Source organism: Nicotiana tabacum, chromosome 19, assembly GCF_000715075.1.
Source record: "Nicotiana tabacum cultivar K326 chromosome 19, ASM71507v2, whole genome shotgun sequence".
Classification (NCBI taxonomy): Eukaryota; Viridiplantae; Streptophyta; class Magnoliopsida; order Solanales; family Solanaceae; genus Nicotiana; species Nicotiana tabacum.
Genome location: NC_134098.1, coordinates 120,642,365 through 120,714,087, shown reverse-complemented (window position 1 = coordinate 120,714,087; position 71,723 = coordinate 120,642,365). Strand labels below are relative to the sequence as shown.

The following is a 71,723-nucleotide window of genomic DNA, read 5'->3' as shown; positions in this document are numbered from 1 at the left end:
AGGAGCCTATGGTGCTTGAGTAGTGAACCGCACTGCAATAATACTAAACAAGTCAGACAACTTAGAAGTAGATGTCTACATCGAGTTGTTGAGACTCGCCAATGTCTGGGAGACTCATAGAGCAGATAGTGGAATTGTGGTCAAAGACACTTGCTTTAGAGCTGCTCTCGGAGTTGTGGTAGGAGCTGAGGATGATGGTATAGGCATAGTAGTGGCACTGGTAGAAGGCTCAACAGGGGTGGATGGAAGATCAGCTGTCTTAGAAACTACCACTGCTTGCTCATCAGACTGGTATGTGGTGGTAGAAGGATGAACTTTCTTCTTTGGGTTGCTCGCATCCATCAGTGAATACCAGTCGAATGGCTTATTCGCCTTCACCTTGGTGTCAAAATCTCTTGGCTCTAACTTTGCATCAGTAAGGCACTCTATGATAGAGGTGAGATAAGGGTAGGCCGAGATATCCTTCCGTGCAATCACGAAAATGTTGGCCGACATCACAGCACCCACATTGAGTGAAATAGGAATGTGAGTCTCGTTCTTGCACGGATCCAATCTACCACAAACAAAGGTGTGCTACCCCTTCGCCTCAAAACTCAAAGTGCTCTACTGAATGGGAACCCCAGCGATAATCTATGGTGGTGGTGGCCCTGGTGGTGTTAATATCTCAACCAGCCAAGGTCAGACTCCTTCCTTCATTGCGTATTTTTCTAGATACTCCTATGGCTCTACATCCTAGAAGCCCAGGTATGCGTTTAGCGTATGCTGATCAAACCTCACCTTGATGTTGCGTGCTTTGGTCACTTTTGTCCCTTTTTTTATATGAGAAACATTGGCATAGAATTCTCGGACGAGGTATTCTTTGGCATCCTCCACTCTCTCGGTGAAAAACAACCCTTTCATGCTCTGAATTGCCTCAAGATCGTCGTGTTGTATGTCTCTAAATCTTTCAAAAGAAACTGTCTCTCAAGGGTCAATGACCTCACTGGCCACCACATACGAAAACTAGTAAAAGTGGCCAAGCTAACAAATCTATCCTCCCAGACCTCCTTCTTCTTTGATCTCTCCAGACCTGTAGTTGTACCATCTTCCCCTCTACCATCATTGCGGATCTCATGTATAGGTTGTGCCTCTGTGACTGGTATAGTTGATGTCTCAGAAGCCTGGCTAGCACTCTCCGATCCCTTAGAGGTGCTGTGAGATGAAGAAGGCTCATCCCTGAGCTGGTATCTCCCCTGTGGCCACGACTGTGTGGCCGTCTGCTTCTCCTAAACAGAGGTTGAGTTTCCCTCTGACACCTCCCTAGACAGGACATAGGAGCTAGACTTGGAGAGGTCTACACCTCTCCCTCTGTAGGCTGTGGTTTTCTTCCTGAATATCTTAGGCTGGCCAAGGAGCAAGGTAATTCTACCTCGACCCCGAGAAGATTCACCTCTACCCTTTGAAGTGTAGCCTCGGCCTCTTGATCGAACTATTGTCGGTATCAAAGCAAAGAAGATTGTTAATTGCAATTCATTGTTCAACGCATTCAGGACTTAATGTAGATAAGGGAGAAACAATTGGACACGGTGGGGTTATGCATGCAATACATGCCTGCAGGTAAAGGGATCTGCGATCTGCACATTTTTTATGTGCAGTCGCAGATGGGAGTTGCGGCCCGCAGAATTCTAATGTGCGGCCGCATAAGGGAAGTGCGGTCCACACATTTGCGTCTGCACTTCTGAGTCTAAAAAATGACGACTCTCTGATGATAGAGAATAGGCTGATCTGTAACCGCAAAGGGAAATCTGCGATCCGCACAATTTAACTTGTGACCGCAGATTCCTTCTTCACTGAATTGCCCAAATTCAATATTTGTGGACCGCACAAATTCAAGTGCGGCCGCAGATTTCAAAAAGTTACGAGCAAACTATTTTTTCTACTTAGGTTTTTCAATTTCTTCCACAAATAGGCATGGCAACATGGTAAAAACATGAAATTACACTAACTTAAAACCATTAGAGCATGTAATATGGTTACCCAGTAAGATCTACCCCACATTGACACATAATTAAACTCTAATACCAATTGGCCTAAAAAGAACTAAAAAACTAAAAATTAAACTAACACAAAAATTTTAACATGATATTGAAGCATACCAGATAGAGTGAGTGCAATGAATAATCAAGGTGGTTGGGTGTGAGGACAGTAAAAATCTCCAAGGAAACCAACAGAGCAACAATGTTTTGTTCAAAGAGGGAAAAGTATACAATGAGCCTTATTCTTCTATTTATACCAACTATTTTAAGAAGGGAAAATAGGCGAGTGCGGTCCGCACTCTGTCACCTGGGCGAACATTTTCAAAACTAAATCTGTTATCCGCATATTTTCAGGCGCGGTCGTTGATTCACGTGCGGTCGCAGATCGACTCTGCACTAACAAGCTCAAACTTCAAAGAGTTGATATTTTGATATTTTAAATCTGCGGTCCACCAAAAGAAATGTGCGGCCGCAATGCTCTTCTGCTATGGCACATAGAAATGTGCGGCCCGCACAAAAAAAGTGTGGTCCGCACAATCTTGAACACTAAGCCATATTTTTGTCCACCTTTCTTGTAAGTCACACTTATACCTGCAGCACACTTCAAATCAAGTTAGAACATAAATAACACTTAACTACAAAAGAAAAAGGAAAAGAACACGGGTTGCCTCCCAAGAAGCGCCAGATTTAACGTCACGGCACAATGCAAAATACCCTCAAGTGAAATGAATGACCGCCACCACGTGGCTATCTCCAACCTTTCCCAAGTAGTGCTTCACCCGGTGACCATTGACTCATAATACTTAATTATTTTTGTTCTTCAAGTAATGCACCAAAAGGTGTCATACCGAAAATTTCAAAAGGACCACTCTACTTGGATTTTAGCTTCCCGTGAAACATCCTCAATCTTAAGTTGAACAACAATACAATATCGCCCACCTTGAACTCTTTATTCTAAATGTATTTGTAAGATATTTTATCTTTTCTTTGTACAAGAATGAACTCACATAAACATGGTACCGGAACTCATCTAATTCATTCAAATGTGAAACCTCAAGTTAGTGGCTACATCCCAATCAAGATTCAACTTCTTTAGAGCCCACATTGCCTTGTGCTCTAGTTCCACCGGAAAATGACAAGCTTTTCCGAATACCAACTAGTATGGTGACATTCCGATAGGTGTTTTATAAGCCGTCCGATAAGCCCATAATGCATTATCAAGCTTCTTGGACCAATCCATCCTATTAGCATTCACTGTTTTAGACAAGATACTCTTTATCTCCCAGTTGGAGACTTCCACTTGCCCACTAACTTGTGGGTGATAGGGAGTCGTGACTTTCTGAGTAACACCATACTTACTAAGTAAAGTGTCAAAAGCCTTGTTGCAAAAGTGTGACCCCCCATCGCTTATAATTGCACGTGGAGTACCAAACCTTGTGAAAATATTCTTTTTCAAGAAAGCCACTACACTTCTCGCCTCATTGTTGGGTAAAGCGACAGTCTCAACCCATTTGGACACATAATCCACCGCGACCAAGATGTAGGTGTTTCCACAAGAACTCACAAAAGGGCCCATGAAGTCAATGCCCCACACATCAAAAATATCAATCTCCAAAATGGTTGTGAAAGGTATTTCATTTTTCTTTAAGATTCCACCAGCCCGTTGACATTCATCGCATCTTTTCACTAACTCACTTGCATCCTTGTAAAGAGTGGGCCAAAAGAAACCACAACTAAGCACTTTGGTTGTCGTTCTTGCTCCACCATGATGACCACCATATGGCGAAGAATGACAAGCCTCAATAATATCACCTTGCTCTTGTTCCGGTACACATCTCCTAATCACCCCATCCGTACAAATCTGGAAAATGTATGGTTAATCCCAATAATAATCTTGACAATCCATTTTGAGCTTCTTCCTTTGGCTTGAAGAGAACTCATCCGAAATGATTCTACACACAAGAAAATTTTCCAAGTCCGCGAACCATGGCACCTCTTTCATTGAAATTTCCAAAAGATGCTCATTGGGAAAAGAGTCATTGATTTCAAGGCCATCATGCGGCCTCACCTCCTCCTCCAAATGAGACAAGTGGTCCACCACTTGGTTCTCACTACCTTTCCTATCTTGGATGTCAATATCAAATTCTTGTAATAAGAGCACCCATCTCATCAACCGAGATTTGGAGTCCTTTTTGCTCATAAGATAATGAAGCGCCGCATGATCCGTGTGAACAATAACTTTTGCACCCATCAAGTACGGGCGAAACTTCTTAATTGCAAACATAATAGCAATGAGCTATTTCTCTGTAACGGTATAATTGACTTTGGCACTATTCATGGTCTTTTTAGCATATTAGCACCAAATTAGTTTCTTCACGTCTAGCTAACACTTTGTCCAAATTGTCAAGACAATCATCAAAAGAATCTCCAACCACCGAGAAGTTATCCATAAAAACTTCAAGGTAGTCCTACACCATGTCCGTAAAAATAGCCATCATACATCTTTGAAAAGTCGTCGGTGCATTGCACAAACCAAATGGCATCTGCTTGAAGCAAAAGTAACATAGGGACATGTAAAGGTTATTTTCTCTTGATCTTTTGGAGCAATGAGAATTTGGTTGTAGCCCGAGTACCCATCAAGAAAGCAATAGAAAGCACAGACGGTCAATCTATCAAGCATTTGATCTAAGAAGTGAAGTGGAAAGTGATCCTTCCGTATGACTTTGTTGATCTTGTGATAGTCCATACACACGCTCCAACCGGTCACCATTCTTGTAGGAATCAATTCATTGTTTCCATTGGTGACCACCGTCATGCCCCCTTCTTTGGTACACATTGAATCGGAGAAGTCCATGAACTATCGGAGATAGGGTAGACATCCCGGCATCCAACCACTTGATAATCTCCTTCTTGACAACTTTTTGCATAGCCTCATTGAGTCTCCTTTGATGTTTAATAGATGGTTTAGCGCCATCCTCCAATTTGATCTTATGCATGAAAAAGGCGGGGTTTATACCCTAAATATCCGCCAAGGTCCACCCAATAGTCTTCTTCCTCTTTCATAGCACCGCCAATGTGGAATCTACCTGCACATTAGTCAAACAAGAGGAAAGAATAAGCGGTAAAGTAGAATAAGGGCCAAGAAATTCATACCGAAGATGTGGAGGCAATGGCTTCAACTCCAAGGTAGGTGGCTCTTCAATAGAAGGCTTTGTAGGAGGAGTCTTCATATTTTCAAGATCCAAGGATAATTTTCGGGGTGCATAGTTGTACGACCCCATTCCTTGCAAAGAGTACACACATTCCATAAAGCCATCCATCTCGTCATCATCAAAGTTGAGCAAAACGGCCTCTAACATATCACCAACATTGATTATAGCACTTGTTTCATCAACAATAACATCAGTCACCAAATAAACAAAAGAACACACCCCATTGCTATTTGTTTGTCACATGGATTTGCACACATGGAATACCATTTTTTCATCACCAACCCGAAAAGTGAGTTCTCCAGCTTCAATATCACAAAGAGCCTTACCCATATCAAGGAAACTCCGAAGAATAATTGGCACTTCATAATCGACCTCACAATCTAGAATGACAAAATCCACTGGAAGAATGAATTTATCAACCCAGACCAAAACATCTTCAATCACACCCAACGGCCATTTCATTGTACGATCAGCCATTTGCAATCTCATATAGGTGGGTCTTGGTTTCCCAATTCATAGAGTCTTGAAAACCGAATAGGGCATCAAATTTATACTTGCCCCAAGATCATAAAGAGCTTTAGAAAACTCGACAGTTCAATTGTACAAGGAATCGTGAAAGCGCCGGGATCCTCCAACTTAGGAGCCATTAAATGCACAATTGCACTCACTTGATGAGTGACTTTGATGGTCTCAAAATTCATTGACCGCTTCTTTGTCACAAGATCCTTCATAAACTTTGCATAACCGGACATTTGTTCCAAAGCTTCGACCAATGGCACATTAATTTAAAGACTCTTCATCATTTGAATGAACTTCTTGAATTGATTCTCACCATTTTTCTTGGCAAGTCTTTGAGGGTTTGGAGGTGGAGGCTTAGGCAATGATGCCTTAGCTTTTTGTATTATCGGCTCCGATATGTCAATAATATGTTCCCTAAATGGGTTCACCTCCTCTTGAGTCTCTTCCACACTATCATCAATATCAATCTGAACTTCCTCATTAGGTTGAACAACATTGTTCGGGATCTCTTCTTCTTGCATCACTTTCTTATCATCAACAAGTCGCCTTCCACTTGAGGTGGGTGCATTCCCGCCTCTTCCACTTCTTGTGATAACCGCCATGGCAGTCCTCGTATTGTTACCACCCTTTGGGTTTACCACTGTTTCACTTGGTAGTGCCCCCTTAGGACAAGAATTTAAAGCTTGAGAGATTTGCCCCATTTGAATTTCTAAGTTGCGTATTGATGTGTTGTGAGAGGCAAGTTGGGCATCCAAAACAGCATTCTTTTCCATCATTTACTTGAACATACTTTCAATACGTCTTATCTCATTGTTTAAAGAACTCGAACCATGGGAAAGATAAGAAGGTGGATTGCTCGGTGGTTGGTACATCGGGGGACTTTGAAAATCCGACCCTTGGTTGCCTTGATTGTTACTCTATCCACAGTGATTGTTGCCTCCCCAATTTCCTTGGTTGTTTCCACTCCAATTTCCTTGATTGTTGTTGTTATGCCAACTCCCTTGATTGTTAGAATTCCAATTGCCATGATTGTTTTGTGGTCGCCATTGTTGTTGTTTTGGGCCTTGGAAGTTGTTTCTTTGCCCTTAACAATTGTTCACATATTGCACTTCCTCCTCTTGTTCATTATAAGAATTATCTTGCTCAAAACCACCATCATCTTGCACATAGTTATCCACTCGAGTTTGCACTTGTGGACCCTTGGTCCTCCTTTTGTTCACCATCATATTCACTCCCTCCATAGCATTGACTTGCTTAGGAGCTTGCACTTGATTTAGTTGGGCCTTTGCTAGTTTAGTCATGGTAGTGGTCAATTTGGCAACGGCTTGGCCATGGTCTTGCAATTTTTTATGAAGGTGGATTCTAGTCATGGTAGTGGTCAATTTGGCAATGGCTTGCCCTTGTGGAACATTGGCCCGGGATTGCTAAGACGACGACGTTTCCGCCATCTCATCCAAACTTTCACACACCTCCGCATAAGGCGTAGCCATAAAATTTCCACGGGCTAGTTGATTCACTACACATTGGTTGGTTGTGTTAATCCCACGATAGAAGGTTTGTTGATTCATGTTTTCTGTCATTTCATTGTTGGGACATTCTTTAACCATTGTTCTATAGCTCTCCCATATTTCGTGTCGTGGCTCATTAGACTCATGCTTGAATGCAAAGATCTCATCCCGAAGTGTAGCCAAGTGCCCGGGAGAGAAAAACTTTACAATGAACTTTTCCGCCAACTCATCCCAAGTGTGAATTGAATGGTTCGACAATCGTTCCAACCAATCTAAAGCATTCCCCTATAAAAAGAAGGGAAAGAGCCTTAGCCTCATTGCATCCTCGGAAACATTAGTTTGCTTTCCCTCCCCCCCCTCCCCCCTCCAACATGTATCCACAAAGCCCTTCAAATGTTTGTAAGCATTTTAAAGTGAGCATCACATTGGTTATTTGGAAGTTGCCCGTGCTAATACAGGGAGGGACTATTGCACTAGCATAACCTTCGTTAGGCAATATCTGGTGTGGAGCCACTCGTGGTGGAGGTAGGGGTGGAACGGGCACGTTGTCATGAGGTAATCGGCCTCTCCGGCTGGCTTGAGTCTCAAGAGGTACCTCTTCTACTTGCTCCTTCTCGCCGTCAAATTCCCCCCAAGGGCAAATTTCCGAGATCATTGTTCGCCATGTTTGTACCTATAATTTCTCACACAAGTTAGTAACATGAAAGGGAAAGAATACATTCCAAAAACAATCTCAAATATATAGCTAACACCGTTTTAACTCCCCGACAATGGTGCCAAAAATTGATCCACGTCCAATCCGCACTCAATAGTGAGTGGAAACGGTCGTTGGAAGATAGTACCCAACAAGAGTTTGAGTCGATTTCCACAGGGAGTTTAATATGGGTGTTAGGGGTACACACTTGACGAGAGCAAATAGAACAACTAAATTGCACTTATAAACAAAGGGTTTTGATTTCTACTTCTAAATTAACTCTAACAATTTAAAGCTAAAGAGAAGAAACTAGAAAGCGAAAGATTATTTTTGTTGTTTTTCCAATTGGTTAAAAATCCTAGGGATGCGACCTTAACCTAGGTGTTCTCCTAATGGGTTAAATACGTTAATACTTGTTTTATTGATAGGGGTGAATTATATCTCTCAACTCAAAGTTACCCACTCAATACCTCTCGGTCATAGAGTGATTTTGCCCTATTTGGCTTTCTCAAGCCCAAATGGGTATCAAGCTAAAAAGTTGATATGAGCTCAAGCCGGGTTCTCACTATATCTAGTTTAAACCCTTTAATTAGTCTAATCAAAACCTTAATTAGCCCTATTTCTTGTTTGCCAAGTTATCCTAGACTAGGTCCCTCTTTCTCAAGTAAAGACCAAGTCAAAAAGGCTTGAAACAATGTTTGCAACCATTAATTCTAAAATTAAAGCATAAAAAAGGCTAAATAATCACACCCAATCATAATCAAACATTAAATTAAATACCCATAAGGTTTACACGCTAGGATTGGGCCACAACCCTAGTAAGAGCCTAGCTACTAATAGTGAAAAGTGAAGAAAACAAAAAAGAAATACTAATTAAACTCATAATCTAAGATTAAAATGATAAAATATGATGTTTAAATCCCAAAATAGTCACAAACTTCCTAAAATAGCAAAATACAACGGCTACAGCATCTCAAACTTTGAAGCTTGACCTAAAAATGTGATTCTCGTCTATTTTTAGTGGCCCAAAATTCGGTGACAAAAATGCCCCACGGGAGGTTCTGCGGCCGCACAATTCCATATGCGGTTCGCAGATTGCTTCAGCTTGCAGGGACTAGGATTCTGCAGCCACATAATTTGATATGCGGCTGAAATGCATCTTCAGCGACTACACAATTCTTGTGTTGTCCGCACTTCAAGCAAGGCTTCAAGTCTTGGTCATTTGCACATTCTCTGAACTTTGAATTCTTTGTCAGTGCGGACCTTGTTCTACGGCAGCATAATTCATGTGCGGTCCGCACATCAACTTAAAGTCTAATGGGCTTCTTCACTTGTTCTGCGGCCGCAGAGGAAATTCTGCGGTCCGCACTTTCTTCTGCGGCTGCCGAAATACCTTTGCGGACCGCACTTCTTATGTCTTGTGCCCCTTCTTGCCTTGTGTGTCAGAACACTACTTTTTGAGTCATATTTCATCATGGGATCCCAAATTTCCAACAATCTTGTAATTTGCACACTTTCATTAAGTGTTGGGAACATAAATCAATACTTTTAGACTAAAACAGAAGCAAAAAAAGTGCTAATAAGTGGTCAAATCGAGCTCCCTGACAAATCGAGCTCCTTGACAAATCGAGCCCCCTGACAAATCGAGCCCCCTGATAAATCGAGTTCCTGACAAATCGGACTCCCTGACAAATCGAGCTCCCTAACAAATCTGTAGGTTATAAAAATAGGGGACTTCGTCCCATTTGCCTTTTTAACGAATTGGAGCTTGAGGAGAGGCGATTTTGATATATTTTCAAGGAAAAATATTGGGGTAAGTGATTCTAACTCGGATTTGGTCAATATATACGAATATATCATTGTTTTCACCATTTAATTAGTGTTTTGAAATAGAACTTTGAGAAACTTTTAGAAATCTCATAGAAACGAATTTTTGAGATTTCGTTGTTGATCCAGAGTCGGATTTTAGTGAAACTGGTATGGTTGGATTCGTAATTGAATGGGTTGTCGGATTTTGTGAGTTTCGCCGGATTCCGAGGTGTGGGACCCACAGGCGATTTTTGAGCTAATTTCAAATTTTAATGAAAAATGTAGTATTTTCTTATGAAATTGATTCCTATAATTTATGTTGACTGTATCGAATTAATTATGACTAGATACGAGTTGATCGGAGTTGGAAAATTGAGGAAAAAGCATAATACTTGGTTAAATTGGAGCAAGTCGAGGTAAGTGACTTGTCTAACCTTGTGTGAGGGAAATTTCCCTTAGGATTGATATTGATATGATTATTGAAATATGTTGAAAGTCGTGTACACAAGGTGACGAGTGTGTACACGGGCTAAATATGAAATATTATATTTTAAATTGTGTAGATCACTGTTGCGCATTTATTAAATTATTTTATCTTGTTATATTCTTCATCATTGATCTGAGATATATACTTTAAATTTGTTTGACCTTTTCCTGCTAATTGTTTGACCTGTTTAGTTAAAACTTGATTTCTTTTATTCTGTGCATTATTTGAAGGTTGATTTTCTTTAAATTAAATATTATTAATATGAAATATTTGATATTTTTTTTCTAATTTGATATTGAAGCAACGTATCAAAGATTTTAAAATATTATTTTCTTGAATTATTTGTTCCTGAATATTTTTGTAAGATTTTCGTACTCATTATGATGGAGCCGTGAGCTCTTTATTGTGGAAAAATATTATTGATAATTTATTTTGGCATGATCCGTGATCACTTTATTATGGAAAAATATTGTTGTTGAATTATTTTGGCAAGTTATATTATTTGAGCACTTGAGGTACAAATTATGATATTGTGATATTGATATGCATGCGGTGGTATAAGGTCCGGGTATTGAAACGCATGCGGTGAGATAAGGGTGGCTTGATACGCGTGGCTAGTAGGGGGAACTACTAGAAGTCATGCGATGTGATAAGGATGGCTAAAACGCGAGATGCTATTTCGGAAAAAATATTTTCTTTCAAATAAATTGTGAAGGCCCCCGCGGTGAGATAAAGAAATGAGATATTGTGAATTATTTATGATTTGGGACTACGAGGCGGTACCTCGGGAGTGCCCTTGTTGATATTGATTTATGGCCGCAGTTGCCTTGATTATTTGTTGTGACTTTGTTAAAGTTGAAAGGAAATTCTGTTTTGTTTTCACGAGATGTTATTTGACATTATTTTGCTTAATTAAATAGTGACATACTACTTGATTCATTTCCAATGTCATTTTATTTTACTATATTATTAAATATTTTATCATGCCATTATTATATTCCAATAGGGCCTCACCTGACCTTGTCACTACTCTACCGAGGTTAGGCTTGGCACTTACTGGGTATCGTTGTGGTGTACTCATATTACGCTTTTACATATTTTTTTGTGCAGATCCAGGTATATCTTACCAGCCTAGACGTTAGTGAGTTACCTGCGCACGGAGACTTCGAGGTATATCTGTCAGCGTCCGTAGACTCCGGAGTCCCCTTCTATCATTTTTATATTGCTTCCTTATTTTTCTTTAGACCTTGATATATAGAGACATTGAGAATAAATTCTTAGAAGCTTGTGACTTATTTCTACCGGATTTTGGGAGTTGAAATTATTTAAATTGTAGTTTAATTATTTCAGATATTTATTATTATTCCGCATTGATAGATTTACTTAGTCTTATAGACTAGGTGCCATCACGACATCCTACGGAGGGAATTTGGGGTCGTAACAAGTTGGTATCAGAGCTCTAGATTCATAGGTGTTATGAGTCACAAGCAGATTTAGTAGAGCCTCACGGATCGGTACGGAGACGATTGTACTTATCTTCGAGAGGCTATGGAACTGTTAGGAAGTATTCACTTCTTTGAATCCTTATCGTGCGCCTTTGTTGATTTCAAAGTTCTAAACAATTGTCTTTCTATTCTCTCACGGATGGTGAGGATACACACAACTGGATCCGATGATCAGACACCCGCGCACCCTGTTGGAGCCGCAAGAGGCCGGGGTCGGGGCAGAGGCCGAGGAAGACTACGTGGTACCGCCAGAGCACCTGCACAAGCTGCTGCACCAGATCCACCAGTAGCTCCAGTTGGAGAGCAGGCACCTGAGACGCCTGTTACTACTCATGCACTTCAGGAGACTCTTGCCCAGTTTTTGAGCATGTTTGGCACTTTAGCTCAGGCAGGATTAATTTCACTTGCTCCTGCCACATCTCAGGCCGGGGGAGGAGCACAGACTCCCGCCACCCGTACTCCAGAGCCATGTGCCCAAGTTGACCATGCCCCAAAGATTATACTAGTGCATCCAGTTTGTCCCAGTTAGGCTTGAGATTAGGAAAGCAGTTTTAGAGGGGGAGCAACTCAGGCTCGAGAGGTACAAGAAGTACCACCCTCCCACTTTCAACGGTTTAGATTTAGAGGATGCTCAGGGTTTTCTGGAGGAATGTCACTGTATCCTTCGTACTATGGGTATTGTGGATTCCAGTGGAGTTTCTTTCACGATATTTCAGTTTAGAGAAGAAGCCTACCAGTGGTGGCAGGCATATGAGTTAAATAGTCCCGCCGAGGCATCTTTACTCACTTGGACTCAATTTTCAGATATGTTCTTAAGGGAGTATGTTCCTCAGAGTTTTAGAGATGCATGACAAGCAGAATTTGAGCAGTTGCGTCAGGGTTCTATGACCGTGTCAGAGTATGCGGTCCGATTCAGTGATTTGGCTAGGCATGCACCAGCCTCAGTTGTTATTGTTCGAGAGCGGGTTCGCAGATTTATTGAAGGTTTCCACCCTAATATCAGATACAGTATGGCTCGAGAGCTAGAGATGGACATCACATACCAACAAGTGGTGTCAATTTCTAAGAGATTGGAAGGTATGCGGATCCGAGAGAGGGAAGAGAGGGAAGCTAAGAGACCCCGAGATTCTGGCACATATAATAATTCTCGTGCCCCAGTTACAGCCCGTCATGGTAGAGGTTATGTGAGTCGTCCTATTCATTCAGAACTTCCAGCTTCCAGTGGTATTCCGGCTACTCCCAGACCTCAGGTTCCATATTATGCACTGCCAGTGTCTACTGTACCTCCTGTACAGGGTGCTTTCAGCGGGCAGTCTAGTCGATCAGGCCCGAGCCAGTCCCAGCAGCCACGTCCTCCGAGGGCTTGTTTTGAGTGTGGTGACACTCGTTATATCATGAGGGATTGCCCCAGACTTAGGAGGGGTGCACCTCCACGGATTTCTCAGGCCCCACCTATTCCACAGGGGCCTCAGGCTTCTCAGGCCATGATTACTGCACCAGTTGCCACTCCACCTGCACAGCCAGCCAGAGGTGGAGGTCAGACAGGTAGAGGTCACCCTAGAGGGGGAGGCCAGGCCAGATATTATGCCCTTCATGCTAGGACAGATGTTGTTGCATCTGTTTCTGTTATCACAGGTATTATTCCAGTCTATCATAGAGATGCATCAGTCTTATTTTATCCAGGCTCCACTTATTCTTATGTGTCATCTTATTTTTCCCCATATTTGGGCGTATCACGTGATTCCTTGAGTTCTTTTGTTCATGTATCTACACCCGTGGGTGAATCTATTATTGTGGACCGCGTGTATCGGTCGTGTTTAATTGTTATCAGCATTTTTGAGACCAGAGCTGATTTATTATTGCTCAGTATGGTGGATTTCGATATTATTTTGGGCATGGACTGGTTGTCGCCCTATCACGCTATTCTTGATTGTTACGCCAAAATGGTGACGTTGGCTATGCCAGGTCTACCGTGGCTAGAGTGGAGAGGTACCTCAGATCATGTTCCTAGCAGGGTTGTTTCATTTCTTAAAGCTCAACGAATGGTTGAGAAGGGGTGTGATGCGTATCTGGCCTATGTGAGAGATGTTAGTATTGATACTCCTACTATGGAGTCAGTTCCTGTAGTAATGGATTTTCCTGATGTATTTCCAGCAGATCTTCCGGGTATGCCACCCGACAGGGATATTAACTTTGGCATTGATTTATTACCGGGTACTCAGCCCATTTCTATTCCACCATATCGTATGGCCCCAACAGAGTTGAAAGAATTAAAAGAACAGTTACAGGAGTTGCTTGATAAGGGTTTCATTCGGCCCAGTGTATCGCCTTGGGGTGCTCCTGTATTATTTGTGAAGAAGAAGGATGGTTCTATGCGGATGTGTATTGATTACCATCAGTTGAACAAGGCTACAATGAAGAACAAGTATCCATTGCCACGTATTGATGATCTATTTGATTAGTTTTAGGGTGCCAAAGTGTTCTCTAAGATCGACTTACGTTCAGGCTATCATCAGTTGAAGATTCGGAAGCCAAATATCCCGAAGACTGCTTTCAGGAATCGGTACGGTCATTACGAATTCCTTGTGATGTCTTTTGGGCTGACCAACGCTCCATCAATGTTTATGCACTTAATGAATAGTGTATTTCAGTCCTATCTTGATTTTTTCATCATTGTATTTATTGACAACATTCTGGTATATTCCCGGAGTCGGGAAGATCATGAACAACACCTAAGGACTGTGCTTCAGATTTTGAGAGAAAAGAAGTTATATGCAAACTTTTCAAAGTGTGATTTCTGACTTAATTTGGTGGGATTTTTGGGTTATATAGTTTCATGGGAGGGGATCAAGGTAGATCCGAAGAAGATTAAAGCAGTGCATAATTGGTCCAGACCGTCCTCAGTTACGAAAATCCGGAGTTTCCTTGGTTTGGCAGGGTATTATCGCTGATTTGTAAAGGGTTTCTCTTCTATTGCTGCATCTATGACCAAATTGGCCCAGAAAGGTGCTCCATTCATGTGGACCGAGGAATGTGAGGAGAGCTTCCAAAAGCTCAAGACAGCTTTGACTACAACCCAATATTGGTATTACCTACAGGTTTAGGGGCTTATACTGTGTATTGTGATGCATCGCGTATTGGTCTCGGTGTAGTGTTGATGCAAGACGGTAGGGTGATTGCCTACGCGTCCAGACAGTTAAAGGTGCATGAGAAGAATTATCTTGTACACAACCTTGAATTAGCAGCTATTATTCATGCCTTGAAGATTTGGCGGCATTATTTGTACAGTGTCCATTACGAGGTCTACACCGATCACTGAAGTCTACAACATATGTTTAAACAGAAGGATCTTAATTTGCGGCAGCGGAGGTGGTTGGAGTTGCTTAAGGATTATGATATCACCATTCTCTATAATCATGGGAAGGCCAATGTAATGGCCGATGCCTTGAGTCCTAAGGCAGAATGTTTGGGTAGCTTAGCATATTTACCGGTAGCAGAGAGGCCTTTAGCCTTGGATGTTCGGGCCTTGGCCAACCAGTTTGTCAGATTAAATGTTTTCAAGCCGGGTCGAGTTTTAGCTTGTGTGGTTTCGCAGTCTTATCTTTATGATCGTATCAGGGAGCGTCAGTATGATGACCCTCATTTGCTTGTCCTTAAGGATACAGTTCAGCACGGTGATGCCAAGGAAGTTACTATTGGAGATGACGGTGTACTACGGATGTAGGGGAGGATATGTGTACCCAATGTAGATGGCTTGCGTGAGTTGATTCTCCAGGAGGCTCACAGTTCATGGTACTTTATTCATCCAGGTGCTGCAAAGATGTATCAGGACTTGAGACAACACTATTGGTGGAGGCGGATGAAGAAAGACATAGTGGAGTATGTATCTCAGTGTCTAAATTATCAACAGGTGAAATACGAGCATGAGCGACCAGGTGGATTACTTCAGAAGTTAGAGATTCCAGAATGGAAATCGGAGCGGATCACTATGGATTTCGTTGCTGGGCTCCCACGAACTCAGCAGAAGTTTGATGCAGTTTGGGTGATTGTAGATAGGCTGACCAAATAAGCTCATTTCATTCCGGTGATTACTACTTACTCTTCAGAGCAGCTGGCTCAAGTATATATTCGCGAGATTGTCAGACTTCACGGTATACCGGTATCTATTATCTCTGACCGGGGTACACAGTTTACCTCACGGTTTTGGAGGGCAGTACATCGTGAGTTGGGTACTCAGCTAGAGTTGAGTATAATATTTCACCCTCAGACGGACGGGCAGTCCGAATGCACTATTTAGATACTGGAAGATATGCTTCGTGCGTGTGTGATAGATTTTTGGGGTGCTTGGGATCAGTTCTTACCACTTGCGGAGTTTGCTTACAACAACAATTACCAGTCAAGCATTCAGATGGCTCCGTATGAGGCCTTGTATGGTAGGTGATGCCGGTCTCCAGTGGGTTGGTTCGAACCGGGCGAGGCTAGACTATTGGGTACAGACTTGGTTCAGGATGCCTTGGAAAAGGTTGAGTTGATTCAGGATCGACTTCGTACATCCCAATCTAGACAGAAGAGTTATGCGGATCGGAAGGTTCGTGATGTTGCATTCATGGTTGGTGAGCGGGTATTGCTCCGGGTTTCGCCTATGAAGGGTGTGATGAGGTTGAGGAAGAAGGGAAAGTTGAGCCCTAGGTATATTGGGCCTTTTGAGATTCTTGAAAGAGTTGGAGAGGTGGCTTACAGACTTGCGCTACCACCTAGTCTCTCTGCAGTTCATCCGGTATTCCATGTTTCTATGCTTCGAAAATATCACGACATTCTGTCTTATGTGTTAGATTTCAGTTCGGTTCAGTTGGACAAGGATCTGTCTTATGTTGAGGAACCAGTGGCTATTTTAGATAGGCAAGTTCGAAAGTTGAGGTCAAAGAACATTGCTTCCGTGAAGGTTCAGTGGAGGGGTCATCCGATCGAGGAGGCGACTTGGAAGACCGAGCATGATATGCACAGCTGTTATCCACACTTATTCACCAGCTCAGGTACTTTTTTTTAACTCCGTTCGAGGACGAACGTTTGTTTTAGAGGTGGAGAATGTGATGACCCAAAATATCATCTTTAAATTTAATAAGTAATTTTGTGTTCTAAGACCTCAAAAATCACTATTTATCATTTCTCGACTTACGTGCGTAGTCCGTAAAATTTTCGAGAAAGTTTTTAAGTGAAAAATGGATTAAAATGTGAATTAGAGCTTTAAACCTCAACTGAGTTGACTTTGGTCAACATTTTAAGTAAACAGACTCGGATCAGTATTTTGATAGTTTAGGTAGGTCCGTATCGTGATTTAGGACTTAGGCGTATGCCCGGAATCAAATTCCGAGGTCCCTAGTCCAAGATATGAAATTTTGATGAAAACAATTAAAAGTTTAAGTTCAAATAGTGACCGGATGTCGAATTATGTGCAAACGACCCCGGAATAGAGTTTTGATGATTCCAACAGTTCCGTATGGTAATTTGGACTTAGGAGCATGATCGAAATTTTATTTGGGAGTCCGTAGTAAAAATAGGCTTGAAATGGCTAAAATAGGAATTTAAAATTTGGAAGTTTGACCAGGAAGTTGACTTTTTGATATCGGGGTCGGAATCCAGTTCTGAAACACAACTCCGTTATGTCATTTATGACTTTGGTGCAAAATTTGAGGTCAATCAGACTTGATTTGATAGGTTTCGACATCGAATGTAGAAGTTAGAAATTTTAAGTTTCATTAAGCTTGAATTGGAGCATGATTCGTGATTTAGCGTTGTTTGTTGTGATTTGAGGTTTCAAATAAGTTTGTATGATGTTTTAGGACTTGTTGGTGTATTGGGTTGAGGTTCCGAGGGCCTCGGGTGAGTTTCAGATGGTTAACGGATCAAAAGTGGGACTTAGCTGCTGTAATTTTTCTGTTGGAAATGCTGTCAAAATCGGGCTGCCTGTCAAAATCGGGCTGCCTGTCAAAATCGAACTCCTTGAAAAAATCGAGCTCCTTGACAAATCGAGCTCCCTGATAAATTGAGCTCCTTGACAAAATTGAGCTCCCCGATAAATCGAGCTCCCTGACAAATCGAGCTCCCTGAAAAATCGAGCTCCCTGACAAAATCGAGCTCCATGACAAATCGAGCTCCCTGACAAATCGAACTCCCTGACAAATCGAGCTCCGTGACAAATTGAGCTCCCTGACAAATCGGACTCCCTCACAAATTGAGCTCCCTGACAAATCGAGCTCCCTGACAAATCTGTAAGTTATAAGAATAGGGGACTTCGTCCCATTTGCCTTTTTGACGAATTGGAGCTTGAGGAGAGGCGATTTTGATATATTTTCAAGGAAAAATATTGGGGTAAATGATTCTAACTCATATTTGGTCAATATACACGAATATATCATTATTTTTACCATTTAATTAGTGTTTTGAAATAGAACTTTGAGAAACTTTTAGAAATCTCATAGAAATAAATTTTTGAGATTTCGGTGTCGATCCGGAGTCAGATTTGAGTAAAACTGGTATGGTTAGACTCGTAATTGAGTGGTTTGTCGGATTTTGTGAGTTTCGCCGGATTCCGAGGCGTGGGCCTCACGGGCGATTTTTGAGCTAATTTCGAATTTTATCGAAAAATATAGTATTTTCTTATGAAATTGATTCCTATAATTTTTGTTGACTGTATCGAATTAATTATGACTAGACACGAGTCGATCGGAATCGCAAAATCAAGGAAAAAATATAATACTTTGTTAAATTGGAGCAAGTCGAGGTAAGTGACTTGTCTAACCTTGTGTGGGGGAAATTTTTCTTAGGATTGATATTGATGTGATTATTGAAATGTGTTGAAAGTCGTGTACACGAGGTGACGAGTGTGTACACGGGCTAAATGTGAAATATTATATTTTAAATTGTGTAGATCACTGTTGCGCATTTATTAAATTATTTTATCTTGTTATATTCTTCATCATTGATCTGAGATATATACTTTAAATTTGTTTGACCTTTTCCTGCTAATTGTTTTACCTGTTTAGTTAAAATTTGGTTTCTTTTATTCTGTGCATTATTTGAAGGTTGATTTTCTTTATATTAAATATTACTCCCTCTGTTCCAATCTATGTGAACCTGTTTAACTAGGTACGGAGTTTAAAAAAAAATGAAAATTTTTGAAATTTGTGGTCCTAAACAAATCAAAAAGGGGTCAGAGTATTTGTGTGGTTATAAAATTTCTTATTAAGAGTAGAATTATAAGTTTAAGCTAAATTGTTTCCAAATTTAGAAAGGGGCCATTTTTTTTGGAACGGACCAAAAAGAAAATAGGTTCACATAAACTGGAACAGAAGGAGTACTAATATGAAATATTTGACTTTTTTTTCTTTCTAATTTGATATTGAAGCAACGCATCAAAGATTTTAAAATATTATTTTCCTGAATTATTTGTTCCTAAATATTTTTGTAAGATTTTCGTACTCATTGTGATGGAGCCGTGAGCTCTTTATTGTGGAAAAATATTGTTGTTGAATTATTTTGGCAAGTTATAATACGCGTGGCTAGTAGGGGGAACTACTAGATGTCATGCGGTGTGATAAGGATGGCTAAAACGCAGGATGCTATTTTCGGGAAAAAATATTTTCTTTCAAATAAATTGTGAAGACTCCCGCAGTGAGATAAGGAAATAAGATATTGTGAATTGTTTATGATTTGGGACTACGAGGCAGTACCTCGGAAGTGCCCTTGTTGATATTGATTTATGGCCGCAGTTGCCTTGATTATTTGTTTTAATTTTCTTAAAGTTGAAAGAAAATTCTGATTTGTTTCCACGAGATATTATTTGCCATTATTTTGCTTAATTAAATGGTGACACACTACTTGATTCATTTTCAATGTCATTTTATTTTACTATATTGTTAAACATTTTATCATGCCATTATTATATTCCAGTAGGGCCTCACCTGACCTCGTCACTACTCTACCGAGGTTAGGCTTGGCACTTACTGGGTACCACTGTGGTGTACTCATACTACGCTTCTGCACATCTTTTTGTGTAGATCCAGGTACATCTTACCAACTTAGACGTTAGTGAGTTACCTACGCACGGAGACTTCGAGGTATATCTATCAGCGTCCGCAAACTCCGGAGTCCCCTTCTATCATTTTTATGTTTCCTTACTTTTCTTTAGACCTTGATATATAGAGACATTGAGAATAAATTCTTAGAAACTTGTGACTTATTTCTACCGGGTTTTGGGAGTTGAAATTGTTTGAATTGTAGTTTAATTATTTCAGATATTTATTATTATTCCGCATTGATAGGCTTACCTAGTATTAAAAACTAGGTGCCATCACGACATCATACAGAGGGAATTTGGGATCGTGACACTATTATGCAATGTGACGAGGAGTTTTGTATGTCCAAAATTCTTATACAACGTGATTATATATGGACTTTCCCATTAATTAACTTCAAATTAAAATGCCTGATTTAATTATTTGGCAATTTATCTTTCATCGCACATGTCACAAAACTTTTCTTAGCATATTTCTATTATAGTAAACTCTACGTTAATTAACGTTAAATTAAAATGATTAATGCAATTTCTTAGCGATTCACTTTAATGTAATCTCTTAGAGATTAACCTTATAAACCTTTAGCGAATTTACTACCTTATAAACCTCTAGCGAATTCACCTTAATATAATCTCATAGAAATTTATCCGGTACGATATGACCCGTATGACCAAACATCTCTTAGCTTATTTTTATTATGGGAAACTCTCATTTAATGAACTTTAAAACGCTTAGTGCAATTCCTTAGCGAATTCACCTTAATGTAGCCCTTAAGCGATTCATTCGCTATTATGCATGTAATCAAACATCTCGTAGCTTGTTTCTATTTATGGTAATTTCTAATGCTAATGAGCTTTAAATTAATGTAATCCCTTAGTGATTCACCTTAATGTAATCCCTTAGCGATTTATTTTAGTGTAATCTCTTAGCAATTCACCTTTTACTGCGCGTATAACAAAACATCTCATATTTTACTCCAATTGAGAATTATCATTTCTCCAACATAAAGATCTTATTGTTGCATGCAAACTTTTTTTAACCGTTTTCTTTTTTGAGTTCAATTTATCATATTATACTCAATTTTGTGATTGTTGGTAATCGTCATGTCTAATATGAAAGTCTAAATTAAGTTCCAATAACCTAATATTTAATAGTATAAAGTGAAACTATTATGTTGACAGAGAAATCTGAATATAATTAAACAAATTAAGATTTGACAAGTTTGTGGTTTGGTGAGTGAGTTGCAAAGATGGCTAAAAGTGTAACACAAATAAAGTAGGCTCTAACCTATTCTCTTCTCTCCTCCCCTCACCTCATCTACACATCCGTACACGTAATCTTTTTTGTACATGCACGCACATACATACAATTATTTCACCATATTTAGTTTTTCCAATTTGTCCTTTTTTTTCCTTTCCTTTTTCCTCTCATAACTTATTTTTCGCCTTTTTTTTCCATAGATGATTCTCTTCTCCACTTTCCGCCACATTGCACACAACAACTTCAAAGATCTATCATCAATGTCGATACTCTCTATCCTTGCACTCCAAAATTAACCCTTTTTTTCTCCTCTTTAATTTTACTCGATATTCTGAATTTAGGGTTTTTTCCGCTTCCGATTCACCTCAGATCAGAGTTGGAATTGCATTGTTTTCATCATATTTCGTGACTTCATGGAAATTTAGGGTGTTTTGTCGACTCGTGGAAACTTGGATGAATTTTTATTTTTTATTTTTTTGGGAGATTGTGGATTGAGAAATTGTGTTAGGGTTTCGATTCTCTGTTTGCATGTGTAGAATATGAGGAGGGGTCCTCTGCCGTAGCATGGAGGATCCCAGAATTGGGACTTTTTAGAAAATTAGTGGGCATTGGAGGCAGATTCTGTATTTGGATAATTTATTAAGTGAAGTGGAAATTTAGGTTTTCTGAAGGTAGTTTTGTGTGAAGTATAAATCTCTGTGAAGGGGGAGATGTTTGGGTCTGGGAGTGATAGTGGGCAGAACCATAGTGGGGTTGGTGCAGGTACTGTTTTGATGCCAACGCGTTTTGTATGGCCTTATGGGGGAAGAAGAGTGTTGCTCAGTGGCTCTTTCACCAGGTGAGGAGTTGTTGTTCTTTTTTCTTTGTTATTTTTTATTATTTTTATGTGAGAAATTGTCTTCTTGGTTGAAATTGAATATGGAGCTATGCAGGTGGCAAGATCACATAACAATGTCACCCATGGAGGGCTGCCCAACTGTGTTTCAGGTTGTCTGCAACTTAACACCAGGGTATCATCAGGTTTGTGTTATATGGAGTGTTAAAGCTGGTAGTATGTAATTTGTGAAGCTCCTTTGTACCTTTCAAACAAATAGGCTACCGTGCTGACCGTTAATGCTTAGTAACGTCATATTTAATGATGGGCTTTTATGAGCTGTTATTCTGTGGTGTGAGATTGTCAAACGGTAACTTCGACTCAAAAAGCTAGTTCTTTTAATTTGTTTGAGAGATGAATAGCGAGGTTAGATTTTTCAAAGGTGAAGCATAGAGGCTATTTGGAAATTAAAATGTGTCTTAAGAGCTGTTTTTTTCTTTGACGTGCATATGAATAGAAACTAGTCTTGTAGCATACAAACTCATTGTAAGCATACCGAGGAAGAAGATGGAGCTTTAAATGAGTTGCTGCCTATATTATATTCGCAAATAAATCTGCTTATGTGACTGATGAGAAAAAGATGTAACTGCTTATGAGGGGGAGGATTTAAACAAACATAGCAAAGTAGGAAAGTGGAATGTGAGTGATTGACCTATAGAGTTTCACAATTCTATTACTAGTCAGATTGAATGCACTCCTTTTGGGCTCGTTACGGGTTTGAAATTCGCCACAAACAAAAGCCTGGTATTTAAGTGGAGAAGGCAGGCCCATTATCCACCGAGTTTTGAACCGTGCACTACTGGCCCTCGGGGATTTCTCGTTTATTAAATAAAACAACTCCTTTTTTGGCAAGTAATATTAATTGCAGAAAATGAGGCAAATGTTACAGCATAATCAGACATATGCTTCTAGAACTACATCATAGTATTATTAGACACAACTTCCAGCTAATCAGGAATTCCCAACTCCTAGTTACTTTTGATCTTAGGGATCAACTTCCACTATCTCAGCCTGCTGAATTGTGAAGAAATCTTGCAAGCTGTGTGCTCAAGGAAAGCAGCAACCCCTTGTTACCGTTTACTTGTCCTCTCAGTCCACAAATGTGCCACAAACATGGCCAGGGCAAGTTTAATGTCTTATTTGGAAAAAAACTAAATTGTTCATTGCTTCATACATGCGAATTTTATGAATGTGGCTTTAAGTACAAATATCCTTCCAAACTCTATTGACTAATTGCACTTGGAAAATAAGACGTTTAGTGTTTCAGGAAGTTGAGGCAGAGGCGCCAGGATTCATTCAGGCCCCAAGCTTATAATCTGCTGAGGGTAGAATGGTTCCGATGACGAGCAAGCCAAAGGATGAATGCCCATCTACAGATCCTTATTCTAAAGTTCTCATAATAAAATTCAACCTACATGCCTACTCTTATTATTCAATTTAGTATCATAAAGTTGGTCCTATCAATACCATTCCTCAATTTTCTTCATGCAATGTGTTAGTCTAAATATTGTCCATGAGGAAATCTATAAGCAAGCCTGGAAATCGGATGAGTATGCAAATACGTAGGAAAAGTAACATGACATTTATGTAAGAGTTCATTCTCAATTTTTATTTTTATTTTTATGTAAGAGTTGAAAAAGAGGGTTTTCAAGACCTATAAGTGAAAGCTGAGTTGTAGAGTGAAGAGAGCCTTAGAAGAAAGAGAAGAAGGCGGCAGAGCACTTATCGACCATTGAGTGCACAGAGTGGCAGTGGTACCATTGGAAGGCAGTGGCGGAGCCACATGCACTCAAGGGGTGTCAACTGACACCCCTTAGTCGGAAAATTACACTGTGTAGTTAGGTAATTTTTTTAAAATATGTATATATACTATGTATTGACACCCCTTGACTTCTTGGTGAGTTTATTTCCTTATATTTTGACTCCTCTTAATGAAAATCCTGGCTCCGCCACTGTTGGAAGGGGAATGAAGAAAGGGAGAAGCAGCATTGAGATAGAGAGACGGAGAGAGGGGAATCCATCTTTACGATGTTGAAAAGAACTGAGTAATATAAATCTCATTATGTTAGAATGTTCGAGATTCATTCTCTGTGTTTAGGTTAATTTTTCTGATAACTAAGTAAAATTTCATTAACTGCAACGATATTGCTAATATGACTTATTCTAAAAAAATATGCTAATATGTACTTCTATGTGTTTAGGTTAATAGTATGTTATATTTTGATTTCTTACCAATATCCTTTGATTTCTTTCTAATATTGATATCTAGGTAAATTTTCTTATTTAATAATTTTCCTGAAAAGGGGAAGATGCTTTCTTTCTGCTTATTCCTTCTTCGAGGTCATCCAGATATCGATATTGCAACCAAAGTCTTGAAACTAAATTATGTCAATTCTGGATCTGGAAGTAGAGTCAGCAGGTCTTGCCAAGTGAAAGTGGCTCCATAGAAGGAGATCAATTAGCTCCTGTTGATTTATGGCGTCAGACTGTTAGAAAACTTCTCCAGTGTAGGGTATAGCTTTTATGATCAGTAACACGATACGGAAAGTTATTCCTCGTGCTTTTTTATTCTTTTGAAATGGAAAACCACTTGAGCTAGAGTCCATTTTTTATTTCTCATGCTTTTCATGGGTGCTGTGGAGGGTTGGAGCTTGACCTTTGATGCTTTATGTTTACTTTTAGAGCAGTCAAAATGCACTTGTGTAGAAATTGGATGAGTTTGAATGGGAAAACAGCGAATGTTTATATAGTTGTTGTCTGAAGACCTCTCTGTTTTAGAATTTAAAGACTAATTCCTAAAAAAGAAAAGGTGAAGTGGAATCTTGGTATGTAAAGGGTGATGGTTTTGCTCTCCCACCCCCTTTTTCTCTCTCAACCTTGGTCTCTGGTTGCGCCGGAGGGTCTAGACTCATATCAGTGAAAAGTTCAGGAGGACTTTTTGCACATGCAGTTTCCTCATTGAGTATTGTCTGATCATATTTGATAATGCTTATGTTTGCTTCTACTTCACTTTAAAAAGGAGAAAGTGGAAGCAATGTTTTGTTGCAAGTAGATTATTTTCATCTCATTTTCCCTCTTAGGTTGATAGATAAATTTTTTAGCAGAAATGAGTTTACATTGTTTTCTTTTTTCTTTCTTTTGGATAGCAATATTTCCCCTAGCATGGTTTGACATAGTTGAAATGATTATTATATGAAAGGACTAAACCTTCACTTAAGTTCGATTGACATAGTCAATGAAAACTAAGATCTTAATAAAACATTTTTTATTAGTGCGATAAATTGATGTGCATTTTCACTTATTTGCAGTACAAGTTCTGTGTTGATGGAGAATGGCGTCATGATGAGCATCAGCAATTTGTAAGTGGAAGTTATGGTGTAGTCAACACAATTTTCTTGCCCAGGGAGTCCGATGGAATTCCTGAGCTTTTTAACTCAGATGTTCCCGCAAGATCTAATATGGATGTTGATAATGATTTTCTTCGTCTGGTAAGAGGATTAACATTGCTCGCAACTAAGATGTTCTATTAGCTGATGCATTTGGCTCCTGTCCTGCTTCACTTGTTTTCTTGAATTGTTTCATAAATCTTGATACTCTTTCTCGCCTTTTTTTTGCTATTGCATTTTCTTTTTGTAACTCATGCTGATATTCAACAATACATTATGGCCAGGGATTTTGTAGATAAGATCTCTTGGAAAAGGAATATATTCAAACTATCAAGTGGTCTGTTTTTCCTGATATTGCTCCGTGAAATTGATTAAAAAAGAAAAAAAAAATTGCTGTGTGACTAAGTTCCCTTTTTCCCAACTTACCTTCTCTTGTGACATCATTCGTTGTTGAGGAATGTTATGTATAAGTTGAAGCTATTTGTGAATGTAATTGCTGGTCCTGGGAGATGAACATTATATTTTTGCAGTAATTTGAATTATTTTTCGTTTTTATTTTTATTTTTTGCCAGTTGGAGAAATTTAAGATTTTTTAAGTGTTTGAAAATTTACCTAGTGTATTGGTATTAATTGCGGAGCTTTGATAGTCAACGCCCGGGGATTTGGCATTTCAACAAAGAAATCTCAGCATTAACTGTCTTTTTCTGTAATGTAACCATCAGATATTACCTGCAGGATGCAGTTCCACAGATATCACAGGCTGAAATAGAGCTATCTCGTCAGCGTATATCTGCATTTTTGTCTACTCATACTGCCTATGAATTGCTCCCAGAGTCTGGCAAGGTATCTATGCGCTGATGCTGTCTATATTCTCTGCTTAGTTCTCCAGGATAATTGACGAGAAGAAGTAAACATTCTTTTTTTCTTTTTGATAAGTTAAGATGTAAAAGTTCCTTGTCCTTTCTTCTATAGGTTATTGCCTTGGATGTAAATCTTCCAGTGAAACAAGCTTTTCATATTCTCTATGAGCAGGTAAATACTGTTACACATATTGAAGACATGCTGTTATAGGCTGTAGTTTCTTGATTATTTATATTCTGTTTAAGATCCGGCTTCCACCCGACGGATTTTGTAGCTAGTTGTTTAGGCAATCATAATGAACGCAGGGGAGCGAGTCACTCTGTACATGCTCGTAGTGTTTGTCACCTTCGAGGACTTATAAATAGTTTTATCTATGTAATTGATGATTATTAGGAATAATGAATTTGTATATTTAGATTTCTAGAAGTAATCTATGCCAATCCTTCCTGTGAACTTGGGTACAAGTTATCCACTCTACCAAGGAGTCTTAACTTGGTCAAAAGAATATGTTTCATTGTTTCTACTTACTTATAATATCTTTAGTAATCCTTATAAAAAAATATTATCTTCTGTAACGACATTAAGGGGCCATTTGGTTTGTCTACAAGTTATACATGAACTTTAGTATAAGGATCGTGATATGACAAACAATTTGTATTTGTTAATTGTTATTGGATCAAAATATGGATTGTACAATATATAGTCTAAATTATGCTTGTTTTTAAAATTAAATATTGATTACCCTCATTGTATTTTACATTACTTTATCCAACCAATTTAAGCTATAGGTTATTATATAATTAAAATTTTATAATTTTAAATGTTTAATTATTCGATATGGAGCAATTCTTAGAGGAAATTTAGAATTAGGTAGATAAAATATGGGTTAACTGAATACCTGAATGTTGCATCATCAGTCCAACAATTATGCCTCAATTTGAAGCTAATTTGGATCGATTAAAGAAAATGGAAGTAGGGTAGAGGAAGGAGTTCGATGGATGGTGAGGAACGAGGAAAAGAGAATGGCCGGTTTTTTTTTTTTTTTGTGTGTGTGTGTGTGTGTGTTGAGGGGGGGGGGGGGCATCACCCTCGGACGTGTTGAATGGTATAAAATCCCTTAATAGCAGTCTTCCAAAAACAACCGTAAGTGGAATACGTATTTATAAAGACAATAACATTACTTATGCTATATTTTACTTATCAAAAAAGAAGAAAAGAAAAACAGACTAACATGTTGAAGACTTTATTGGATTTATATGCCATAATGCCATTTGTACACTTAAACATTGATAGTGATTGTGTTCAGTTTTGAAACATTTGGACATTATTTAACTTTTTAATTGCAATTGTAGCTCTTGCTTTCTTCACTGGTGTGAATTGTAAAGGAGTTTTTATTGCTGTTCATTTCACTAAGTAACAGCTTGGATTTGCTGACATCTGATTAAAGCTTTTCCCAGGGAATCTCTGTTGCTCCTTTGTGGGACTTCTGCAAGGGTCAGTTTGTTGGAGTTCTCACTGCAATGGACTTCATCTTAATCCTAATGGAGGTAAGCACTACAGTAATTCCTTCTCTGAGGATATTGTTTATTGGTTTCACTTTGGACTTTGCCTCATGCCTTCATCTATATGTGGAGTCATCCTTGAGCTTTACTTCAACCTCCGACTCTGCGCACCGTCTTCTAGAAATCTTTCCTGTTTGGTTCTTCTTATTCTTATTCCTATAAGATGCTTGATTTAGGATTCGATTTATCTGGAAATTTTCCTCTTTTCCTCCTCAACTTCACTCAATGAAGTTATAAATTATTTGAGCTAGATAAAGCATGATGAAGATCATCAATGACATACTTGTAACTGGTTTCACGGCATATTCTGGATAAGCTGCAGATATTTGGTTCTCAGTTTCAATTTGATTATACCTCAAGAAATTCACTAAAGCAAAGTGTGATGAAGTTGGTTGAATCATTGTCTACCCTTTGACATTCATCAGTTGGCAAAGTTTTTATCTTCAAACAGGAAAATCTGCAAAATGTGGTCAAAGGAGCAACGGGGCTAATTTTACTGATGGAAAAAAGAGCAACATGGCTACTTTGTCCTTTCCGAATTGAATGCTCTGTTCTTCGTTTTGGCGCTAAGACAAATCAACATTCACTATCCTGAAATCAAGTATCTCACCATTTATCATAATACAATCAGACGTTTGAGCCATCACACTTTCAGCTTTCAGACATCTAAGTGAATCAAAAAGTTCATTACCTTGTTTCTGAATCAGTTGTCATGGAACAATCTGTAATTTGGACTTCTACTCAATAAACGATTATATTATTCTAGAAATTCTGTAAAGTCAACCCGAGCAACTTACACTGAAAAAGAGGCATTATTTTATTCTTTCAATAGTAGGTGTGCTATGTGTGGATATCCTGGAGGACTATTATCCTGAGTGAAATCTTAGTATTTCTTGTCTGTTGCTTAATGGTTTTACTGTTTTAGAGGGGAAGTCAAGTATGTCTCTCAGGGTTCCATTTCAAAAGAAAGTTCCATTTTAAAAAGTATATCTTTTAGGGTTCAAATATATGGTCCATATTTTGTCAGCTAATTTTGTGCAGTTTCTTTCCTTCCCCTTCAACTTTAGGGGACTGACATCGTTCTTTCTTAAATGAACATAAATGCTAATATGTTATCCAACTTCAGCTTGGGAATCATGGATCTAACTTGACGGAGGAAGAGCTCGAGACACATACCATATCTGCTTGGAAAGGGGGAAAGATACGTATCAACAGGCAAATTGACTGTAACTTGAATTCATATTCAAGAAGTCTTATCCATGTAAGCGAATTTCGCAGCTAATCATTCACAATAGTTTCATCATTTGTCCTGTCATTCACTTATCATGTTGTTGTTTTCCTGATATGGCCCAAAAGGTACTGGGAGTTGTTTAACTTTCTATAAAATTATCGGAGTACCCTTAAGCTTTGCTCCCTCTAGATTCATGAGAGCCTTAGAAACTTTTGAGCTCAGTCTGTTTGAAACTTTATTAGGTTGAATATCGTTGATGTTTGTTGTGGGTGAAGTTATGTGGATTGTTAATTTAGATCCGAATTGATATGGTTATTGAAGTCTCTAATACACTACTGCTTGTAGCATTAAATTCGTTTAGCCAAATATTTTTGTGATACAAAGTAACAAAAATTTGGCTTTGGTGTGTGTAAATTACTGAAATAACATCAAGCGTTGAATTTTCCCGAATTTGTAAATTTTACGCGAGTATCATATCTGATTTACAGAGAGACTGCTATGCTTCCTGCTAGCATTTTTCTGACAAGTCAGTCTTTTTCCTCTAAAAGACTGTGTTTTACTATTTTTTAAGTAATTTGAAGCATATGCAGTATTTGCTGATATATTGCCAGGAGCGAGGAAACAGAATTATGAAATGAATTAAAAGAGAAAGATTCCATACCTATGGAGTACTATCAAGAGAAACAGAAATGCCTGCCAGAGTGTGCTTTTAAGTGGTTCACATGTAGCATAATCTAGTTACTGCTGTAAAACAAGCTTCTAGCAGGCTTCTGGTTGAAAGTTTGACTTCAGAGTCATGAGATGCACTGCGAGTTAGGTTCTATGGTTTGGGTCCTGATTAGCGTGTAACCGTTTCAGGGACAAGCAGTATTAATCAACATTAGGCGGAGCTGCTGCTATTGTCTGAAATCTTACAGCCACATCACTTGAGTTTCTCTTCTGTTTTGAAGAATCTTCTTTTCAATTGGGGGTCCTTTTTTGCGCCTTTATTTGTTCTTTTATCTGTAGATGTGCTCGGGAAGAACTACCTGAGCTTCTTTCACTTGTATTCAACGTCTTGCGAAGCGATGTTGGAATTGTGAAATTCGAATTATATCTATCCTCTTCCATCTAAGTTCTCTAACCTAAATAATAATTTTTGACATTTGACACACTATTGAGCTTAATTGTTATGTTGCTTTGCCTTTCAATTTAGCTTCTGCATATCCCTGGCATTAATATCTGTTAGCTTCTGCATCATGCAGGGTGGGCCTTATGACTCTTTGAAAGATCTTGCTTTAAGACTTCTGCAAAATAAGGTCTCAACTCTTCCCATTATCCATTCTTCTTCACCTGATGGTTCATTTCCTCAGCTGCTACACCTGGCCACCCTTTCCGGGATTTTAAAGTGTAAGTTACTCTTTCACATGCTGAATAAGCTGTTTTGTCTAAGCTAATTTCTAAGAAATGTCCAGGTATCTGCCGGCATTTTAAACATTCTTCTAGTTCCTTGCCAATTCTTCAGCAACCAATTTGCTCAATTCCTATTGGTACATGGGTTCCACAAATTGGGGAAGCAAGTGGAAAGCCAGTCGCCATGCTAAGACGAAATGCTTCTCTTGGTGCTGCTTTATCTCTATTAGTTCAAGGTGATTCTTCCTGTATTATTACTTTTCAGAATCATTAGTTGAAGCCAGGATAGTGTTTGCTATTGTGGTTTTCTGGTTTTGTCTTCTTTTTTTTTGTTTTTTGTTTTTAAGGTTTCTTTTTGTCTATTATTTATTTCTTAAATAACCTTGTTTTCTGTTTTTTTTTTCTGTAAGAACTTGTACAAAAAGGAGGAAAAGAAAAGTTTGATTAGTGAATGAGAAAGAAAAATCACTCAGACATAAAGCTGTTCTATTTCAGATACTTCAAGCTAATAAGATTAAAGACCCCAGAGTTTTTGTAAATAGAATAACAATATGCTAGTAGAGGTCCCAGATCCCAACTCTTTCACTCTCTCGAGTGAAAAGCAACAACAGTGACTGATACATGAGTTGGAGTCCAACACTTTGGTTTTGTAACCCAAATACATTACATGGTTATAGACGTTACTCTTTTAAGATATTTACCTCATATGCTAACACCAAAGCCCCATATAATGGTTCTGAATCACTCAGGTGTTGAAGCGCATAGTGCTGGGTATGAAGTAAACAATTTGTACTGCAACACTTACCAGGTAGTAGTCAAAAAATAGATCAAATGCTCCTCACATCATCAGAGTTGGATGAAGCTTTCTTGGTAAACGGTAACTGTAGTGGGTCGTTAGTACTTCATTTACAGTTAAGGACCAGCTGAGCTTCATTATTGGGCTCAAGACTAATAAACAAAAGATAATAACAAAAAAATGTGGGGACTTTTCCCAGTATAAAGTCGCTGAAGAAAACCTAACAGTAGCTATCTAGATTTCAAGTTCTTTGATCAGAATGGGTTCAGAATAAAACACAGAAAAGAGGTCGGTTGAGGTTACAAATTAGTCACCTCTCTGTTGCTTCAGTTTTCCTGAAAAATGAGTGATGAAATAAAGTCCTCTGTGAGATAATATTATGGTCCATTGCAAGGTATGGGACTTGAGTCCCACCTTAATAGCTAGCTTTTGGGGTGTGGTTCTCCCTAGGTTGTATCAATGGTATCGGAGCCACCCACCGTCCTCCGTGCCCACCGTGCCATGGATGGTGACGCCGGTATTGCAGTGTTCGCCCGGGGTTAGTAAAGTCTAGCGCACAGCCATCGGGGACGACGGATGCGGAGCGTGGTGGTTTGTTATGGTCCATTGCAAGGTATGGGACTTGAGTCCCACATCGGTATTGCAATGTGCTGATGTGGGATTTATATAGCCTTGGGCTCTCCCACCTTAATAGCTAGCTTTTGGGGTGTGGTTCTCTCTGGATCAGAGCCACCCACCGCCCTCCGTGCCCACCGTTCCATGGATGGTGACGCCGGTATTGCAGTGCTCGCCCGGGTCTAGAAAAATCTAGTGCACAACCGTCGGGGACGACGGATGCGGAGCATGGTGGTTTGTTATGGTCCATTGCAAGTTATTGGACTTGAATCCCGCATCGGTATTGCAATGTGCTGATGTGGGGTTTATATAGCCTTGAGCTCTCCCATCTTAATAGCTAGCTTTTGGGGTGTGGTTCTCCCTGGGTTGTATCAATGGTATCAGAGCCACCCACCGTCCTCCGTGCCCACCGTGCCATGGATGGTGACGCCGGTATTGCAGTGATCGCCGGGGCTAGAAAAGTCTAGCGCACAGCCATCGGGGACGACGGATGCGGAGCGTGGTGGTTTGTTATGGTCCATTGCAAGGTATGAGACTTGAGTCCCACATCGGTATTGCAATGTGCTGATGTAGGATTCATATAGCCTTGGGCTCTCCCACTTTAATAGCTAGCTTTTGGGATGTGGTTATCCCTAGGTTATTTCACGCTTGAGATGGTGCGGCACCATGATAAATCATGAACCGAAATAGTACACCTTTAACTTAATAAAACAGTAGGAGCAAAGTCCAACAACTACTTAAGCTCTTCTATAGTCTGTATTTTTGCAACAATATTCTTCTCCTGAATCTCCTCTATTTAACACTTACTGTAAAGGGGGACTAGGGCATATGAGTTACAGCCTAAAAGTTTAGAGTGCAATCAGATGCCATGGAGAAGCTGTTTGGTTTCGTTGCTTAACTTCTTTGCTTTGTTAGATGTGCGAACTTTTCTTTTAAACTCAAAATTGTTCCAATTTACTAGTAACTGCTCAGCTTGCCGACAACTAGGACTTACGTGAAGCATTTTCATAATCCAGATGAGAGCCTTAAGAAATTTTTGCTCAAACTAGGTCATTTTTTTATGTTGACTTTGCCATCCAACCTATTCTTTATTGTGTATTACAGCTGAAGTTAGTTCGGTACCGATTGTGGATGATAATGATTCCTTGCTGGATATCTACTCTCGAAGGTAATTATCTCTATGTGAACCTACCGGGTAGCTTTTACGTTGTTTAACCTTCTTACATATTCTTTTACTATTACAATACTGGTTCAACATGATGTGCTTTTTGTCATTTTGTGACAGTGACATTACTGCATTGGCAAAAGACAGGGCGTATGCGCAGATCCATCTTGATGAATTGAGTATTCATCAGGTAAACATGTTAAGAGTTATTTGAACTACAATTTTAGATTTCTTTGCTGGGATGGGACCTCTTTATGTATGTTTATGTATGTACATATCAAATTACCCTGTTTTTTTTTTTTCCTCCAAATTTCCCCACTATTTTAGGAATGCACGTACAGTCCCATTTGTTAGTTTTTGTTCTCTTCACCATCTCCTTAATGTTGAAGGAAGAGGTGGATCCTGATTCCTGAAAGATGGATTCTACTAGAAAAAATTGAGGTAGTGGGATCTTCATTGCGCTAATTGGCTCCATAATAGCTTAAATTGTGATGATTTTGACCTGAGCAGGCTAAATATATTCAGGGAAATACACACTGTCTGGTCTATAGATCCTTTTGATCTTGCCCCCAAGGCTTAGTTTAAGTGGCAAGGGTTGAGGGAAATGTGATTAGGTCACAGTTTCGAGCCCTACACCATGCAAAGTTGGAAACTAAGCCTGGTATTTAAGTGGAGAAGGGTAGAGGGGTGGGTCCATTATCCCTGAGTTTCAAAGACTGCGGTTGGTCCTGAGGGTTGGCCACTGACGGATTTCTTGGTAATCAAGAAAGAAAAAAAAAGAGATCCTTTTGATCCTTAATTTTAGTTGTATTGAGGAATTTTCGAGTTGATTGCATCAAGGTTCTGTAACATTCCATGGCCTGTGAGAATAGTACAAGTTTACTTGTTTCTAACTGTCCGCATTGCCTACCTTATGCTAAGGCTGTCCGACGGGACGGGACGGGATGACCATTTATCCCGTCCCGCATCCTTTTTTATTTTTGAATTATAGCCGTTGGGCAACAGCAACAAACTCAAACAAAACAACATTAACAATTGCCAAAAGATTTCATTCATTTCTAACTAGGGCTGTATTTTGTCCCGGGCCCGGGCCTTAGTGGGCCTAACGGGCCGGGCCTCGCGGTCCCGGGCTTCGTGGTCCCGGGCTCTGGCGGTCCCGGGCCTGGCGGTCCCGGTCTTCGTGGGCCTAATGGGTGGAACCGGCCCGTGACGGGCCTAAGCCCACATGGTCCTGTGCTTAACGGGCCGGGCTCGTGGGCTTCGCGGGCCTAGCGGGTTTTTTTTTTTTTTTTTAAAGACAATTTCTTGTAGTATCATGGCTATATTAATATGTAGTATATATGTATATCTAATTATTAAAGTGCTTGACGAAAAAGAAAATAACAAAACAATAGTAAAACACTAAATTGTCATGCATAAATATCACTTCTTGATATTATATTGTATCTTATGTATATATATTCTCTTATATATTTTCTTTTAGTATATATATTGTATCTTATGTATATATTGTAGCTTATAAATATATTTTCTTGTAGTATATATATTGTATATTATGTATATATTGTAGCATAATATATTTTCTTGTAGTATATTATATTGTATCTTATGTATATATATTCTCTTATATATTTTCTTGTAGTATATATATTGTATATTATGTATATATTGTAGCATAATATATTTTCTTGTAGTATATATATTGTATCTTATGTATATATATTCTCTTATATATTTTCTTGTAGTATATATATTGTATATTATGTATATATTGTAGCTTATAAATATATTTTCTTGTAGTATATATATTGTATATTATGTATATATTGTAGCATAATATATTTGCTTGTAGTATATTATATTGTATCTTATGTATATATATTCTCTTATATATTTGCTTGTAGTATATTATATTGTATCTTATGTATATATATTCTCTTATATATTTTCTTGTAGTATATATATTGTATCTTATGTATATATTGTAGCTTATAAATATATTTTCTTGTAGTATATATATTGTATATTATGTATATATTGTAGCATAATATATTTTCTTGTAGTATATTATATTGTATCTTATGTATATATATTCTCTTATATATTTTCTTGTAGTATATATATTGTATATTATGTATATATTGTAGCATAATATATTTTCTTGTAGTATATTATATTGTATCTTATGTATATATATTCTCTTATATATTTTCTTGTAGTATATATATTGTATCTTATGTATATATTGTATCTTATAAATATATTTTCTTGTAGTATATATATTGTATATTATGTATATATTGTAGCATATAAATAATTCTAAGTATAGACAAAGAAATATTGCGAAAAGAAGCTCATGGGTAGAAGCAATAAATTTTATTACCAAAAAATGACATATCTTTCTTAGTCATCCTTCCCCCAATGGAATGAGCACAACAAGGTACTAATACCACCATTAGAAGGAAAAAAACTAAGGAAGATGTGCCAAAATACAAGTTACATATTATTCTATGTATTATCTCTAACAAATCTCATAAATCCTTCAAGGTTCGGAGGAGGTTGCGTTGGTGGTGGTGGAAAAGAAGCTTGTTCATCACCACTTCCGGGCGAAGCCGAATCCTCCGTAAGTTCCGCTATCATTTCTTCATAAGCTTCATCTATCGCCGGTTGTGCTTCTGCAATTCCAAAGTTTCTTCTTTCCGAGCGGATCCAATCTCTAAACAATACTGATTTTTCCAAGCTATCCCTCATAGACGCTCTATGATCACCTATTTGCAGTCTTGCTTGACTGAAAGCGCTCTCTGATGCAACAGTTGAAGCTTGAATTGATAAAATATCCCGAGCCATCCTTGCAAGAACAGGAAAATGTTTTTCCCTTGCCTTCCACCATTCCAAAAGATCAAAAGAGCCGTCTGGATTCTCCTTTTCAAGTCCCTGAGACAAATAAACTTGAAGCTCATTTAGATGTGAAGTTTCATCATAATTTTCACCTTGAGACCCCCTGAACTCCGTCCAAGATTTAAGAGCTTTTAAGCCCGCAACTCTTTTAGAGGATTGTGAGCTAGACGAAGTAGGGGTTGGAATAGTTGGCCTAGCATGCTCTAAGGCAAGTTGATAAGCATTATAAACTGTTTGAGCGTTAATCTTAATTGAAGCTTTTGCATCTGCAAGTGTCGCAATTTCCTCATTTGAAAGATCTAAAGCCTTATAAATATTTGAATACCAAAAATGAGGACCTCCCAATTTCATTGTAGGATTTAGCATTGCAGCAAGACCATAAATAGGAGGGATAGGAAAAAAATATTTTTTAAACTTTTGTTTCATTTCATTTATAGCAAGTTCATAAATATCCCCACCCTCACTAAATTCAACAAACAAATCAGATAGTGCTGCAATATAAACTAAACAGTTTGAAATAGTAGGATAATATTGCCCAGAAAATGCATTTGTTGCAATTTGAAAATGTTCTAAAAAATCTAAAAGAATTTTAACATTAGTCCAATCTTGAGTGGTAAGCATTTCATCATCATCTTCACCACCTACCCGAGAATTAAACGTTGCATTAATTGGGTTTCTATATTCATATGCTACTACTAAACTTTCGTACATACAATTCCATCTAGTCGGGCAAGGTTTAGGAACCTTTCTTTCTCTAAGGCCATATTCATCACATTTTTTAAAATACTCTCTAAGTCTACTTCTACGGTTTGAATAAAAAAGCCAATTAAGAGCCATTCTAACCTTTTCAATTTCTATGTTTAATATTCGCATACCATCACCGACAATTAAATGATAAATATGACAAATACATCTAACATGGAAAATATTAGTAAATGCAGGATTTAGTGTTGTTGTAAGCATGCCTATAGCACTGGTGTTACTAGAAGCATTATCCATTGAAATTGCCATTATTTTATCGCTAAAGCAAAAATATCTACAAATATCTGCAACAGTGTTAGCTATAAATTTACCTGTGTGACGCGAATTAATTATTCTATATGCAATTATGCGTTTTTGCATTATCCATTCTTCATCTATCCAATGACTTGTAACAGTTAGGTAATCACAATCATTACCACTTCTACCAATATCAGTAGTAATAGAAATCCGATTAGGTATATGAGTAAATAAATAACGCAAATATTGTTCATATTCATGTTTGAATTTATAAATATCACTCTTAACTGTTGCGCGAGGCCAACCTTTATAAGTAGGATTAAACACTCTTCTAATATAATGAACCCAATTAGGATTAGAAGCAAAAGTATAAGGTAAGCACATAACAGTAATCATCTTTGCTAATTCTTCACGATCTCTATTTGGATCGTAATATAAAATACCTCCAGTGACAGTGTTAATTCCTGGTTGAACTAGATTTGAACCTGTACTAGGGTTAATCGCAGAATCTACACTTGTCCCCTCTAGATGCGCTTTCATTTGAAAAAATCTAGCCTTATCTCTAGGGTGTGTTTTTATGTGCCTAGTCAAACTACCTGTGCCGCTACGGTCTCCTACATATTTATGCGACATTAATTTCCCACAAGTTTTACACTTAGCCTTATTTTTTCTCTTACTTGAGTAAAAAAATTCCAAACTAATGATGTTTCTAAGCGTTTAGCAGGTTCTCTATTAAAAGTAGGAGTTTCTACAGGTGGGTCGACCGGTGCATCACTTGGGTTATTAAGAGGACTAGTAGGTGTATCATCTAAATCCGGTGCTTGAGTTTCATCATCATCCTCATTTTCCTCATTATTTTCTAAGATGGTTTCATTAGGATAAAGAGCATTCATAATTTCATCATCTAATCTATCACCTGGTGCAACATTATGATAAAATTCACTATCGGTAAATTGAAAACAAGGGTGATCACTATCAAGAATTACGGAAGGAGGAGGACGTCTAGGTTGGCGACTACTTTCAACTTGCTTATCTTTTCTAGGTCGGGGAGCCGGGGGAAGGGTAGTTGGTTGGCCACTACTTTCACCGGTTTTATCTTTTCCTTTACCAAACATTTTTTTCAAAGTAAATGCCATATTAATTATAATTATGCAAACTAAACCACACAAAAATATATTATAAAAACGTAAGAGTTGAAACGAGTTTACCGGATTGCCGAACAACTTCTTGAAAATTGAAAATCGTTGAACACTTGAAAACTTCAATTCAACAACTTCACAATTTTTCACGAAATTTCAACAATAAATTAAGTAATTGTAGTAGAGAGATTGAGAGAGATTGAGAGATATTGAGAGATATTGATGAATTGGTGAATAAAAATGAAAGAATGAGGGGGTATTTATAGTTGAGAAATGGGGAAAAGTGTAATTATATAAAGTTTGGGGTTAAAATAAAGTTTGGGGGCCAAATGGCCATTTTTTTAACTTAAAAAACGGTCATATTTTCAGCCCAAACGGCTAGATTTTAAATATGGCCGTTTGATTTTTTTTTTTTTTTTTTTTTTTTTTTTAAAATAGCCGTTGGGCCCGCCAGGCCCGCCAGGACCGGCCCAGGCCCGCCTGCCGGTCCCGGGCCAAACGGTCCCGGGCTCGTGGGCTCAACCATGGAGACCAGCCCGTGACGGGCTCAGAGGCCCACCAAGACCGGCCCACCCAGGACCGGCCCACCAGGCCCACCAGGCCCGTTAGGACCGCGGGCCCGGTCCGGTCCGGTTCAGGCCCGGCCCACCGAGCAGCATTACCCCTAACCCCCAAACTTTTAATATAACCTCTAAGTTTATTAAATTACACTTTGGCCTTATTTTCTATTATAAATACCCCCCATCAAATTTTAATTTTTTCCCACAAAAATCAATCATTCTCTCTCAAATCTCTTACATTCTATCTATATTATTCTCTCAATTTTCTCACAATCAAGTGATAAGTTTCAAGTATTTGGGCAAATTTTTGGAGCAACTTTCAAGCTTCAAATTAATTCGTCAAGTATTTGGAGCAATAGTTTGGGCAATTTCTTCAAGTTTCAATATTTAATCACGGTGCACTCGTTCTATCTCCTAATTTTAATATATAATTTTTGCGCATCATTTTAGTGCTTAATTTTTGTGTTTACTTTACGTGTTCTATTTTCGTATTTCATTTGTGTGTTTAATTTTTGTGTTAACTTTTTTAATTTAATTTTTGAATTTTTTTTTATGAATTGTCTTACACTCTTACTTAGTTACTTAATGGCTTGAAATTATATTAAATAAATTACTCCTAATTTTAATATATAGTTTTTGCGCATCATTTTAGTGCTTAATTTTTGTGTTTACTTTACGTGTTCTATTTTCGTATTTCATTTGTGTGTTAACTTTTTTAATTTAATTTTTGAATTTTTTTTTATGAATTGTCTTACACTCTTACTTAGTTACTTAATGGCTTGAAATTATATTAAATAAATTATAACTCTATTATAAATTTATAATTACTAGAATATTTCATTACAAGTCTTTTATTTTAATATTTTATAATTCTTTACTTAGTTTCCTAATTTTCGTTTAATTTTTAAGTTTATTAAATAAGTCAAAAAACTAGCCGTTGCAAACTTTAAAAATTTAGTCATTGTCAAAAAAATAGCCGTTGCCATACTTAATGCTTAAATAATTTTTCTTTTAAAACGGCATTTAAGGCTCGCGAACCCGTCCCGTCCCGTCCCATCCCGTTTGTTAGCGGGACGGGATGGGCCTACCGTTTCGTCCCGTTTGTCCCGTTTCGTCCCGTCCCGTCCCGTTTGACAGCCATACCTTATGCTTATCCATATATTTATAACAGTGAGGAGTTTAGGAGCAAATTGCATGTAGAGCAACTTTTTTGCATGTTGGCACTTTCATCGTTGCTATTTAGTGCCGAAACCGTTACTAGATTTCTCATTTTATCTGCTTCTTCTGCAGGCAATACAATTGGGACAAGATGCAAGTTCTCCTTTTGGGTTATTCAATGGACAGAGATGTCAGATGTGTCTAAGGTCCGACCCTTTGCATAAAGTAATGGAGCGACTTGCTGTTCCTGGTAAATGTCTTCAGTCTTCTATTTGTTTGAGACTTTCAGTTTGCATTCTGTATCTTTGCTTTTGATATTTTTACCTTTGCTAAAGTTGTGCCAAAAGAGAGCTTTTTCCTTGTCCATCTCTGTTTCTGATGTGTTGCGGTTATGCAAACACCGAGGAATATCACCCGCTTAATCTTTTAGATGGAAATATCCCATTTTATTGACTACTTTACCTGAGATAATGTGTATAGCACATTTTTCTACCACTGTCAGCTTCTTCTATTTTGTCTATCTTGTTTACCCTTCTTTTATTTATCCACGTTGCATTTCTTATTTGCTGATGTACGAGATTGCTATAACTGTATTCCCTCCTCTTCCTAGTTTATGTTGCTTTCCTTGTGAGTTTCTACTGTGTGGACTCAAAGTTTACAACACATTTTCCTGCGCAATTTGTAGCCTTCAATGACTTAAATGAAAGAATAAATAAGCAAATCTTGGGTATACTTTCAGGAGCAAGGAGACTTGTCATTGTGGAGGCTGGCAGCAAGCGCGTGGAAGGCATTGTTTCAGTGAGTGATGTATTTAGGTTCTTGCTCGGCTGCTGATTCAGCCTGGTGATCGCCCCACCTTTTTGGGCTTTGTTGTGGTGGCTTTATGAAGAAGCCATTGCTTGGCACTCATGCTAGTTACTCTTCAGCAATGCCCTTTTCTCATAGTTGCATTTGTTGTTGGTCTTGAAATGTGTGGAGTCCTGATTGGCTCATGCTTTTGACCCCTTCTTTTTCCAGGATGTGAGTTCAGAAAGAAAGAAATGTCTGTAAATTGAGAGGATCCCAATTTTTCCCTTATTTATATTTTAAAATTTCACTACCTTGTTATTATCAACCATGCCATAGTGTAGCTGCTCTGTTTTATCTCTACTAGCTAACAAAATAGCGATGAAGGTGTCAGTAGCTGTATAGTTTCTCATGATGCTGGTTAGTTGCTGGGAGGCTACTTACCAAAAACACAGTTCTGTGTCAAGTTGTTTCCATTAGAGCCAATAACCAAAGCCCCCATGGAGTTAGAGTTGCTCATATTTTACAAAAGATTGTGACTATATGTCGGATCTGTGAGGAATGATGCATTGTACTGAGAATATCCCACAAACTTTTTTTGGTTTTATTTATTTCCGAGTTTAATAAGTTCAGTTTTTATTTTTCTACATCACAAAATGCAGTCTGGAAAATATTTAGAAGAAAGTAGAGAGCGTTGGACACCATATCTTTTGCCCTCAAACGTGGATTTGTATGTCCAGGAGCGTTGAAGAGATCTAAGTTAGTGTTTGGATTGGCTTATTTTAAGTGTTTGTTGGCTTTTAAGACTATATGTCGGATCTGTGAGGAATGATGCATTGTACTGAGAATATCCCACAAACTTTTTTTGGTTTTATTTATTTCCGAGTTTAATAAGTTCAGTTTTTATTTTTCTACATCACAAAATGCAGTCTGGAAAATATTTAGAAGAAAGTAGAGAGCGTTGGACACCATATCTTTTGCCCTCAAACGTGGATTTGTATGTCCAGGAGCGTTGAAGAGATCTAAGTTAGTGTTTGGATTGGCTTATTTTAAGTGTTTGTTGGCTTTTAAGACTATATGTCGGATCTGTGAGGAATGATGCATTGTACTGAGAATATCCCACAAACTTTTTTTGGTTTTATTTATTTCCGAGTTTAATAAGTTCAGTTTTTATTTTTCTACATCACAAAATGCAGTCTGGAAAATATTTAGAAGAAAGTAGAGAGCGTTGGACACCATATCTTTTGCCCTCAAACGTGGATTTGTATGTCCAGGAGCGTTGAAGAGATCTAAGTTAGTGTTTGGATTGGCTTATTTTAAGTGTTTGTTGGCTTTTGCGTATAAGTGCAGATAATTGTAAAAGAGAAGACTTAGATGGTGTTTGGATTGGCTTATTTTAAGTGTTTGTTGGCTTTTAAGCACTTTTCTAGTTTTACAAACGCATGAGTAAACATTACCTCCTGATGAATGATTTCAGGTCGTCCTTGATACGAGCATACAGTATGTTGCTCTTGTAAAAGCTTCGAACTCAAGTACATTGTATTGCAGTTCTTTCGTGCTTTAAGTAGCGGTAGTTTTTGTTCAAATTTTTCTTTAGCATTAAAAAGAGATTATCTCTCAATTATATTTCAAACAATGGCTAAATATTAAAAAGAGGTCCAAAGAATTGTGGAAACGACATCAGGTAGTCACTTTTAAGCATGCTGTTGAAAATACATCCACAATTTACATTGTATTTAAAGATTAGCCAATTTGCTCAAACTTTAGGACATCGATTATATCCAGAATTTGAATCTTATGTCCTGAATTTAAAATCAGGATACTTTGTCCTGAATTTCAAATTAGCAGTTTAAATATTAATGATATTTAGTCCTGAACTTTAAATTTGCAGCTAAAACATTATAGATACTTAGTCTTGAAGTTTGATGATTTGGCTAATCTTTAAATATATTATAAATTATGAATATATTTTAAATAGCAGGCTTAAAAGTGATTACTTGTACTTCAACCCCAATTTTTATCATGAAGAATTAACCCAAATAGTCGCTCACCTAATCTTTTAAACTAAAAATAGCCGGCGGATTTATAATATATGTATAATTCATAGATAATATATGCATAATTATGTATCATCAATGTATAATCTATGTATACCGCTAGAAAAAGTAAACATTGAATATGGCCGGCTATTTGTGTAACAATCCCTTATACCATTTATGGCTCAAAGATTGGGCCATAAAAGCATTAGGGCCTACTAAAAGCCTTTTAGTGTTATGCAGCCCAAATATTAATTTTTTTTATTTTTTATTTTTTAACTTTTAAGCAGCCAAAAGATTTCTTTTCAAATAAAGTAATCCGCCCAGGAGTTACAAAATAAAGGCACAAATAAATATAATCTTAAATGAGACGTTTCCATTCATTTGCGGCTATGAATTCGACCGTTAGAACCCAGATATCCGTTGGCAACAAAAGTCAAGACACCTTTTTCCTTGTATACTTCTGCTGCATGTAGAAACTCAGCACCAATCCCCTACTCCCAAGTGCCAACAACCCCTCCCCCAACAACACACACTATCTTGAGTCTTGACTTCCACTTCGGAGACAAAAGGGAGTTTGAGGAGCGTAGAGAAAGAAGAGACCCACACTTCTCTTTTCGTTGGGTTAAGAAGTGAAAGCGAAAATGGTAGCAAGAACCCCACCAAAGTTGCAGCTTCACAAGAAAATGGTGCTGCCTCCTCCTCTTAACCCCATTCTTCTTAGAGAAACTCTTAACAAGGTTGGTGGTGTCCTTCATTATTACAAGCAAGAACAAAAAAAAAAAAGAAGAACCTTTTCTTCTTTGTTTATTACTTGTTCCCCACTCCTCTCCACATCAATGACGCTCCTCCTCTTCTTTTGATCTTTTTTTTTTTTGAAAAAACTTGTTATCTTATGTTTCAAAAGTGAATAAGGAAATCTATTGAAGTATCAGTGCTGGGTATTTCTTACTTTTGTGAATTGGGTTCTTTTTTGTTGAGTTATAAGAGCTCAATTCTGTCAACTAGGGATTTTTTTAAGTCCCTGTTAGTAAGATCCTTTGATTTCATACTGAATTCTGAGAAATGAGTTCTCATTTGTATCTGAGTTTTTTTTCTTTTGGGTGGAGGAATGGGTCTTTCTTTTGGACTTATAAAGTTCAATTGGATGTACTGATAATTTCTTCAATGTAGCGTAATTTTATGGTGTCTCAGATACTAAAGCTTTCATCTTTCTATGGTGTCTTCTCTTTCTGAAAAATTTGTCTTTCTTATTGACTTCCCTCAGTATTATTATGGGTGTCAGACTCATCATTTTGATTAATCATTGGGATCTTCTGGTTTCAGATAATAAAATATTTTGATCTCAGTCATGGCTCTTTGCTGTTTCTGAAATTTACTTTCCCCCCCTCAAATTTTGGAAGTACTAAAAAGATCATCTTTTTGCTAGAAAGGTGTTGAAAATTGCAAAACTTTAGCTGATTTTGTGAGGTGATTTTGGTTGAAGGTGGACAAGTGTATGGCTCGATTGCAAGAGCTTCAGTACACAGTTACAGGTGGTAATAAGGTTATTTCCGGTGTAACTCTCAGTCCTCGTAGCACCAGAGGCTATTTGAAGACTAGCCTCAGATGCAAACAAGAATCTTTGAGGTACCCAGAAATCAGAATACTAACTCCTTATGATTTTTGTACCTTTTTTTCTTTTTACAGTTTGATTAATGTCTTCTTAACTTCTCTAACCCAATTCTCTGTACTAATTCAAAAGGATCAAGAATGCTACTTCGCGTAAATCTCCTCCAGGGAAATTGCCCACAAATGCAGGTAACTTTCTGTCTTTTATAATTAAGTGACTTGTGATTTTGGTTTCCAAAATTGTATCAATATTTTGTGACTTGGTGGAAGCAGGTGAATGGCGTCGAATGTCATTACCAGCAATGCTTCTGGGAGAGACAGTGGCTGAAATTAAACAGGCAAGTCAATTTGCTAGAGAAATAGTGGAAGCAGTAGGATCCAAGGGAACAAAACCAGACCCTAAAACTCCACTCACACACTGGAAAAACCAGAAGCCAAGCCCCGAAAACTCTGAGCTCCGATCACGTAGAAAGAGAGAGAAACAGGTAACCTTGCAATCAATGCGGTCTGAGTCCGATACACCATCAAAACAGCAACGAGCAAAATCGCGAATAAACTTCAAGGTTTCTCCATTGCAGAAGAGTGAATGTGAGAAAGAAGATTGCAAGTACGTTGCAAATAGAGTTTCCCCTAGGAATAGGCCATGGGTGAAAAAAACTGTTCTTTTCCCAAACCCATTGTTCCATTCATCACCAACTTCACAGCAGCAGAAACTCACCAAAACAAAGTCTCCAATGATTGTAAGAAACCGACGAACACCCCATAAGTTCTTGGTGAAGTCCCCGCTCAAGGCGTCAACGTCGTTTCTAGTGAAAAACAGAAGCCCTCAAAAACTTTCTGTATCTTCTCCTACCAGAGTAACAAGTTTGAGCACTAAGTTGTTGGTGAAGTCCCCTCCTAAGTTTCAAGTGAAAATCAGGAGTCCTCCAAAATTTTCGACATCTCCTACAAGAGCAACAAGTTTGAGCAAGAGGTCTCCAAAGATGTCTACAGCTGCCAAATTGAGAAGGTCATTTTCTCCATCAAGATTGGCAAACAAGCTAGCTTCTTCACCCTCCAAATTGAGGTCATTTTCGCCATCAAGATTGGCAAGTAGGTTAGCTTCACCGTTAAAGAGCAAAAAATCTGTACAGAAGATTGACGGGATGAAGATGATGATGAGTGGACTCAAACAGAGACAACGAGCTTCAACCACATCAATGCAATTCTCAGTTCAGGGAATGTAAATGAGCGTGATCATGGTTTGTGCTTGAAATTTGATATTTTCTTAATGTCCTTGTTAAAACGGTACAACAAGAGTACTTTTCCCTTTTTCGATCCCTTCTATTACTTTTAAAGATTGTATAATTTGATTTGTGAACTTATGAGGTACTTCCTCAATAATGTACATAATAATGGTTTTCTGACGAATGAAATTTACTTTCAGTGTATAGTTTGGCTAGGTTCAGCCTATCATTTCGTGAACCTCTTAAAATGAATGATATACTGCATACATTCTCATAGGCTTAAGAAAATGGCATGCTTTTGCGCAGAAGATAAAAGCTATGGAAACCAAGGAAATAAAGGTCGAAGCTACAGCTCCAAATTGAGAGAATGGCAATCCTGAAAAGGAGCTTATGCACCAAGGATGACGACTAATACTGTCTTTCTCCTCAAAAGCTTCGTATGAGTTTGGTACGCTAATGCTTACACAGGAAGTATCTATTTTTATACAATAATCTATATCAAGAAAAGTATCATCCTTGGATGGATTGCTATTAGTGGAAAGGTCAGTAATCTGGAAAAATCTTCAACTATTTAACTTCTTATAGGAAAAATTTAATCATCTAGTAAAATGAAAAAGAAACATTAGTTAGAATAGAGGAATATGTTAGTCTACTTGGGAAGAGTTTCATTTGAGATGACTTTACATAGTGGACTAGAGTTTTGTGCTATGAGAAAGCTACTTCAGAACTTCTGAGATGAGAATCTGATGATGGTGTGATCTTATGAGGATTGTTCAAACTTAGAATGTGGGAGCGAGTTGCAGATAGAGGTAAAATATACTATTTCTCTTGCTATACAAAGCTGGTAGCTTTCAAGAGAGAGTTTAACTTCTATACACTGATCGGATTTTTATACTATCATGTCACTTAAAGATAACGACAAGGTAACCGTCCATAAAAGATGGATTAGTAAACTAAAAAATAAAGCAGGTTACCTGTTACAGTAGTTTAAAATACCCTGACAGTGTAAAAATATTTTATGTAACTAAGTGAATTTTCCTAGTACAATCAGTAATGTTCCACCTGTACATCAATCTCATATCATACAATATTCAGTCAGTTGCAGCTACTTTTCCCGGACACTTGGTGCGTATCCCAGCATCTCATATGCCGCACCATTTATAAGGACTTTGGTAACATAGCATAACGTTGACAGTCTGTGTCTTAAATAACATTTCCCCTATGGTCCATGTGATAACTTCAGTATTGCATAGCATTTGAGGTGGTAGTCTCTGTTCAACTTGCAAGTTTTTCCACACAAGGTGGTCTCCTAGGAGGATTTTCATGATTTAGAACCAGTCTACATGTTTGGTTGAGGCCTTAGGTTGCTTCTTGGGCTTTTGGTAGCGATTGTTCTCAAATCGGGCTTTTACAATTAGCGAATAAAGTAAGTTTGCTTCTGCTGATGTATCATAAGGTGTGCTCATGATGCTACAAAATAGAAAACCTCACAAAATTAATGATAAAAAGAAAAGGACAGGAACAGCAGCAAAAAAAAGTAAAAAAAATTAAAATACAATTCCAACGGCTTGAAGCCACGAAGAGAACACTGTTATAACATACAGATGCTATCCCATGTAAACAAATCTATAAACTTCTTTTCGTTTTGGGATTCTTCTTGTTGGAAAGTTTGCCTTCTTCCATTTTTTACAAAAGCAGGATGAACATTGAGTCGAGCAGTAAAAATACCTGCCAAGTAGCTCTTCAAGAATTATTCTTTGAGAAGGTGTAACATAATGTATGCAACTCTTGGGGCATTGACCAGCTGCAAGCTGGACTTGATAATCTTCACCATGTCCTGAATATATACAACTTTTGGTTCACTAGATAGATAAACCCTTCTTTTAATCGGCCAAACAAAAAAATATAGATAATTGTCTTTCACTATTTGCTAATTGCTATGTTTCCTTTTATTCACTGAAAAAACATTATTTTTCACTAGAAATCTTTTCCTGTTAGCAGGCTAATTTTCTGATGATAGTAGCAAGGGCCAAGGAGTTCAGTATTTAGTACTCCACTACTATATGACCTTGAGAAATAGCGCGTGCAGTTCCCATTAAAGAGGAAAAAGTGAATGCATGAGGCGCTTTCTCAACGCATGAAAACGGACATCCTGCATATATCATGAAAAAAAGAGATCAGGAACTATGCAAATTCTGACAGTTAAGTGAATGTGCTTCCAAAAGACAGTCTACAGGAAGAATCACTTGCTGGCTACGACAGATTTTTGAAGTTGTTACCTTTTCCAATGCAAACTGTCTCGTTAACAAATAGATCAAATGCTTCACATTCTGGTTGATCAAATGGATCCAAGCATTCCCTGTGGAACTCAAACAGTAAATATGACAAATATTTATTACCTGAAGGACCACTACTCCAAAAGAAGAAGAAAAAGTAGAGGAATGCTGTAGCAATTATCATTAGATTGAGTTGTGACAATTCAACTGAATGGAATTTCAGGATTTCGTATAGCCCCAATTTACCTTTCAATGATCTCTGACTTGGTGAAGTTAGACAACATCTGCTTTCATTTCAAACGATAGAAGTCAGCTATCATTTGAGAAAGAAAATTTAAGCAACCAAAAGATAGCATCCTGATTTGGCATTTCCTCTATAAATCTAATAGGCCTTATATTATATTCTTAGGTTTTATGAAACAGTTTGGACTTTGGAACCAAATCTTATAACTTAGGACAGAGTATCCTTAAATTGCTTTCCATTAAACCAGTTTATTAAACCTGAAAAAACTGGTATCTAGCTGCAGCTTTTCTATCTTACTGCCTGCATATTACTCGCTTGATATCATAATAAATTCTTGCTTATACTTTGGAATTTTCTGCATGTTCTACAACTCAAAGCTAACTAATGTTGAGTAAAAAGCATGAGACCAAAATGGATGATTTGTTTGATCTTAGGACAATTTACCTCATAGGCTTGAATGACTCGTCGAATCATTTTATCTGGACTATCCCCATCTCTCCTTACATCAGGATGAAACTTCTTAACCTGTGTCCATTAATTATTAAACCAAACGAAAAAAATCATCACTAGCAGTTTTTAAGTATGCTTGCAAGCACAACAACAACAACAACAACAACAACGACCCGGTAGAGAGGTTGTTTCCGATACAACAACGACCCAGTATAATCCCACTAGTAGGGTTTGAGGAGGGTAGTGTGTACACAGACCTTACCCCTACCCTGGGGTAGAGAGGCTATTTCCGATAGACCCTCGGCTCCCTCCCTCCAAGAACTACTCACCTTGCTCTTGGGGTGACTCGAACTCACAACCTCTTGGTTGGAAGTGGAGGGTGCTTACCACTAGAGCAACCCAATCTTGTACAGAAAAGTAAAAAAGACAAACTTTTTTTTTTCAGAAAGCAAAGGAAAAAACAGGACAATAGACATGGATTCTTGAATGGTTTATCCAAAAATGCAAAATTTGTAGTAGTACCTTATTCCGGAAAGCGGATTTCAGCTCATGAGCAGAGCAATTAGGAGCAACACCAAGAATATCATATGCCAAAGAAGCATTGAGGGGTTCTTCATCACCATAATTCTGACCATAACACTTGGCTTTCAAAGAAGAAGAAAGGGAAGCAAAGTGGTGGGTAGAAGTTAAAGGAAAAGAAGAGGTTGATGGAAACTCAGGAGTTGTTGGAAATAAAGCTGAAGTTCCAATTACACTATTTTTGTTGAACAGAGATGAGCAATATTCCATCTTTCTTGATCATTTATGGGGAAAAAAAGAAAAAGGCAATATGGGGTTGTGTAAGAGATATTCTGTCTCCATATTGTAGCCATTCAAGTGGTCCTTCTTCGCCTATGAGATTAGTGGTGAGGTTTATTTCCAAAAAATCAAGTCGCTGTCCTTTTTATTTTTTTATTTTTCTGCCTAAATAGGCAATTGTGGATATTGTGAAGAATTTTGTCCTTTTAAAAGAAACTTAAAAAGCGGAAAAATTAGATACACTTTTTAATACTCCATCAAATTTGTATTTCCTGTTAAGCTGACTTTTCTTCTTGTTTTCATGTAGTAATTAGGATAAAGGTTGTTTAGCTTTCAGGGTGGGTTCGGTACTAAGGAAATGAAAAAAATAAGTAATTCCCACACATATTTTCTAGTGTTTAATAAATAATAAAAACATATCACGTGACAAATTTACTAACTTTTGGGTGGGGGGAGGGAGTATTGTAGGGGCAGGGGATAGGGCAGCGCGGAGGGTGTCACGATCCGAAATTTTTCACCGACGGAACCGTGATGACGCCTAACATTTCACTTGTTAGGCAAGCCAACGTTAGAGAATCTCACGTACACGGCGCCCACACACCAAATAATATCAAGATATCCTAAGGGGAAAGTCTCCAACACAAGGTTAGGCAAGCCACTTACGGTCCCGTCGGTGAAAAATTTCGGACCGTGACAGAGGGTGAGAGAGTGAAAACCAATAATTGGGAATGACACGGGAGAGTTTCAAAAAATTGATCCCTAATTAGAGGAAAATGTAATTTTAAGGAATATGTTTTCAAATCATTTAAGACAATCAAATATAGAAAAATTTAAGAATATTCTTTGAAAAATATTTTCGTCCATACCAACACACCATTAATATCAATTTTGGATACTTTATGTGAGTTGAATAATCAATCCGAGTATTAGCTTGTTTGGTCAAGTTTCTTTTCGGCCAAAAATATTTTTTAAATTAAGTAGTCAAACATAAATTGTTTCTCACCAGAAATATTTTTTTGATAAGTTCATTTTAAAAGTTTGGCCAAACATACTATCTTTGTAATTGACTCCAGTAAATAAGCTATTCATAGGAACACAAATATTAATGCTAGTCTTTGCCATCCATCTCCCGCTAGTCAGATCAATTGCATAAAGTAAAAGTTAACTGTTATGCTAGGACAGCAGCGAAGCTGAATCAGAATGTAGCCACATCAACATAAATGGATAACCAACGTCCAACTACATTACTAATGATTTTAAGTTCTCTGTGTTTTCAAAATACTTTTTTATACTCTCAGATTATTTTCAATGTAAACTAACATAATATCACCAATAGTGTAATTTTTTTTTGAAGTCAATGCTTATTAAATCCATTACTAATTACTGTAACCTTACGTGATAAAACTTTAAAAAGACCAAATTAAATCATAGGAGTAGTACTTCCTTTTTATCTCATGCAATGAGTGTCTCTAGAATCTAGATTATGATTATGAAAGTCGACTTGTATTTGTATTAGACTAGTGCCTTGTCAATATAAGCAATGAATAACTTGGTAAATGACATCTTTGCAATGATTAATCCAAAAGAGCAACGGCTCTAACAAAGAGGATCAAAGGCAAAGGGGCGGTGAGTCAAAAAAAAAATCCTCTATTATGGTATTGTTCTATATAAACAGGAACCAAACAACTTAAAGCAATATACTTTAAACTTATCATCTCTATCACTTTAAGATTATCTCAAAATGGAATCACGGAAAGTCTGTCTTACAGTACTTGTTTACTTCGTTCAATCCTTTCCTATACTTGTTCCAGTTGAAGCCATTAATACTGCATCTTTACCTCTCACAAACACTAGTGAAGCCAAATTAAGATGTGTTGAGAGTGAGAAGAAAGCCCTATTAAGAGTCGAGCAAAGTCTCACAGTCACAGATCCCTCAGACCGATTGGCTTCTTGGGTTGGCAAAGAGTGCTGCATTTGGGAAGGTGTTTCTTGTGACATACAAACTGGTAATGTAATCAAGCTTGATCTCAAGGATACATCAAACAATTGCTATTTGAAGAAAGTGGGATATTTGATTTCAGGCAATCCTTCATCATGATTGGGTGGCAAGATAAGTCCTGCTTTAGTAGACTTGCAACACTTGAGTATTTAGACTTTGGTGGAAATGACTTCCAAGGACTTGCCACTCCCAGTTTCTTGGGTTCTCTTGAAAAATTATATTATCTTAACCTCCGTCTTTCGTCTGGTAACAACCCAGCCCGTTAGTGATATTGTACGCTTTGCGCTTAGGCCCTCAAGGGTTTAAAACGCGTCAGTAGGGTCTAAGACTTGTTAACTTATGTACCCAACATCCCTCTTGTGTTTTACCGATGTAGGACTCTGTATAAAGTCTGGGGTGTTACATACACCCCCTCTTATGGACTCAGCGTCCTCGCTGAGGTTTGCCTCACCGCATGAGATTCGCCTGGACTCAGTACTGAGATTTACCCCGCCTAACCGGGATTTGCCTAAATTCAGTTGAACTCTGACCCACCATCGGCAAGGCTGACACAAGAGTGACTCTGATACTATCTGTAACAACCTAGACTTTAGACAGAGTCCCACATCGGTAAAATACAAGAGAGATGCTGGGTATATAAGTTAACAAGCCTTAAACTCTAGTGACACATTTTAAACATATGAGGGCCTAGGCCCAAAGCGGATAATATCACTAGCGGGTTGGACTGTTAAACATCTCTTATTGGTATTCCTCCTTCATTTTGAAATCTATCAAACTTACAATATTTAAGAAGCCTATTTGCATAGAGTCATTGAAGGCCTAAGATCGAACGTCGAGTGGGGTAAACTCTGTATTTTGTGGGAGTTGTATCTAAAGCAGAATAAAATTAATGGAGACGTAAGTCGAGTAGTGGACGGGCTGTCTAGCTGCAGCAATATGACCATAGAAGTCTTAAGATTTTCTAAAAATCAGTTGACAGGTGTTTACCGGAAAAATCGGATAACGTTAGATTTGTATATGGTTCTAAGGATATGCAATACTATTTGATATAAATCGCGTAGAGAAATGGAAATATGTGTATTGTTGGCTGTAAGAATAAAAATAATAAGCAAAAAGAATGAATAAGTAAAACAAGCACAAGTGGATAACTATCAATATAAAAAATAATCTTTTTCCGGCCTCCCATAACTTACAAGGATTTCCCCTTTTATAGAAGAGAGTCATTACAAAAACAATAAAATAAAACATATAGTGGAAGGCCCATGATGACTTGTCTCTTCCTTGATTCCCGCCAAGATTCTCTCTCTTGGTGTGGTTGCAACAGCTCTTATCTGTGAGCTCGATACTAGCTCAAACTCGTTACTGGGTCGGGCCCTTCGGTCTTGGATTGAGTTCGACCTTCGAGATGGGCGTCGCACATTTCCGACCTCGAAGCAGTGCCTTGCGGATCGATTCGGTCACGGGCTCGATAGGATTATCGAGCCGCCTCCTCGAGCGACCTTCGGGCTCGAGGTTTGTTAGTACCGACCTCAGAGCTCACTCCCAAAATCTCATTCCGACTTTTTAACACTCGAACTCGATCGAACATAGGAAGGCCAAAATCTATTTTGACCGTATACAGATAGTCCCCTCATTTCTCGAAAAAAGGATGTGGCGAGAAACGATATGATTTTCCAGCAGCTCGATCAGATATACACTGATGTTTTTATCGATCCCGACCATGACGTATGTAATGCTCGATCATCTTATGCGTCTTTACAGTCCCCGACTTTATCAAGGATACCCGAATTTTTTCTTCCCCTGTGGGAATTGCCAGTTACCTTCGGTCCTTGATGACCGGAGAAGATCAATTAGTGATGAATGCGGTGGGGGCCGCCTGTCTTTTCAACGAGGCCCAACATGCTTTGAATCGGGTAACTTTTGATGGCATTTTCGCCGCTTCTTTTACACAGTTGTAGGTAATACTAATGTTTCTCCTTTTGTTTGCAGGCTTCGATGTTGCATCACGAGGCTTTTCTCTGAATCAGAGAGGAGCATGATGCCGAGGTTTGGAGCCTCACTGAGAATAGTGACTCGTACAAGCTTCTTAAAAAACACTTCGAGCAGATTTAACAGCGGCTCGGGAAGAGCATGAGCAGATGGCTGAGCAGGTATTCCGAATTTTCCATGATAGTGAATATGAAAAAGAGATAACCACTAATGATCCGATTCTGCAGGTTTGGCAGAGGATCGAGAAGATTGGACGGCTTAATTCACAGGTAGATGCGCTGCTGACCGAGGCAGAAGAATTTAAAAGGTGTATGGATAACCTTGTCTCAAAAAAAGGAAGCCATCGAAGCTCAGTTGGAGCTGTCCGATGCCCAACTTTGATTTGCGAAAGAAAATGCTTTGGGGCTAATCGAAAAGATGAAAGAGCTTCAGCATCGGTTGGATTTGGCCACTTTAGATAAAGCAGATTTGGCCAAAGCTCTCGAAGTGGCCAGATCTGAAGTGGTCGAGGCCAACAAAAGAGCCGATGCTAAAGTGGCTCAGTTCAGGATCGATGTCGAAGTTAATCAAGCCAAAGCAGTGGGCATGGTCGAACATGCAAAGTGACAGGCTCAGAGAGAGGCTCTCGAAGGGGTCAAAGCTCAGGGCTTCGATATTGGTGCCGAGATTGAAGTCGCCAGGGCGGAGGAGAACAGATCTCGGAGGTTGGCCTTTCCTGAGGAGGAATCCGATGACTCGAGGGAGTCTGAACATGAGGACGATGCCGAGAATACGGCCTCCGATGAAGATTGAGTCATTTAGGGCCTTAGGTCAATCGCTGCGTTCTTGTGATAACGCTATCGGTTTTTGGATAAAGAACTTCCTTTTGGAAGAGTAGCCGCCTCTGTGCAAAACATTAGTAAATACAAATCTTTCTTGTTTTTGAAGAGAGGCCTTTCAAACTAAATAGATAGTTTGAATTTAAATCTCCATTGCCTTCGGGCCTCGTGAGTAGTCCCCTTTGCTTTATCGGGCTCGAGCGTCCTTCAGCTTAAATAGTCAAGTGTCTGTTTTAATTCGAAGAAATGAGTAGTTTTGCTCGAAATAATTTAGCCCGTAGGCGTAATAGTCGAGCGAGTGATTTCTCGAACTTGAAATAAAGGTAGCCCGTAGGCTTAGCAGTCGAGTGAATGATTCAAACTTGATGCAATGTAGCCCACATGCGTAATAGTTAAAGTAGCCCGTAGGCTTAATGGTCGAGTGAGTGATTTCTTGAACTCAAAATAAAGGTAGCCTGTAGGCTTGGCAGTCGAGCGAATGATTCGAACTCGATGCAATGTAGCCCGTAGGCGTAATAGTCAAAGTAGCCCGTAGGCTTAATGGTCGAGTGAGTGATTGCTCGAACTCAAAATAAAGGTAGCCCGTAGGCTTGGCAGTTGAGCAAATGATTCGAACTCGATGTAATATAGCCCGTAGGCGTAATAGTCAAAGTAGCCCGTAGGCTTAATGGTCGAGTGAGTGATTGCTCGAACTCGAAATAAAGGTAGCCCGTAGGCTTGGCAGTCGAGCGAATGATTCAAACTCGATGCAATGTAGCCCGTAGGCGTAATAGTCAAAGTAGCCCGTAGGCTTAATGGTCGAGTGAATGATTGCTCGAACTCGTAATAAAGGCAGCCTGTAGGCTTGGCAGTCGAGCGAATAATTCGAACTCGATGCAATGTAGCCCATAGGTGTAATAGTCAAAGTAGTCCGTATGCTTAATGGTCGAGTGAGTGATTGCTCGAACTCAAAATAAAGGTAGCCTGTAGGCTTGGCAGTCGAGCGAATGATTCGAACTCGATGCAATGTATCCCGTAGGCGTAATAGTCTAAGTAGCTCGTAGGCTTAATGGTCGAGTGAGTGATTGCTCGAACTCATAATAAAGGCAGCCCGTAGGCTTGGCAGTCGAGCAAATGATTCGAACTCGATGCAATGTAGCCCATAGGCGTAATAGTCAAAGTAGTCCATAGGCTTAATGGTCGAGTGAGTAATTGCTCGAACTCGAAATAAAGGTAGCCTGTAGGCTTGGCAGTCGAGCGAATGATTCAAACTCGATGCAATATATCCCGTAGGCGTAATAGTCTAAGTAGCCTGTAGGCTTAATGGTCGAGTGAGTGATTGCTCGAACTCGTAATAAAGGCAGCCCGTAGGCTTGGCAGTCGAGCGAATGATTCGAACTCGATGCAATGTAGCCCGTAGGCGTAATAGTCTAAGTAGCCCGTAGGCTTAATGGTCGAGTGGGTGATTGCTCGAACTCGTAATAAAGGCAGCCCGTAGGCTTGGCAGTCGAGCGAATGATTCAAACTCGATGCAATGTAGCCCGTAGGCGTAATAGTCAAAGTAGCCCGTAGGCTTAATGGTCGAGTGAGTGATTGCTCGAACTCGAAATAAAGGTAGCCCGTAGGCTTGGCAGTCGAGCGAATGATTCGAACTCGATGCAATGTAGCCCGTAGGCGTAATAGTCTAAGTAGCCCGTAGGCTTAATTGTCGAGTGAGTGATTGCTCGAACTCAAAATAAAGGTAGCCCGTAGGCTTGGCAGTCGAGCGAATGATTCGAACTCGATCCTGTTTGCATAATAAATCTTGAACATAGAATATCGGTAAAGAAGAGAGCTTTCTTTGCAAGTCATTATACGTGGGTTCATGTTTTGCGTCAGAGCTCGGGCCAACTATATAAGCATGGTTCGTTTTGACCGTTTGGCCCTTACAACGTTTCCCGTTGAGACACTGTTTGTCATGAAATAACGAAGTAACTTCCTTTGCACCGAACTTGATAATCATCACAGATGCGTTTAATGATAAAGTCACCCTGTGTACGAGGTTGATTTTAAAGAGGTCTCAGATACTCAGCAGTAGTATCGTTTCCGCTATATGGCTGGTATCGATCTCTGATCGACTTTTGCTTTTTCGTAATGGACGTAGAAATCAACTAGTCATCTTCGACTCTTATTTTGGATTGATACCGATTGTGTACATCGGTCCAAGCAATAGCTAGGTACTCGATCAGATTTTGCTTTAGCCGCCGTGAAGCCCTCGAGCTCCGCTCATTTAGACCTTGAGTTAAAGCTTGAACAACCCAATCGTCTGTGACTGGTGGCAGATCCATTCGTTCCATTTGAAAATGAGCTACGAACTCCCTTCGCATCTCGTTATCCTTTTGTATTATCTTGAACGGGTCCGACTTTCTGGTTTCGACCTTTATGGCTCCGGCATGTGCTTTTACGAAGCAATCTGCAAGCATAGCAAAAGAATCAATGGAGTTAGATGGTAAATTATGATACCATATCATTGCCCCCTTTGACAGGGTTTCACCGAATTTTTTTAATAATACAGATTCGATCTCATCATCTTCCAAATCATTACCCTTGATGGCATACGTGTAAGAAGTGACGTGCTCGTTGGGGTCGGTCGTTCCGTTATATTTGGGTATTTCCGGCATACGGAATTTTTTGGGGATTGGTTTTGGGCCTGCACTCGAGGGAAAAGGCTTTTGAATGAATTTTTTTTGAATCTAGCCCTTTTATCATTGGTGGAGCCCCCGGGATCTGGTCGATCCTGAAATTATATGTTTCTACTTTTTTATCAATTGGCCTCGACTTGTTTTGTGAGTTCCTCGAGCAATTTAGTAATTTCGGGAGTAGTCCCCGATTCTTGCTCATTTGACTTCTCTATGGCTGGTTCCGTTCTGTGGGTGACTTCTCGAAGCGGATTGGGCTCTGGCCTGCTTTGTACCTGAGTTTGGCTCTGTAACTGAGCTATCGCTATTTGCTGGGCTTGTAACATCTCGAAGATCATCCGTAAGCTGACTCCGATCTCCTCCACGTTATGGGTGTCTCGAGCTACGGATCGAGTACCGCCCTGAATGCTTCTTTCCGGTTTGGAACGCCGATTCGCCTCTAGAGCTATTTGTGAATTGACATCCAATGGTACTTCGGCTCGAATTTCGGGTGCTTCGATTCGAGCCTCAGTGCCTTCATCGAGTGGCCTTCTGGCCCCGGGTGCCAAGTTATTGGTTTCATCTTGAAGGCCGGCTTCGTGGTCGATAGGTGAAGCCATTGCTGATTTGAAGTTGCAAACTGGCGTGTACTTTAGATTTATATCAAACGATCACTGTTACCCTTAGCCCCACGGTGGGCGCCAAACTGTTTACCGAAAAAATCGGATAACGTTAGATTTGTATATGGTTCTAAGGATATGCGATACAATTCGATATAAATCGCGTAGAGAAATAAAAATATGTGTATTGTTTGCTGTAAGAATGAAAATAATAAGCAAAAAGAATGAATAAGTAAAACAAGCACAAGGGGATAACTATCAATATAAGAAATGATCTTTTTCCGGCATCCCATAGCTTACAAGGATTTTCCCTTTTATAGAAGAGGGTCATTACAAAAATAATAAAATAAAACATATAGTGGAAGGCCCATGATGACTTGTCTCTTCCTTGATTCCCGCCAAGATTCTCTCTCTTGGTGTGGTTGCAACAGCTCTTGTCTGTGAGCTCGATACTAGCTCGAACTCGTTACTGGGTCGGGCCCTTCGGTCTTGGATCGAGTTAGACCTTCGAGATGGACGTCGCGCATTTCCGACCTCGAAGCAGTGCCTTGCGGATCGATTCGGTCACGGGCTCGATAGGATTATCGAGCCGCCTCCTCGAGCTACCTTCGTGCTCGAGGTTTGTTAGTACCGATCTCAGAGCTCACTCCCAAAATCTCATTCTGACTTTTTAACACTCGAACTCGATCGAACGTAGGAAGACCGAAATCTATTTTGACCGTATACAACGGGCAATTGCCAAATTCATTAGGACATCATTTCTTTTAACCCGATATCAGGCACGATTCCAGCAACTATTGAGCATCTGTCAAGGTTGGAAATCTTGGACTTGGGACAGAATCAACGAAAGGGAGCCTTACCTGAGAGTATTTTTAGTTTTTCTGAATTAACTCATTTGGACCTTGCAGCAAATGCTTTGGAAGGCAATCTTTTACAAAGTCACTTTGCAAAACTCCATCAATTGAGCAGTGAATGGATTCCTCCATTTAGCCTCACATATATTGAGCTTAGAAAATGCGGTTTGGGCCCCAAGTTACCGACATGGCTGAAAACTCAAAAGCAACTTCACTCTATTATTATCTCTAGTGACTCCATTTCAGATCCTATACCTCCTTGGATTTGGACATTGTGCTCACAATTGCGATTTCTTGATCTATCAGATAACAAGATAGGTGGAAATCTTCCAAGATTAGTCAATTTTCCATCATTCCAAATTAACTGGAGAGCGGACTTCTATTTTAGTTACCAATATGGTGTCATGCGTGGTGGACTTAAGTTCCAATTAGGGCTGTTCATAAAAATCCGAAAAACCGAAAATCGAACCAAATCGATCAAAAAATCGATACTTTTTAGGTTTGGTTTGATTTTAATTTTAAATTTTAAAAACCGATCAAATTTGGTTTGGTTTTGGTTTTAATAAAAAAATAACCGAAAAAACCGAACCAAACCGACTATAAAAAAAGCTATTTAAATTTATTATCACACCTATATATATGTATATTTTTATATAAAGTTTCTAAAATTTTATGGTACATATTAGTCATTTGTAGTTTTAGTCTAGTTCTTTGCTATTATAATAATCTAATTCTATGCCCTCTAGTTTGATTGATATTTTTCTTTTGCTAAGTACAAGAATTTATTTCACGTTAAAAATAATCGATTTTTAATTGAGTACTTAAATTTTTCATCATTATTTGAGTCAATTATCATCAATATATCTTGGTAAATGATAGATTTCTCAAAGAATAATTGGTTTGATAGCGTTACATTAAAAATGTAGTCGCCGCAATATGTGTTTGGTAGTGTATGTCTCATATTTAAGAAAAAATCGATAAATAACCGAAAAAACCGACAAAAACCGAATCAATAAAAAACCGACTTAATTGGTTTGGTTCCAATATTTGAAAAATCGACTTACTTGATTTTATTTCTTTTTAGGAAAAAACCGACCCAAACCGAACCATGAACACCCCTAGTTCCAATAGTTTCCATGGTCGGCCAAATGTAACGCATTTGAATCTTGCAAACAACTTGTTTCAGGATCTATACTATTAAACATTGGTCATGTTATGACAAAACTTCAAGTTTTAGATCTTTCTGGGAATGCTTTTATAGGATTTATACCATATTCCATAACAAGAGTGAAGCGACTATTGAGATTGGACCTTTTAGACAATCATTTGTCAGGAAAGATCCCTGATTCGTGGTATGATTTGCAACAACTTCAGGTCATAGATTTGTCAGGAAACAATCTTTCAGGTAGTATTCCTCCTTCTATTAGAGCATAAGTTAATCACCTAACCTTAGCTTCTGATACAACATGGGAGATGGTCCCCGCCTCCCATTTCATACCAAAATTTCCCACTTTCCAACTCATACAACAACAAATCAGCCAAATCCAACCCCCTTAGGTCCCAATCAGATTCCACAAAATAAATTAATAGCCCAAACCCAGGGAGATCTGAACCATGGGCCACAAGATCTGCAGCATAAAGGTGCAAAAAGGGATGACCCGTTAGTCTTAGAACAGATCCAAACGGGAGTTCCCTCTACTTCTAGTTCTTCTCAATTAGTAACTCAACAAGAAGACTCATATGTAGATGCACTTCGAAACCGACCTTCAGAGACTCAAAGTCAAATACGACTCATACCGAGGCCATATGAGCTCGTTCAAGGAAAACCAGTTGTAGTATTCACAGAGGAAGAGGACGAGCTTCTCGCTGCTACATGCAAATGGACCATTGTTGGTAAATTCCTCAGAACAAGACCTTCAATCGAATTCATTAGAGATGAGTTTGCAAGGATCTTTCCTGGAAGAGGAAAAATTCGTATTGGAGCTAAAGATATGCAACACGTGTTCATTGATTTTGACAACATGGATGATCATATGGATATATATGCCAGACCTTTCTTGCAATTTGGGGATCATATAATGAAAATTCATAAATGCACTAAGAAGTTTAAAGCGGGTGTTGAAATAACCTTTGCCCCTATCTGGATTAACCTTCCAGATTTACCTTGGCATTACTATTAATGGGTTGCTTTGTACAGGATTTTAGAACCAGTGGGAATGCCTCTAATCATGGATAAGGCCACCCTCTCAAAGACGAGGCCTACTACTGTAAAAGTTAGGGTTGAGATTGACCTAGCTAAGCCTATGATTAACGAGGTATTAGTTGAAATAAGGAAGAAGGATGGTAGCTTGGAAGCGATTGTGCAGAAAGTGGAGTATGAGACCTTTCCTGCTTATTGCTTTTATTGTAAAGTTCGGGGTCATAGTGATGATAGATACAGGGTCCAACATCCTGAATTGAGGAAGGGAGCAGCAACCTCGGATAAGCCTAAAAAGGAGACAGGAACCTATTTAGGGATTCAGGGTCTGGCCATCAAATCCAACAAAAAAAAGGAACATACACCAATGCAGGTGGATACGCCAAAAAGCCAACTAGTGCCTCCAATTATACCTGGGAACCCAACCAATCGGGAGATTCGAGCTGTCAGTATAGGAGAAGGCAGAGGAAAGATTACTAGGGATGAAGGTTGGAAGGAAGTTGCAAGAAGAAAGGTAAAAGACTAAAAAAACAGAAGGAATGAAGCCTCCAATAATAGTGCAAAAGAATCCAACTTGATCCAAAATTCTAAATTGAATGGAGGATCTCAATATTTTAGAAGGAAAAATGGTCAAAATGTCATTACTGTCAATCACAATGATAGTGGGCAGCAAATTAGCATGTATGTTACAATTAATGGGAGCATGGTAACTGGACAAAAGCCTTCACAACCTCGAAAGACGACCAACTAGACAAAGAAAGGACCTCTAGAAAAAAAGCAGTGAAGCCTTTATTCAAGGAGATTCAGAGAACTGGTGGGAATGTGAAGCAAAGGAAGGAGACTGTTCTCCCTGCCACAGAAGACCACTATCAAATTATGCAGGAATCTATGCTTCAAGTCAACTAGGAGGAGATGAGTGTGATTCGAAAGAAGAAGAAACGTTTTGCCACCACTATAAGCATCCCAGATGAGGTTAGATGGATGGATGAGGAGGAAAATAACTACAGGATGGTAAGTCTAGGTAAAATGTTTGGCTTGGATCCTGAGCTTTCAGCTAGGATTGCTGCAAGGAAGGCTAAGGAGAAGGAGAAGGAGAAGGAGAAGGAAGCCTTAGGTGGTGAACCAACATTTCATGATGCTCCTAGTGTTCAATGTTTGGTTAACTCTTAGAATGATGACTATGAGCAACTCACTCAAAATGATGAACATGCAGATCCTAGAGGGGGCATCACCAGTATCACTAATCCTTGTTCCAACAATGGTGAGGAAGATATCCGAGATAACTATCTAAACATGAATATTAATGATGTTGATATGGAGGCTCTCTCAGAAGAATTGGAGAACTCCAAATCAGATGATGAACAACACAGACGGGCCAAGCAAATACTTGAAGATAATAGTAATTATGCCAACTAAGTGCGCAAAAGTGTTATCTATTTCAACAATCTGTCTCCTAGAGAGGTAATGAGCTCAAATGTTAGGAGAGCTGTAATGTTCCTGAAAGGAGGCAAAAGAAACAACAAATTAGAGACAAATGGTCTAATCTGTGATATTTCTCATGATTAGTACAATCTCATGGAATATTAGAGGTATAGGCTCCCAAGGAGCTTGTGAAAGACTCAAAATTCTCATACAACAATACAAATTACCATTTGTAATTCTACAAGAGCCAATGGTGAATGCCAGGAAGATTGACAAATATAAAAGGATACTGGGATATCAATCTTATTTTTCAAATTGTGACAACAAGATTTGGATATTTTGGTCCTCTGACTATGTGATAGAGATTCTGGAGGATAGAGAACAATACGTTCTCTTGCCGATTTCTAACTCTGTAGGTACTCAACCCTTTTACATTTCTGCTGTCTATGCAAAGTGTGATGAGACTTTGAGATGTCGCTTATGGGAGGAGATTAGAGATGTAGCCAGTTGGTTAATGGTCCATGTGGGGGTGGTGGGTGACTTTAATGTTGTTTTATGTGAGGAGGAGAAGAAAGGAGGAAGACCTTTCAGAGTTGAAGACAGTTTAGATTTTATGGCTTGTTTGTCTCACTGTGGACTTCAGGATGCTAGATATTGTGGCTCTCAGTTCACCTGGAGTGACAACAGGGATCCTCCTAATACTATTTGGGAGAGGTTGGACTGGCTGGTATACAATGCATAATGGTTTGATTCATTTGGGAGCACAGTCATCACCCATCTATCTAGGTCTTGCTCTGACCATGCTCCATTACTAATATCTGCGGTCAACACTAGCTCTGATTTTATAAAGTATTTTAAATTTCTCAATATATGGGTAGAACATGAGGAGTACTTGGGGAAAATTCAACAAGCCTGGTCAGAAGAAGTTTTTGGCAATCCTTTGTATATTTTTCATCAGAAGCTTAAGAAAGTGTGCTCTACTCTCAGTGCTTGGTCTAGACAAGCTTTTGGTGATATATATGAAGAACCAAAGATGCTTAAATCTCTCATAAGAAGTTTGGATGAGGCAGTGATCTCTGATCCATCTCCTGAATGCAGAATGCACTTATCTAAAGCAAGAGCGGAATTTACCAGATTTTTGAAGTTGCAAGACTCAATTCTAAGGCAGAAGGAAAAAGTTAAATGGTTGACAGAGGGTGATGATAACACAACTTTCTTTCATGTTGTAATCAAGGATAGAAAGAAGAAATTAAACATCCAAAGGATCAGAGATGATAATGACAATCTTATGGAAGGTATGAAAGGCGTGGTAGGGACAACAATAAGATTCTTTCAACAACTATTTGGTGCTGAAATAACCATTGAAGATCTTACCATGCTGGATATGGTGAAGAGAACTGTTACTAAAGAGGATAATGCTTTTTCTCACTGAAATACCAACCACTGAGGAGTTTAAAACATGTGTCTTCATGTTGGATGTTGATAGTGCACTTGGACATGCTGGTCTTACTGGCAGGTTCTACCAAAGTGCCTGGTCTATTATTGCTGAAATTGTGTTTAATGTTGTAGTAGCCTTTTTTGATGGAGCTCAGTTACCTAGATTTTTCACTCACACATGTCTAGTAATGCTTCCAAAGGTGGAATCCCCTCAAACATTCTCAGACATTAGGCCTATTAGTTTGTACAATGTGTCTAGTAGGATTATTTCTAAGCTCTTAAATGCTAGATTGAGTACCCTGTTGCCTAGAATCATTTCATATAATCAGAGTGGATTTGTTAAAGGTAGAGCCATAAATGAAAATATTTTGTTGGCTCAAGAGATTGTGAATGATATTGGTAAACCTATTGAGGGGAGCAATGTGGTTATGAAATTAGACATGGCAAAAGCATATGATAGAGTATCATAGTCTTTTCTCTGCCTCATGCTGAGAAAATTGGGTTTTGCTGAGAGTTGGATTGACATTATTCATAGATATATTTCAAACAATTGGTACACAGTAATTGTGAATGGGATTAGGCACGGATTTTTTAAATCTGGGGGAGGGCTCAGACAAGGCGATTCTCTCTCCCCATCTCTTTTTGTTTTGAGTGCTGAGTTGTTATCCCTATTATTGAATGAACTCCAGAATCACAGAGGGTACAGAGGTTTCTATATGAGTAGTCATGGTCCACAAATCAACTATCTCGCCTTTGCCGATGATATTATTTTATTTTGTAATGGTGGAAAAACTACTCTACAGCTGATCCAAGCAATATTAGCAACATATGAACAAGTTTCTGGGCAGAAGATCAATAAATCTAAATGCAGTTTCTCAGTGGCTTCTTCTGCAACACAAAGATCCATTCACAGGATTGAGGAAATAACAGAGATGAGACATGAACCCCTTCCTATCAATTACCTCGGTTGTCCTATATATTCTGGTAGAAAAAAGTTGTCTACCTTTGCAGGGATGGTTAGCAAGGTGATTAACAAGATCAAAGGATGGAATTTAAAGCTACTTTCTTCTGGAGGCAGTGCAGTTCTTATCAAACATGTTCTATTAGCCCTGAATGTCCATACATTGGCTGCAGTTCATCCAACCAAGGGTACTATCGCTACAATTGAGAGGTACTTAGCTAGTTTCTTTTGGTCTGGGCAAGAGACTAGCGACAGATACCATTGGTCCGTATGGTCCAAACTTTGTTTTCCATATGAAAAGGGAGGGGCTAATTTTAGAAAGTTGAAGGATGTCTGCAAATCCTTCACAACAAAACAATGGTGGAGGTTGAGAACTACAAACTCCTTATGGTCTCAATTTGTCAAAGCCAAATATTGTAGAATCTATCATCCACTGATTAGTCAATGGACAGCCGGCAAAACCCATAATTGGCAGGCTATGTGCAAATTGAAATATGAAGTAGAGCAGAACATCTTATGGAGAGTTGGGAGAGGTAATAGCAGCTTTTGGTATGATAATTGGATCAATTTTGGTCCTTTGTCTTCCAGCTTAGGCGAAGATGTCGGGTATGACAATACCAAGGTTAATGAAGTATATAGGGATGGAGTATGGGACTGATTTTGCTTACATATTTCGCCACCTGAAGTTGTTAAAACTTTGGTAGCCTCTATTCAGATCACAATTGGCCAAGAAGAGGATGATACTCCAATCTGGATAATTACTACTTCAGGAAAATTCAGTGTGGCCTCTGCTTGGAATGCATTAAGACAAAGAAAGGATCCTGCTCCGTTTGACTCTAAGTTATAGCATAAAGATATCCCATTTAAGATGTCTTTCTTGGCTTGGAGAGCTACCCATGGAAAAATCGCAACAAATGAAAGGATCACGAGGTTTGGGATTTTCTTAGCCTCTAAATGTTGTTGTTGCCTTTCTCCCGGAATGATCCCAGGCGAGGAAACGTGTGAACACTTATTTTGTCAGGGGCAGTTTGCACAACAAGTGTGGGCGATTTTTGCTGGAATGGTTGGAATAGCTCATATGAACATCCCCTTAAGAACTCTGTTTGCTAACTATTGAAATCATAAATACATAAACTCTATTGGTGCATTTGTTTTCCAGATTATGCCTCCTATTGTTGTATGGGAGTTGTGGAGGTCAAGGTGTTGTAGTAAATACGAAATGAAGAGGCCATCAGTGGCAAGATCCAAGTGCCTTATCACTTTTAACATTGCCCATTTAGTTAACTCTCATTTTGGGAAACTAACTGTTAACAATAATTGGGAAGATATATGTAAACTCTTTGACTACTCTCTGGTTGACAGATGCATAACTGAGGTTAAGTGGCTTAAACCACCTTTGCTCTTTGTTAAGTTAAACCGTGATGGTAGTTGTGTTAATGGAAATTGTGGAGGTGGTGGGGTGGTTAGAGACAGTTGTGGTAAAATACTTACGGCTTATGCTATACTAATGGGTCAAGGGACAAGTAACTTAGCAGAAGCATAGGCCCTTCTTTTTGGCCTAAAATGGTGCGTTCAATAAGGATATGGACTGATTATTGGTGAAACTGATTCCTTGCTACTTCACAACTGCATTCAAGGCATATGTTCCACACCATGGAGAATCAACAATGCTGTTATGGAGGTAAAAATGCTAGTTGAACAAAAGGATCTAATCATTAGACATTATTTTAGAGAAGCAAATCAAGTTACGGACAAGATGGCTTCTCTAAGTCACCAATTAGAGGAAGTGTATATTTTCACTTATTTTGATACATTGCCACGACAGGTCAAAGGGCTTCTAAATATAGATAGATGGCAAATTTCAGCATTCCGAGTCAAGAAGAGAAGACCAAGTACCATAGTGTATGAACCACCATGAGTTCTCAACTTCATTACCAATTGACATGTTGGTGTGGAGATAATCCCATCAATTCCGTACTTATTGTATGAATTTGTTGTGTCAAATCCTCAATCAATATAGAAGGCCATGCTATACCCTCCTTCTTCAAATTGTATCTTTTGCATTGGAATGGTAATAAAATCGTGACTTGAGTTTTAAAAAAAAAGTTAATCACCTACTACTTTACTGCTTTGACCGATTCTTTAGCTAGTAGTTAGGATTTTGTTAGTCCTTTATTTTCTCTAATAAATCTCCTTATTCAAGGAGTTTGTTCAGCAAGTAGTTTAGTCTTTCTTTTCCAGAGGAGTTAGTTTAGGGAATTAGTTTTTCACTCTTGTATTTAAAGGTTGCTTTGATTCAATAAATATATCAGCTTTTTGTGCTTCTCTTGTTATTTTATGGTATCAGAGCCTCAACAAACTCTAACGAGTAAGATACTACCCTTTTTCTCTCCCACCCACCTTCCATAAATGGCCAACACTACTGGAATTGTTAATGCTGATAACAATAGTGGTTCAATGGCCATCCAATTTAATCGTACATCACAGTTGCCAACCCTATACTTATCCCAAATACAAAAACCAACACTCAAAGAAAAAATACCGTCTCCTCTTCCTGTGCTCCAACAGAATCTGCAACTACAGGTATGTCTTCTACTTCTCCTCCTACAAATTCTGTTGTTCCTCCTGATCTTAATGATACCCAATCCTATACCCTGTTGCCATCCCCAACAATTATTATAAGAAATTCAAATGTCTCATTTGCTCCACAATCACTACGTAAATTATCACCACTCCCTTCCTCAATACCTATATATTCTCAACAACCATTCACCTTAGTCCCACAGCCTCAATCACATTTTTTCCAATTGTATGCAGTCGCATAACGACAAAAATGACATCAATTGACCAAACTACTATTGCTTGTACCACTGCCTCAACTCCACAACCCTCACAACCTTCCCCCGAACCCCTTCCAGTTACATAACCACAACAACTGTCTCTCCCTCATCTAATTCGTGTTGTGACTCGTTCACAGAACAACATTCACAAACCAAAAACAATCCTTGATTTCATGGCTCACTTATCCCCCACCATCACCCCTATAAGTTTTAAACAAGCTAACAAACACCCAGATTGGCAGAGAGCAATGAATAGTGAATTGGATGCATTATTGAATAATCAGACATGGGAATGGTACCACATGACCCAACAAAAAATATTGTTTCTTGAAAGTGGTTATACATGTTAAAGAAAAAAGCCTATGGGACAATCGATCGCTATAAGGCTCGTTTTATTGCAAAAGGGTTTACACAATGCCCTGGAATTGACTTTCATGCCACATTTAGTCCGGTTGTCAAACCGACTACTGTGCGCTTGGTGATTTCGATTGCTGTCCAACATAATTGGCTCATACGTCAGCTTGACGTCAACAACGCATTCTTGCAGGGTCATCTAGAAAAAGAAGTCCACATGGTACAACCTCCGAATTTTAAAGACGATCAGTTCCCCTCACATATATGTCGCCTAAAGAAAGCTATATACAGACTCAAAGCAAGCTCCTCGGGCCTGGTGCAATGAACTTAAGATGTTCCTTCTCTATTTGGGATTTGCCAAGTCCGAATCTAATGCATTGCTTTTCATTCGCAAAGCGTCGAACAATGTGTTGTATGTGCTGGTTTATGTCGACGGCATCATCATCACCGGGATCCATAGCTCATATGTAAATCATGCAATCTATTGTCTTGCTGACTGTTTTTCCATTAAGGATCTCGGAAACCTTAACTTTTTTTCTTGGAGTTGAGGTGCCTCGTGTTGTACATGGAATTACTTTATCACAGTCCAATTACATCAGTGAAATCCTCTCTGAAGTAAATATGAAAGACTGCAATTCCGCAAAAACTCCAATGAGTTCCAGTGAAGTGCTTAAACAAAATGATGGAGTGGAACCAACTGATGCTACTCGCTACAGGAGAGTTCTTGCAAAACTACAGTACTTGTCGTTCACTCTTCCAGACATAAGTTTCTCTGTGAACAAATTGTCATAATTTATGCACTCACCATCTAAAGTACACTCGAAAGCACTCAAACGAGTACTCATGTAACGATCTGATTAGTCGTTTTGAGCTCTAGCATGTCGTTTGGTGGTTTGAGGCCTTGAGTAGCTTCACTTCATGTATTATGACTTGTACGTGTGGTCGGAATTGAATTTGGGGAAGTTCGGGATTGATTTGGAAAGAGAATTCAAATTTCGGAAGCTTTAAGTTGGAAGAATTGACTAAGATTTAACTTTTGAGTAAACCACCTCGGAATCAATATTTGAAGGTTCCAATAGGTTTGTATGATAATTTTGTACTTGGGCGTATGTTCGGGTTGAATATCAGATCACCCGGGAGCATTTCGGCACTTATTATGAAAGGTTGGTGTTTTAAAGTTTAAGAAATTCTTAAGTTTGACTTGTAGTGGATTTTAATATTATCGATGTCCGTTTGGGATTCCGAGCCTTGGAATAGGTTCGTATTGTGATTTATGACTTGTGCGCAAAGTTTGGCATCATTCCGGAATGTTTTGATATGAATCGGGCGCGTTCGTCAAAGTTTGAAGGTTGGAAAGTTGAAAGAAAGGTTTTGGCCGTCGATTTGTATTTTTGATATTGTTTGACGCGGTTTAAGGCTTCGACTAAGTTCGTATTGTACTTTGGGATGTATTGGTATGTTTGGACGGGGTCCCGGGGGCCTCGTATGCCAATCGGATTGAAAACAGATCGAGTTTGGACTTGGGAGAAGTGCTGAGGCAGCTGGGATCTGGTGCAATCGCACCTGCGTGGAAAGGGCCGTAGGTGCGAGACTGCAGAAGCTTCCCAGGAGTCGCAGAAGCAGTAGGGAAAGAGCTGGATGGGATTCGCAGGTGCGAGAAATATGCCGCACCTGCGGATTCGCAGATACGGACGGAGGAGCGCAGAAGCGGAAGTGGCCTGGGCTGGTCGATCGCAGGTGCGTGTGCTTTAGCGCACATGCGGAGTCGTAGGTGCGGAAGGTTGTTCGAGCTAGGGAGACCACAGATGCGGGTGATTTCCGCAGAAGCGGATGCGCATCTGCGATTGAGGGCATGCAGAAGCGGAAAGCTGGCACCTTGGGGGAAGCCGCATCTACGAGGTGGCTCCCGCAGAAGCGGCTACTAGTGTGAGAGGTCGCTGGGCAGTGTGTTCTTTTAAGAATGGGATTTGGCCCATTTTCTTTCATTTTCACTTGGTTGGGGCAATTTTGGAGAGCTTAAAGAGGATATTTTCACCAACCAACATAAGGTAAGAAATTTTCACCTATTACAAGTTAAATACATGGGTTGTATATGGAATTAAACATGAAAATTAGTAAAAATTTGGGATTTTTGTAGAAAACCTAGAATTTATTTTTTGAAATTTACCACGAAATTGGACATGGAATTTGGAATAAATTATATATTTGAGTTCGTGGTGTTATGGGTAAAGTTTATCTTCAAAAAATTTCGGAATCTGGGCACGTGAGTCCGAGGGTTGACTTTATTGATTTTTCGAGCGGAGTTGGGGATTGTTATTAATTTATTAACTATGGGTAATAGACTATATATTTATGGATTTGCATATTTATTTGATTAGTTTTGGAGAAACGGGCATCAATTTGAGGTGTTTGAGTGGCTTTGGAGCCGGTTATGAAACTTTGGAGCGAGGTAAGTCTCCTGTCTAACCTTGTGAGGGAAAACTACCCCTAGGTGATATTTATTATTATGTGCAACTAGTTATGGGTGCTACGTACACACGAGGTGACGAGAGTGCGTACGTAGCTAAAGCATGTTTATGTCTGGGTAGACTTAGGACTTTATCATGTACAATTGAATTATTTGAACTCGTTCTGCTAGCTTAATTAATTAAAGTTATAACTGAATTTGATTTAGAAATAAATATATGTATACTAGGCTGAGCCTTGACACTTTGAGTTGTGGGTGAGTTATTTGAGAAACGGTAAAGACTATTCATTTTGGTGCTCATGTACTATATTGTAAACACGTGTCTCGTAATTCGGTAACTTCATTCCTTTTCTTATGGAGCGGGCCGAACGCCTCGACAGTATATAAATGCATCTATGGTTCATGTCGCACGACCTTCGGCAGTGTACACATTATTCCGGATCGGGCCGAACGACCTTAGCGAAAATCGTGCGTTATATCGCTAGTAGTCCGAATGTTCACGAGATAAACCTTTCACTGATGCCCATCATTTTATGGTATTCCTTATTTATTTGGTATTGACACTTGGCATTTTCTGAGCTATTAAGGTAGAATACAAGATCGAGAAATTTATACTTTAAAAGGAAAAATTGGAAAATTATGAAATTACAGATTCACTCCACTATTGTTGTGCACTTCATATCTGTTATGTATTATCAAATTATTTATTTGGACCTCTAGTAAGTGTCGATGTCGACCCCTCGTCACTACTTCTACGGGGTTAGGCTAGATACTTACTGGGTATGCGTTGATTTACGCACTCATGGTGCACTTCTGCACTAAATGTGCAGGATCTGACAAGTTCCTTTGGTGATTATCTTGGCGCGTAGGCGCATATGTTGAGGAGACTTTATGTGAGCTATAACCCATACTACGCATCGCAGTCCACCGAATCTCCATCGTACTATTTATTTTATCTTGTCTTATTTACATTCCGGACAGATGCTATATTATTGTACTCCTTAGATAATGCTCATGCACTTGTGACACCGGATTTTGGGGGTTCCTACGGGTTGTTCATTATTGTAGTTTGTGTAATATTTTCATTTACCTTGTAAGTTCCATTTCATACTATTTTATTAATGAAAACTATGATTTTAAAGTATTAAAAAGAGTAATTTAATTGATCAATCACCGTTGGCTTACATGACAGCGGTGTTAGGCGCCATCACGACCTACAATGGATTTTGGGTCGTGACAACTCAGGTATCTTCAAGGAGCAATTCAATTTGGTCTTCGCATTCAAAGAGATAATGATTTCAAGCTACACATGTGTTTTGATGCGAATTGGGCTGGAGATGCGAGTGATCGAGCCTCCACTACGATTACATACTGTTCTTTGGCCAAAATCCTGTGAGCTGGTCATCCAGGAAACAAAGAACAGTTGCTCGCTCATCAACCGAAGCAGAGTATCGAGCGATTGCAAGTGCACTTGCTGAAACAAATTGGGTGACGAATCTGCTAAATGAACTACATGTTTCACTTCCACAAGCACCAACCATTTACTGTGACAATGTTGGTGCAACTTATCTGTGCGAAAATCCAGTATTCTATAGCCGCATGAAACATATTGCGGTGGACTTTCACTTTGTCCGCAAGCAAGTCCAATAGAATCAAGTTTGCATTGTTCATAATCATACTACATAAGTTAATCACCTACTACTTTACTGCTTTGACCAATTCTTTAGCTAGTAGTTAGGATTTTGTTAGTCCTTTATTTTCTCTAATAAATCTCCTTATTCAAAGAGTTTGTTCAGCAAGTAGTTTAGTCTTCCTCTTGTAGAGGAGTTAGTTTAGGGAATTGATTTTTCACTCTTATATTTAAAGGTTGCTTTGATTCAATAAATATATTAGCTTTTAGTGCTTCTCTTGTTCTTTTACCTTCAACATTGTTCACCACCTTCACTTTTTTGGTTGAGATTGAGTCGCAATAACCTGTCTGG

At 38.7% G+C, this 71,723-nt stretch overlaps 4 protein-coding genes across 5 annotated transcripts; 3 read left to right on the top strand and 1 right to left on the bottom strand.

Moving 5' to 3' along the window:
• Positions 1-21,178: 21,178 nt before the first annotated feature.
• LOC107784061 (sucrose nonfermenting 4-like protein) lies at positions 21,179-40,834 on the top strand. The gene is made up of 13 exons (XM_016605123.2): positions 21,179-21,922; positions 22,017-22,104; positions 25,267-25,446; positions 26,080-26,187; positions 26,317-26,376; positions 27,663-27,752; positions 28,894-29,028; positions 30,243-30,387; positions 30,453-30,626; positions 32,906-32,969; positions 33,087-33,156; positions 39,853-39,970; positions 40,460-40,834. Exons 1-13 carry the CDS (start codon positions 21,795-21,797, stop codon positions 40,552-40,554), a joined length of 1,455 nt encoding a protein of 484 aa, XP_016460609.1. The 5' UTR covers positions 21,179-21,794; the 3' UTR covers positions 40,555-40,834.
• Positions 40,835-43,045: 2,211 nt separating this feature from the next.
• On the top strand, positions 43,046-45,815 carry LOC107784059 (putative microtubule-binding protein TANGLED). Of its 2 annotated transcripts, XM_075238509.1 has the most exons (5): positions 43,046-43,282; positions 44,029-44,171; positions 44,287-44,342; positions 44,427-45,394; positions 45,686-45,815. In XM_075238509.1, the coding sequence occupies exons 1-4, from the start codon at positions 43,187-43,189 to the stop codon at positions 45,377-45,379; spliced, it is 1,248 nt and encodes a 415-aa protein (XP_075094610.1). In that variant the 5' UTR covers positions 43,046-43,186; the 3' UTR covers positions 45,380-45,394; positions 45,686-45,815. The 2 variants fall into 2 exon arrangements, with proteins under 2 accessions (XP_075094610.1, XP_016460607.1); XM_016605121.2 differs by lacking the exon at positions 45,686-45,815 and having other exon boundaries at positions 44,427-45,583.
• Positions 45,816-46,292: 477 nt separating this feature from the next.
• LOC107784060 (chaperone protein dnaJ C76, chloroplastic) lies at positions 46,293-49,228 on the bottom strand. The gene is made up of 7 exons (XM_016605122.2): positions 48,872-49,228; positions 48,344-48,424; positions 47,902-47,939; positions 47,659-47,738; positions 47,448-47,531; positions 47,108-47,216; positions 46,293-46,849 (listed from the first exon to the last, which is right to left on the bottom strand). Exons 1-7 carry the CDS (start codon positions 49,136-49,138, stop codon positions 46,708-46,710), a joined length of 801 nt encoding a protein of 266 aa, XP_016460608.2. The 5' UTR covers positions 49,139-49,228; the 3' UTR covers positions 46,293-46,707.
• Positions 49,229-61,932: 12,704 nt separating this feature from the next.
• Positions 61,933-63,114, top strand: LOC107831859 (uncharacterized). Its single transcript, XM_016659654.2, has 2 exons — positions 61,933-62,409; positions 62,641-63,114. Exons 1-2 carry the CDS (start codon positions 61,933-61,935, stop codon positions 63,112-63,114), a joined length of 951 nt encoding a protein of 316 aa, XP_016515140.2.
• The last annotated feature ends 8,609 nt before the right edge of the window (positions 63,115-71,723 follow it).

Excerpts from the sequence above, each read along its gene's own strand:
- LOC107784060 (XM_016605122.2), bottom strand. The coding sequence starts at position 49,138 with ATGGAATATTGCTCATCTCTGTTCAACAAAAATAGTGTAATTGGAACT. Across the intron at positions 48,425-48,871 it reads AATCCGCTTTCCGGAATAAG|GTTAAGAAGTTTCATCCTGA; the intron begins GTACTACTACAA and ends TAATGGACACAG. Across the intron at positions 47,217-47,447 it reads TGCACGCGCTATTTCTCAAG|GACATGGTGAAGATTATCAA; the intron begins GTCATATAGTAG and ends GTATATATTCAG.
- LOC107831859 (XM_016659654.2), top strand. The coding sequence starts at position 61,933 with ATGGTGAATGCCAGGAAGATTGACAAATATAAAAGGATACTGGGATAT. Across the intron at positions 62,410-62,640 it reads GGGAGAGGTTGGACTGGCTG|AAGCTTAAGAAAGTGTGCTC; the intron begins GTATACAATGCA and ends ATTTTTCATCAG.
- LOC107784059 (XM_075238509.1), top strand. The coding sequence starts at position 43,187 with ATGGTAGCAAGAACCCCACCAAAGTTGCAGCTTCACAAGAAAATGGTG. Across the intron at positions 43,283-44,028 it reads TTAGAGAAACTCTTAACAAG|GTGGACAAGTGTATGGCTCG; the intron begins GTTGGTGGTGTC and ends TTTTGGTTGAAG. Across the intron at positions 44,343-44,426 it reads GAAATTGCCCACAAATGCAG|GTGAATGGCGTCGAATGTCA; the intron begins GTAACTTTCTGT and ends TGGTGGAAGCAG.
- LOC107784061 (XM_016605123.2), top strand. The coding sequence starts at position 21,795 with ATGTTTGGGTCTGGGAGTGATAGTGGGCAGAACCATAGTGGGGTTGGT. Across the intron at positions 29,029-30,242 it reads ATTCAAGAAGTCTTATCCAT|GGTGGGCCTTATGACTCTTT; the intron begins GTAAGCGAATTT and ends TGCATCATGCAG. Across the intron at positions 33,157-39,852 it reads ATGAATTGAGTATTCATCAG|GCAATACAATTGGGACAAGA; the intron begins GTAAACATGTTA and ends CTTCTTCTGCAG.